The 72089-nt window shown below is 36.0% G+C and overlaps 1 protein-coding gene across 1 annotated transcript; it reads left to right on the top strand.

The window, feature by feature from the left end:
* The first annotated feature begins 35185 nt into the window (after nucleotides 1-35185).
* On the top strand, nucleotides 35186-41116 carry LOC131041482 (elongation factor Tu, chloroplastic). Its single transcript, XM_057974594.2, has 2 exons — nucleotides 35186-35910; nucleotides 39987-41116. The coding sequence occupies exons 1-2, from the start codon at nucleotides 35302-35304 to the stop codon at nucleotides 40839-40841; spliced, it is 1464 nt and encodes a 487-aa protein (XP_057830577.1). The 5' UTR covers nucleotides 35186-35301; the 3' UTR covers nucleotides 40842-41116.
* The last annotated feature ends 30973 nt before the right edge of the window (nucleotides 41117-72089 follow it).

The raw sequence follows: 72089 nt of genomic DNA, 5'->3' as shown, positions 1-72089 counted from the left end.
GCTACCCAATGCCCCTAATACATTCATGAGGCTCATGAATGAAGTGTTGAAGCCTTTCATAGGTAAAATTATGGTAGTGTATATAGATGATATCCTTGTGTTCCATAAGACAAAGGAAGAGAACTTGCAACACCTTGATATTATCTTAACAAGATTGCATGAAGAGAAGTCAATGATAAACCTCAAGAAGTGTGAGTTCATGAAGGAAGAGCTAGTTTACCTTGGTTTTGTAATTTATAAGGGCAATTTGAAGATGGACCCCACAAAGGTAGAAGCAATACTCATTTAGCCAACTCCTAAATCAGTAGGAGAGGTAAGAAGCTTCCATGGCTTACTAGTTTCTATAGGAAGACTTTCATTAAGAATTTCAATCATATTTGTGCTCCTATTATTGATACTATCAAAGGGGATAAGAGAATTAGGTTTGAATGGACTATTGAGGCTGAGAATAAATTTGAAATCTTGAAGACCAAGGTGGCCCAAGAACCCATTCTTACCTTGGGGCGGCCAAGGGAAACCCTAGGCCAGTTGGGTGTGGGGGAGTGAAAAGAAATGAAGTAGGCTATTGTATTACGGTGGTGGCACTCCCCATGTGACCACAAACTAACCACTTAACCGAGGCTATGGCTGCTCATCAAACCCCTGCCCTTGCTAAATCGTTGGGATTTAGTAAATTTTGGATTGAGGGAGATTCTAATAACATTGTCAAATGCCTAAAGGGTCTATCCTCCCCATCAAGGACCATTAAAAATATTATATCTCAAGCCAAGGAGATAATTAAGTCTTTTGATCAATGTGTTATATCTCATAATTATAGAGAAACCAACACCATGGTTGACTGGGTTGCCAACATGGCTATCTATGCTGATCATATGATGAGTTGGAGAGGTGAGTTGGATCTTCCTCACAAGGCTCGTGCCATCCTCATTTTTGATAGAGTGCATGGAAATGAGGGAGTGATAAGGAATAATGACAATGTACTTATCAACGAAAATTGCCATAATGAGTTGGAAAGAGCAGCGCTCGAAGATTGAGATGGCGTTTAATGCAGAAAAGACTCCACACGCTTTCTATGTGTCGATTCCTATTTTGAAGACTTTACTACTTTGTACTTTGATCTCTCTTTTTGCCATGTTCTGCATTGTGAAGGAAAGGAAAAATCTAGAAGCTGACACCATGGGAGGTAACAAGAAAAGAATTGAGCCACTCTCCTGTGACGAATGGAAAGATAAGCCCAAATCTTGGGCCACTTTGGAAATGGCTAAGATGATGGGTATATGGAGAGAATTGTTGGGAAAAACCCTACCTTTACCAGAATTTTCAAGAAGAAATGGAAGGAAGGAAAAATACCCATAGGAGGAAGAAAGGTTGACATCGACGAAGGGATGATCGTGGAAGTCACTAGCATGCCGATGGAAGGCAGAAAGTTTTACAGAGATAGAAATCTCACAAAGGCTGCCATCAAGTGATTCCCAAAGGAAGAGTTTGAGAAAACCAATTTGGTGAAATCTAGCAAGACCTACTACTCGCCGAAGGTGATTAAGAAGGTATGGAGATGGGTTTTGTTCGCTATCATGCAATATGTTACTCTTGATGGTAGATATTCTCATGTCTATGGTTATCACTTTGTGCTTCTGAATCATTTTCGCCATACATACCTTGTGTCTATACCCTTCTATCTATTTAGCTCCCTTAACACTAGCATTAAGGATTTTAGTGCAAATCCAGATAGTAACCCTCCCATGCATGAAGGGTTAATGTTACTTGTATACAACCATGTCAAGGCCTCCTTCGTACAACAATTTATTACTGAGATTTTAGATTCGGATGATGAATATGAGAACTTAGAAGACAATGAAGATGAGGGGTTTGATACTGAGTGGGAAGATGACGGTGATAGGGTTACCCCTACTAAAGGTTCTAGAAGGGGGAAGGACAAAGATATGGCATCTAGGTTTGGGAAAAAGAAAGTTAGAAAAGGGGTTAAAGGAAAAAGGAGCAAGGGACAGGAGGAGGACAACTAGTTTGAAAAAGACAAAGAGGATGATGAGGGTATGGAGACTGTTAGTGATTATGTTACCCCCCCGCCTAAGAAGAAAAATAAGTAAAGCCCTGTCATCACTATCATCAGCCTAGAGAAAGGGAATGATTCACTAAATGTCCAATCCACTCCTCTAGACCCCAATAAAAGAATAGTTAATGTTGAAGAAGAAGGGAAGACGGTGAGGGAAGGTTATACTCTGCCTCCCAATGATAAAACTATTGGTGCTAACATGGAAACCCTGGATAACACTACTTCTAAATTCAACATCGATAGCAGAAACTCTCCTATCACCATGCTGAGCACCATGAAGAGTGGGATAATGGATTTTTGCAAGGTCATTGATTGGGTCTATTCAGAAATGGGTAGTTTGAAGAACAAGCAGGAGGAATCATCCAGGAAAGTGAATACCTTAGAAGTTGTTGGAACAAGCAAGCTCAGTACCCTGCCCCACTACCTGAATGATCTAGCAAAAGCCATCAGTGATGTAGAAGCTATCACTGGTGCGTATGGCTCCCAATTTAAGATTGTGGAGGCTAAATTCAATTATTTGGAGAAGTGGATACTCAATCATGAGAAAACCCTGAAGAAAATTGGCGAACAAAGCCAAAAAATTCTGAAAGCCTCTACTGATAGCTTCAATGTGATGATTAGCAAACTGGAATAGATCCATCAGGAAAAGAACACAATTGATAATACCAAGGATAAGGCTCTGATTCTTGAAGGGGGCCACTGGTCACGACAAAAGAACTTGGGCAAGTACTAGGAAGATGACCTAGCAAGCCAAGGAGCTGGAGGAACTAAAGAGTGTTGCTGCCTCCATGGTCTAGCTGGAGCAAGAAGCCGCAAAGCTTATCATTAACCTATCTTAGGTCTATTTCTTGTGGATGTCCCTTGGTTGTTTATTTGTTGTCCCTTTACTTCTATCAGTTTCTTGCTACCTTTTTTTCTTTGTCAGTTGTATCTTTTTTGTGTTCGGCTCTTTCTAGTTGAACATTAATGCTCTATCTTTTGTATATCTCTTTGTAAAGGGTTTCAGGGCCCCTCCAAAACATGCTTTTCACTTAATAAAAAATAAACCATTCTTACCTTACCTAATTTCAACAAGATGTTCACCATTGAATGTGATGCAATCGGGTTTTCTATAGGTGCAGTTTTGAGCCAAGAGGGAAGGCTAATAGTATTCTTCAGTGAGAAACTTAATGAAGCTAAGAAAAGATATTCTTCATATGACTTAGAGCTTTATACAATAGTATAGGCACTTAAGAAATGGAGACATTATTTCCTTCCCAAAGAGTTTGTTGTCTTCATGGATAACCATGCATTGAGTTTCTTGAACAACTAAGAGAAGTTGAGCCATATGTTCTAGGAATTGCATGCAAAAAATATCAATAATATGCAAATAAATATTAAACAAAGGAATGAAAAACTCAAAAATAATAACAGAGAGGAGACAATTTTAACGTGGTTCACCCAAACTTGAGCTACATCCACCAAACAGAGAGTCCAATATTATTATCCAGTAAATCAAACCGATTACAACCAGCAATCCCTTGCAACTCAATACTGATGCAAAATGCTACAAAATTCTCTACAGAAAACCCTAACCCTTAGCCCTTTTATCAATACTTATGTCAGTTACAAAATTAGGGTTACAACATTTCAACCAATAGAAAAATAACACCCAACACCTTTATAAAATAATAAGTCTTTTTGGCCTTGTGGAGCGCTGCCCCTCGACCCTGCAAGAGGTGTTTCCCCTTAACCCCATCTTGGGGGTGCTACCCCCAAACCCCTGTCAAAAAATATGGGGGAAACCACACTGATAGAAGTAGGGAAAATTTAACCTTCGAGTCTGATTAGGCTCCATATAACAACACCATAGACACATTAAATGGGTGGAATATTTGTAGGCATATACCTTCACCATCAAGAACAATAAGGGACAAGCTAATAAGGTTGTTGATGCTCTGAGTAGGAGAGTCATGTTGGTGCAGGAGACACAACTTCAAAAGTGTAGGAGTTGATGCATTGAAGGGGATATATCAAGATGATGATGACTTTAGGGATGTCTTTGCTATTTGCAATTAGTCACAAGGTAATTTTCATAGTGAGTACTCTAATTTTATGTTGTAGGATGGTTTTTTATTCAAGGGTGCTTAGTTGTGTGTGCCAAAATTCTCTATGAGAGTGAATCTAATCAGAGAGAAGCATTGTGGGAGTCTAGGTGGATATTTTGGATATGATAAAACTTTGGAGTAGGTTAAGAGGTTCTATCACTAGCCAAAGATGAGTGTTGATATCAAAAGGTTTATGGAGAATTGTGGAGTGCATCAAAGAGATAAAGGAATAATTACTAATGCAGATCTATATCAACCTTTGCCACTACCTGACCACCCATGGGAATCAATCAACATGGATTTTGTTTTGGGGCTGCCTAAGACACAAAGAGGGTATGATAGTAAGATGGTACATTTCATTCCTTGTAGGACTACAAATGATGCATCTCATATAGTTGGTTTGTTTTTCAGAGAAATTTCAAGAATTCATGGACTTCCTTTGTCAATTGTGTCTGATAGAGATTCCAAGTTTATAGGTCATTTTTGGAGGAACTTATGGAAAAAGTTGGGAACCAATTTAACCTTCAGTTCTTCCTATCATCCACAAATGGATGGACAAATTGGGTTGTCAATAGGTCCTAGGGGAACTTGTTGAGGCATCTTACCAAGGAGCATAATCAGTCATGGGACCTCATACTTCCTCAAGTAGAATATGCCTATAATGATTCTATCAACCGAAGTATAGGGAGGAGTCCTTTTGAGGTTATGTATGGCATGAACCCAAGGGGTATATATGAGGAGAGATCTGAAAGGAATGGAATGGAAGAGTGCACAAGGAGAGGACTTTTCCATAGCAATGCATGACATCCATCAACAAGTGAAGGAAACTCTTCAAAAGAGTGTGGAAAGGTATAAGGAGAAGGCATATTTGAGGAAAAGGGATGTTTAGTTCAAGTTTGGAGACTTGGTGTTTGCATACCTGAGGAAAGAAAGGTTTTCCAAGGGTAAATACACCAAACTAATGATGAAGAAGATTGGACCTTGCAAATTGGTCCATAAGTTTGGACAAAATGCCTATGAGATAGAATTACCTCTTGGGGTAGCCATCTCACCAATATTTAATGTAGCTAACCTTTGTCCTTTTAAGGGATCTATGGGTGTAGGAGAAGAAGTAGGTACAACAAGGGGGTAAAAGCACAAAGCGATGTCACGTTTCAAGCCAGCTTATCAACACAAGTGAATTTAAGCAATTCTAACTAAAAATTAATTTTAGTCAAACATATGGTCTATAGAGATTCATTATAGCTATCTTATATATGGGCCGCAAATTTTCCAATTCGAATTGTCTACTAAATGTATATTTTATACCACTTTGGGTCTAATTACCAATTTTTTTTGTTTTGAAAATTCAACAACTCCTACTCTCTAAAATATTTTTTTTGAAATATAAAAATACACTTTTATAGATCTCTGAGTGAATTTTCCAAAATATATATCTTTTAATATTTTAATTAGTTTTTATATTTTATATTTTATTTTTATTAAAAGCAGGTCATCAACACTAAAATATAAGGTTGATTATCTTGTAAAAGAAAAATACTAAAATTTATCTAATTTTTTTTTAAAAAAATAATGCACTAGAGAAAAGAGTCTATGTCAAGATAATATAATTCTTTTCTAATTTGGATAAATAATTAAGAAAAAAAGTGACACCACATGGAAAGATTTATATTTCAGTACTCGCAAATTTTCAAATTTATTGAAAAATATACATACATAAAAAATAGTTAAAAATATATTTTTGCACTAGTGTTTCATCTTATCAATATATACAAAAAAAAATTGAAGAAAAAAAGGTAAAATTTATGATATAAAGTGTGACGCCTCGTGTAACTACAATTTTAGCATTTTATTAGCAACTAAATTATAGTGTTTACTTTATAAGAAATTTAAATAATTTTTTAATTTTTTTTAAAAACTACAAACATAAAGTACACAAAAAATAATATATTTTATTAGTTTACGTCATTTCAAAATTCAAAAAATATATTTCAGTTTCTATATATTCAATTTAAAAAGTTGAATCAACATTGGCCATTTCCTTTATTAAAGTGTAACACAAGATGAAGAGTGGATTAAAGACCTACCTTCAAGTCAGCCAATGAAGCTTGAATGTATATTAGACACAAGAGAGGTGAAGAGGACAAGACATAAGGTCTATAATAAATACTTGGTCAAGTGGCATAATCTACCAAATGAGGATGTTGCATGGATGATAGAGAATTATCTCAAACAACATGGTACCTCAGTCCAAGAGTTGCTCTCAATAGGGGCATGAATTCTTTTCTTCTCCGAGTGAATGGTGCAGGAGCACCCAAGGCAAAATTGGTCAAATATAGCATAAGGGGGTCTAGAAGTACGATTTTCGATTGTTTTATGTAATAAGGTCATATAATGACCATTTTTGTGTGTTTTGTTACATGTAGGGTCATTTTGAATAGTAAAGTACAAAAGTTGTCAAAATTGTTGTCAAAGTTGCTTAGCAACTTGATTTAGAAGATGACCAATCATTTAATTTGAAATTCAGTTTTGGCCATTGGTATTCAGTCCATAAGACTTTAAATATCCTCCAAAGAGTCAAGGTAAGGTTGTTGAATCATTTTGGGGACAAAATCAATAGCAATACTCTATTTTTTCTATAATTTTGGAATATTTTTTGTACTATCTATACGTTGCACTTCTTTGTATGGACTGATAAGCATGGGAAACCATATGTGGATGAAAGGAATTTGAATTTACTTTGTTTTGTAACAAGTTTGAGTTATTTTTATAAACAAATAAGCAAGTTATAGTAGTTTTTTTGTAGGTTGCATGAAAACCCTAAGGGGTGAGGGTTTGTAAACAAAATGTGATAAATCTCCATTCCACCATTTCAGAACTGGGCCAAATTTAGTGGAATGGAAGTTTGTGATTGTGTTTTAATATTTTTGATCAGTTTTGTAGCAGAGGATGGAGTTGGAGGGGTTTTGAACAAACCCTAACCTAACATCTCTATGTGTTAGGTTAATTAGGAAGGAAAATTGTGATAATAGCCAAGGAGAGAAGAGTTCTAGTGAATTTAAATAGGGGAATCAATCAACTTCTTAGATCAAAATTTATAGCCTCTAGAAGCAGGCCTCCCACATAAAAATGTATGAAATTTTATGACACCTGGGAGAGTTATAAGATGGAGTTACACTTGTTGATGAACTTATCATGCCTGTTATGACATGGAACAAGAGATATTAAAATGGAGATAAAGAAGCACCAAATTTGTTGAGTGGATTATGGTTTCCTAATTACTATTGATGATTTCATGAGTTGCTTCTTGTTTTTATTGGGTACTTGAGATATAGGTTTTATAGTTATTGTTATGTTGTCAGAATTACTCTTGATCTCTTGTTGGTGATAATCCCACAAAGTCTTAGATCTTGGAAGTGTGTTATAAATATTGATCACTGAATAATTAATTAAGTTGATTTGGAGTGTAGGATTTTTCTCCTTAAATTCTTTACTCAACATAAATCACTATGTCATGATATATTACTTTTGTGTTTATTTCCTTGTAAGTATGTGATTATTTTAATTTTTACACATACCTATTCTCATAGACTAGTGTAGGAAGTGTATTCTACACCTTTATTTTATTTCAATTCTCTATTACCTATTGAGTGTATTTTAACTTGCTATCTAGTCCTTTAGAATACTTGAATTTGTTGGGCTCTATTGACATGACCCTCAATGTATAATTCACCAATAAGTGACTTATAAGTTGGCTTTGTGGTGTTGTATTAAACTCTAGAGCTAGATTGTGACCTACAATACCTAAGTGAGGAATTTATTAGTAGTTTCACTTTGCATCCTTTGCACTTTTCTAATGTTGTTTCTATCATGTAAGTGGTCTTTAAGACATAATTAGAGATTTGATCTACTTGCTCCCTAGCAAGGTCTCATATTCTAAGATCTTTGGTGTTATATTTCCTTATTAAATTTTTAGGTTGTAAGAATTTGTATTTGAAAGAGGTGTTGGCCATATCTTATACATGAACCCATATTTTGGACATAATGTGGTATGCCTTTAATCTTTTTTTGTTTAATAGCTTTCATATTTAGTCTTATTGTATCTCAATAATATCCTTTATTGAACTTTGTTATCATGTAAAGGGTATCTATCTTATGTAAAGGGTATCTATCTTGAAGGATCCATTCTTTTATTTTTCTAATTAAAAAAACTAATTGTTAGCAATAAGTTTAGATAAAGATAGTTTTCCATATTTTGTATTATGATGTTGCTATAGGGAGAAGTTATCTCAAAAGGAAGTTTTCATCTTCAATCTTTTTTTTCTATAGTTTAAATTTTTTTATCCTCATATTATGCCTCAAGAGTAGTCTATCTTGGGACTAAATTATGCAAATCATGTCTATTATTTCTCATGAACCATTTCCTCTTCAAGGAAAAACATATATAAGATGGCCATAGCATTCTTATTTTTAATATACTTTGTAAGATGAATTATCTTTTTCAATTCCATAGTAGATTTCTTAATTTATTAATATGTTTTGGGATACAAGTTTTAAAAAAATCTCACATTTTAATGTTGACCATGGAAATTTCATTTATTTTTTGTTTGAAGACAATGGTTTAAAAAATGCTATTGTGAATGATCCTTACAATAAATTACATGCAATTTATCATTTTTTAGTGCATTTTCTTGAACTATATTTTCAAAAGTTAGAGTTGTTTTGTATTCAATTTGAAATAATCCATTATATAAAGATCTATATGACATAGGTTGAAAAAATGATAGAAAAATTTAGTATGTTATTCTAGGAAATGATGTAAAGGAAGAAGTCTCATTTTAAATGGAAACGCTAGTAAAAATTTATGGTGTGGTGATTCTATTGTTACTGTTGATAACATTATCATCAGTTATAGATCTAATATGAACATGAATTCAATGTCTCTTCATGTTTTGAAATAAAATGGTCAACTAGATAATTTCTTTTAAAGATAATAATAATGTTTGTAACCTCAAAAAACATAAACATTTTGTTATTATTAGAATAATTATGATACTTAATCTAATTAATTATTTAATTAAATCCTTTATTTACTTTATTCACTTAAGCTAAAGTTAGGTGTTTTTTTGTTTTTTATTTAATTAGACTAATAATAGATTAAGTTGACTCATTCATTGTGATTTTGACACTTGTTGCTAGCTAATTTGATTTACCTTTACGATTTGCATCTAGGGTTTTATTTATCCTTTTATAAGGATCCATTCATTCATTGTAATCATAATATTTTTATGCAATCAATACAAAATTCTCAAGTGAGAAAGTTATCCATGTGCTTGATCTTTCTTTGTGACAAGTGGTGTTCTTGTAAAGAATTATTTGTCTGTGAGGTTAAAATCATCAACTTCTACATGGTATCAAAGAAGATCTCCTAAGTTCTTGCTCATATTCTTGAGGGATCTACAATAGTGTAAATTTGGAATTAGGGTTTAAGATAATAAAACCACTAGCTACCAAAATCAACCATACATTAAAAAAGGGCTGAGAATATTGATCAGATTTACCAATTTCGTTGGCCTACTTCTTTCTTAGTTGAAAATTGGATGATGATTTTGAAATTAGGGTAAAAGTATGAATAACTAAATTAAACTATAAAAAACAAACTATTACAAATATCCCACAATGCCACAAACTCAGATCTAGGAAAAATAAGATATTTAGAACCTATTCCCAGATGTTCGACCTAGTTTTTTGGGACCAAGTAGCACAAATTCACCCCAGTACTTTGAATTTTCCTTTGTAAAAAGTTGAACCTATTCATCACTGTCAACTCTATTGGAATTCTCGATTTTAGCTCCTAAGCCTATTCCCTACATATATAAAGAAAGGAAATAGGGTCGTGGATAGGGGTTTGGGCCTTATATCAAACCCCAGTTTAGGAATTAACCTTGAATGAAATAATGTAAATATTAAAAAAAAAAAGGCTAAGGAGATATACCTCAAATCTTCAATTGTTGATGATGATTCAATGCTCTTTGAATGTAATCACAAATGTTGAATGTAATGGCATGACAAACATATGAACATGAAAAGCCCTAATCACACACACATGCTTACGTGAAGATCGATGTAACTTTGCTCCACAATGCTTGAAGGATGAAATGTAGTCTTGAATCTTTGAAAATCCTTGATGATGAATGCTTCACGGGTGCACAAATACTTTAGTTATGTAATGGATGTCAAAATGAAATCGATAAATGCATGTTGATGCTCTGCAAAAAGGGATTAGAAAATCTGTTTGATGGCAACACACACAAGAGCACAAGAAACAAACGTTAGTGTTAGCAACAAAAGATTATCCTAAACAGGCATATCAAGAGAGATATTAAGCATGAAATAGAAAGCATATAAACATAGAATAAAATAGCTAATCAAGATGCTCATAGTTTCTCCTCCCTTGTTCCTCTCATCTCCAAGTCCCAAATGAGTGTAGCTCTCAGCTTTTAGCACTAGCCATGGATGCCATATGGAGATTCAAGATGGTTGAATATGATAAGCAAATACTATGCAAGTGTAGACAATGATGCTATGAAAAAGCTCTATGCTAATGCCAGTATAACAACAATACTCTAAAATGCTTCCTTTTGCTTGAGGAGAAGGGTTCTATTTATAGAAGAAATGGGGAAATGAAGGGTTAAGATTGAATGGTTTAATCAAGGGCCAAGTTTGAAAGTTGGGGATCCATGTGCACAATTGGCACCAATAAAATGGTGACAAGTGTCAACATAGGATTGGGTTGAGAGAAGAGGTTGGAGGCATTAAAGGCCTGAGAAGACCTCATGGTTATCTAGAGGCTAAGGGTCAAGTCCAAATTAAGATTACCCACTGGATTAAGAGTTAATCCAAGGATAAACCTTTGTGCAAATGTTTAAGAGATAATCATGGTCAAAGCATTAATGGCCTGATGAGACCTTTGGGTTGGGTAGAGGTTGAGTCAAAACAAATGTTTTGACCATGTGGGAGGGTTTGAGGTAACCATTAATGGTTATTGGAGACTTTGGGGATTAAGTGGTTGAAGGTTGAAAGCTTTCAAAAGGTTATCAAAGACTTTGAGCCATTTAGTGGTTGAAGGTTGAAAGCCTTTAATGGTTATCAAAGACTTTGAGGGTTTGAGAAGTGACTTCCCTTTTGCTTAGGAATGTGACAAAGTTTAGAGAAGGGGTTAGGTTATTTAGAAGTGTTTAGAAAATTCTAGAAGGGGTTTAGGCATGCAAGTGGATTTTGTAGGAAAATGCAAGTGGGAGAAATTTTGGTATTTTCAATTAAAATAAAATCATTTATTTCAATTAAATGGTGTAAGTTGCATTTGGATAAATATTTAAATAAATATTAATTTATTTAAATGAGAAAAAGAAGATAAAGCATTAAAATGCTTGAAGACTTTGAGAGAAACCATTAAAGGCTTGAAGACTTTTAAGGAAAACCATTAAAGTCTTAAGAAGACTATAAAAGGAAGCCATCAAGTTTGAAGACTTTAAAGCCATCAAGTTTGAATACTTTAAGGGAAACCATTAGAGGTTTCAAGTGGGTGAGGATAAATAGGATTTTAAATAAATAATTTATTTAAAATAGTTGTGCAACTTGCTTTTGTAGGAAAATACAAGTGGGTGGAGGATAAAGGTGATTTAAATAAATTATTTATTTAAAATAATTGTGCAACTTGCATTTGTAGGAAAATGCAAGTGGGTAGAGGATAAAGGTGATTTAAATAAATGTTAATTTATTTAAATGTGAGAGGTGGGATTTAAATAAATATTAATTTATTTAAATGTGAGAGAATATTTAATTAAATAAATATGATTTATTTATTTAATTAATGGTCTGAATTTGGTTAAGTGAATTAAATCAAATAAATCAAATAATTTATTTAATTAATAGGAGAAGAGGGTTAAGATGAATTAATTAAATATTAATTTAATTAATTATTAATTGATGGTTAAATAATCAAATAAATACTAAGTATTCATTTAATTAAGTGGACAGATTTATGTGACTACACATGTATATAGGGTTCTTAAGGTAAATTACCAATTAGGCCGACCTCCAATAGTCAAGTGCAGCTATGGGGACCAAATGCCATTAGGAAGATAGAGAATATACCCCATATCAAATAAGGGCTTGTTTAAGCCTGGGCACTAGGGTGTTTGGGGGTGTCATAGTGTAGACCAAGGCACTCCATGCCTTGGTCCTCTAGCAAACAAGACCTACCAATTTGCAAATATGGGATGTTTAATATGGGGCCCACTCACTGGTGTTCAATACATCAGTGGTTGGAAAATGAGTCAGAATGGACCTAGAGAGGGGATGGAGATTTGAAATGCTAAAATAGGAGGACAAACATGAGGTGCAAATTGGACTGATTATAATTTACGATGCTACATTTAGCCCCCCACTTTAATAGGCTCATATGTGCCTATGCAAATACTCATAGTGAAATAGAAAGATGGGAGACATGAACAATTAGAAGCAAAATCACAATGAGATAAGACATCGCAAATTTTGTGGAACCAAGCACCCAATCTTAGGATCCTAACTCAGACATCACATGCAAAGACACACAAAACAAGATAAAGACAAATAAAGACAAAATACACACAACACAAGGGTTTAGCACTAAAAACAAAAAGGCTCCAAGTCAACTAGTTGAAGAGACCTCAATAATCAAATGTCTTAGCCACTAATATCATTCTCACAATGCTATCACAAGAGCACAAGTGATCACATAAAAGAGAAATATCATGCATCAAATGATGAACCATGATTCACAAATAGAAAAGCTACTAGCTCATGGGGAAAAGAAAAGAGAGGACATAGACACCACAGGCTAGCAAGTTGCATTATTCTAGGTGATCCGTGAGAAGAAGAGCAAGAGAGACTAAGGAATTGATAGGCTAGCCATGAGGGCTTCACTAGCTAGAGGCAATATTATATCACGTGCATTCATATTGGTGGGTTTAATATCCAAAAAATGAGGGTACAATATATTGCATGTCGGTGAAAATAGGGGGGTTTTTAGTTTGGGCTATAAAAAAATATAGTATCTAGCAAAAATAGGGGGCTTTTAATTCAAGTTGTGTATTGCAAGGTGGCAACAAAAAAGGAGTTAAGGGCAATATTTTTTGAAAATAGGGGGATTCTTTAGTATGCCATGAACACATGTGATATAACCCACGTTCACTAAGTGAAGCCCCCATGAGGCTAGCAAGCTATCTTATGCTAGGTGATCCACAGGAAAGTTGAATACTCACAGGACAACAAGTTGTATTATGTTGTGTGATTCATGTAAAAAGGGAGAGTCGAAATAGTCTAGCAAGTTGTGTTATGCTAGTTCCACTCTCTGAAAAAGGAAGAGCTAAATGGTCTAACAAGCTATGTTATGCTAGTTAACTCACGCTACTGCAAATGCTATTGTTTGGTTTTATGAATTATGCATCTCATATAATACTTGTTGGTCAAGTTTTGAGCATGCAACAACTTGTATAAGACATGAAATAAAAAATACAATAAAAATGTTTGGTTACAAGCATGAAGCATCTGCTAGAGTTATCTTTTATTAGCTAATAATTATTTATTTAATTATTAATCTATTATACTCTATGCTTAAGCTACACTTAGGAATCTTATAATTCTTTAGGGTTTTCACCTTTAAGGTTTTGAATATCCTTTTATAAGGATTCTCTCTTTGTATTTTCATAAAAACTATAATTATTAAATTGCATTCTTGTTGCACAATCAATATGACTCCTCTTTTCTAGATCTCTGAATTGTGGCCTCCACAGCTTTTTTACTTCTCTCCTTTTGTAACAGGTTTGCATGCAGGTGATCTTTGGGAGTTGTAGAGTTGATTTTTCCTCAACTCCAATAGCATCTCTATAAGACTTATTGGTCTGGTTTCAAGAATGAACACCCTATATAAGACATATAAAAGGTTGTGTTTGGTTTCGGCATGAAGCATCTCGTATAAGACTTGTTGGTTTAGTTTCAAAAATTAACACCCTATATATAAGACATATGAAAAGTTGCATCTAGTTTCGAGCATGTAGCATCTCGGATAAGACGTGTTGCTCTGGTTTATAGAATGAACACCCCATATAAGACATAAAATATAGTAGAAATAGGGTGGTATGCAGTGGCCCCCACATAAGACATGTTAGCATAGTCTTATGTTGATGTCTTAAGGAAGCTAGAAACAAGGATACACACCTTCAACACCAAGGATATATCCTTTAAGGAAACAATGTTTGTAAATCCAAGCCAAAGAGGCATTACTCTTATAAGTCGGGACAAGATAGTTGAAAAAGAGATATCTTGAAACAAGTGTAAATGGAATCCTTTGGAGGGGAAGAGAGTCAAAGACATCTACCTCCAAGAGGATATTTTTGAATAAAAATAACATCATTGACCACAAGAAAGAAAGGAGAACAATAATTCAAACCTTCCCCCTATTGCTAGATAAAAGGGATTCTTGATGAAGTATAACACACTTTTGACCCAAAGTGAGGGGTTTTTCTATAGTAGACATACATTGCCAAATGAAGAAGAGGTTGTAGCCAAGGATACACACCTCTTGCATAAGAGATAATCCTTGAGAAAATAAAAAACTTCACATAAAGAATGGCATCATATCATAACAAAAAACCACTTAACAAAGGAAAAGTGGATCCTTAGAAAGGAGAGAAGAGATCAATGCTCCCCAAGCATAGGGAAAATGAGAAGGATTTCACAACCTCCAAAGAGAGATTATACATAAGAAGATGTAGCAATTAAAGCAAAGAAAAGGTCATAAATAAGGAACACACATGTTCTCAAATGTAGAAATATTCAATACAAGAAAAGACATCAAGATATGTAAAATGAAACTCAAATGAAGAGGTGATCTTTGAAAGGAGAGAAGATTTCATGTACCATCCTTGGCCCCCAAGCGAGGAGACAAGGAAGGTGTAAGGAATTTAAGTAGTAGAACAACTTCTTACACTAACCTTGAGAGGAGGGTATTGCAAAAACTTTTACAGATTGCCACAACAATTATAGAAAATAGAAATAGACATAATAACATTCAAACCATAACACCCTTTCTGGAGAAAAACCCCACATTCCAAAAGACGCCCAATATATTATTCAGCAATCAAAAATAGATTACAATGTACTTGCAGAGCAAGCTCTTCACATGAGTACCACTAATTAGAGATTTAGAGGTAACTCAATAGCCATAAGACTCTTACACACAACCTCTATCTCATACACCTCATATATAGGAAATACAATAAAAGAAACCATCAAACGGTATTACAAAATCATGGGCTAAAACCATCCAATAAGGTGTAGCCGACCTTAACTCCCTTCTAGATGTCCTATGACATGTTAAAACACATTGTTGGTTCCCAAATCAATAATCCTAAATCCTAGAGAAATAACCACTGACTCATAAACAGATCTAGGATTGGGTTTGGCCAATGAACAAGATTCAACACAAAGGTTGCAATCTTCTGCTTCAAGCTCTATAGGACCTAGGTGGGTATCCCTATAGAAATGATATACAATATTTTTGCTTTGTATAAACAAACGTTTCATTGTATAGCATATGCTTTCAATGAAAATATACCAAGGAAAGTATGATGAACTACAAATTCTTGCTTGAACCTTAGCTTATATCACTTTGCTTGCATTGAAAGTTGGCTCTATGCACTTCATTGAGGAGGGGGGTTTTCTACACTAATCTTGCTCCTAATGCAAAAATAAATGCATAAACTAAAAGAGATTTTGATTTAAGGAATTATTCTAAAAAACTGGAAACAATAACCATGACTAGTGCCTTGTATGGGCAGCAAAGTTAACCTCACAACATGCAGATTTAGCATTTAAATAGGGTAACATGTAACCTTTGAGCTTTGAATGTTAATGCATTACATCAACATTCCCCCTTTTGGTTTCACCAACAACCATACTGAATAATCCTAGATATACACAATACTATTCCTATACCTTGAAGAAGCAAATTAATCCCTTCCTTGAAGAGAAGAAAACAAGTTATACACCTGACTTGGAACGACAAAACAAAATATCCTTGATCATTTCATTTCATAAAATAGAGCATACATAAGAGAGACGGCTACAAATAAAAAATCTGAAACTATTTGTATTCATATTACAAACTATTTAAAATATTTAAAAACTACAAACTGAAAGAAAACTCCAACTGTCATGAAAAAATTTCATTGTACATGAAAGCCTTGCTTCTAGAAAAATTACATTCAGAATCCACCCTTTTACACTAGCCCCAAATTCCCTTTTATAAGAACAAGGGATAAAAACAAGCTATAGGCTAGGTGAGATACACATGTCACAGTTTGATTGCATGGGACAAAAAATACAATGAGGTGTCCCTCTTCCTACTTTACACGCAATTTATCTAGAGGTAGTCAATGCAAGAAGCCATGAAGATAGCCTCTGAGAACTAGGACCACAAGCTAAAGGACAAATTAGGGGTAGCTATCTCGGACCACATAGAGATCTACCGCTCAGTTGATAGGTTGACCTCATTAATTTCATCATCTTCCCTCTTGGATCAATCACTAAGTCTAGATTACTACATTTAGTAATCCCCACCTGCCCTGCATCCTTACATGTTTTCGACTAGAGACCCTCTAATGTGCTTGAAGCTATGAAATCCCGTTGATAGAAGATCATCAAATCTTATTGAGCCCCTCAACCATTCCTTTATCTAATCTTCATTAAATGCAAGCTCCCCTTAATGCCATCGTTGAAATCCAATCTGATTTGGTTGCAAAAATTAACCGTTGGCACAATTATCTCTATCAATGGGTGGAATTTCACCCAATCAATACATTGCATGTCCTTAAAATACTCCCCTCTATCCTCTGGTCAACCTTCATCAACCTTCCATGTGGACACTTTGACCAATTGGGCTGCACGATGGCATTTTTTGTAGGTTGCATAACATGCATGTTATGCATGCTATGATTCCATCTCATGGTCCTCAGCATCACGTGATAATGGTCTCCACCTTCCTCTTTGTCTTTACTTATCCCACTCTACCTCTAAGACATCACTTTTTATCCACCTGGGATAAGCCCCTTGAGTCTTGCTTCTATTGGTTTTTCCTTATCCCACGCTATGTTCCTTAACCCTATTTTACCTCGCGGGATAAGACCCTTCTCCATCGCCTTTATGTTTCCTTATCCCATGGCCATTGGAAACACTCTTTTTACCTCTATAGGATAAGCCTTTTGTCTTTTTCCCTATCATCTTCTTATCATGCAGCCCTTGGAGATATCCATTTTATCCCCACGGGATAAGCCTCTGCTACATTTTTCTCTCATCAGCTTTCGTTTCTTCTTATCCTATGGCATAACAATCCCTTGTTTTCCTTTGCGGGATAAAGCTTTAGGCATGCCTTTTAGGAAATCCCTTATCTCGTGTTTCTGATATCCCATTGTCTCTTTGTTGCCTGAGAATACTTTTCCCTTTTTCTAGCATCCTTCGACTATCCTTGTCCCATGCTATGCTTTCATCTTCATTCTTTGCTTTGTTTCCTTAGCTAACAGCCTTTGAAGACATCCTCTTTACCACCATGGGATAATCCCTAGCTTCTATAAGCTTTACCTTTGCTTACCCCATGGCCCTTTCCTTATCCCTGGGGGAATGCACAAGATAAGGAAAACATTTTGCTTCGCTCCATCTTCTTATCTCACGTGTGTCTTTGGCCTGCAGCCTTATCCCACAGCCCCATTTGAACTGACCGAAGTCCTTGTGGGATAAGAATATCTTTAGTATCCTCTGTTATTTCTTATCCCGCATGATCAATCTTCTTAATGAAGAGTGTCGCGGGATAAGCTTATGCACTTGTTACTTCCCTCACCATTTCCTATCATCTTGGAAATACCACGGGATAACATTTTCTTTGTTCCTTTGAATCATTTTTTATCCCATGGTGCCCTTTCACTTTCCTGAAGATACTGCAGGATAAGCTTCTCCTTCATATCTTTAGACCATTTCTTATCTCGTAGTGCCTTTTCTCTACTTCATTTGTACCATGAGATAACATTTCCTCTTATGTAGTGTTATTCCCTTATCCCCCAGGGCTGAGAATTCCTACTAAAATGCTCACGAGATAGACTGTTCTTCATATTTCTCTTTGACATGCTTATCCCACACAATAGTGACACTAAGGCAGACACTTAAGTGAATCCTTTGAGCATGTGGAGATTTATAATGGGTAAAGTGATCATGCGATGGGGCCCTCCTAGGGGAAATTATGACTAAGCTTTAGTCATCAACTAAAAACTATAACCCTTCAACGACATAAATTATAGGTAACCAGCCTGATAGAGAGACATAACACACGGGGTTGGTAAGCCTACGATAGAGAACCCTCCTGATCATGACTTAAGGTGGGGAAAATGATAGACGAAGGTCGACTGTGAAACATAACATGGCCCAAGAGAACAAAGGGGAAACTTAGCAAAATAAAAACCCTCCAAAAACCCTAAACCCTAGGATTTTTAACACAAGGGAGGCATATCAAAAGCCAAAATTCAGCACTTCCAATAGTGCAAAAATATGAGCTTGCTAAATGAGCTACAAAGGCCTCCTCTAAAAAGTGATTCTGAATACAATCTACAAAATTTTGAGTTTGGGTCTTCAAAATTGGACAAAATTTTTGAAGTCCCGACAGCTCAGGGATGAATGCCCCTTGCGGGCATGGAAAGATCCCAGATCTCTGGAGAGCAGACCAGGTGCCTACTCCATTGGGTGTAGAGTCAAAACGGGTCTTCTCTGCCCCAAACTATTGTGGCTTGAGGATCAAACCACAAGTGATGGCCGAAGGCCACCTGGAAAGATCAACCAATACTTACCCCTGCCATACACATTATTTTCCTTAGATTGCATTGAAGCCAATCTGAAAGCATAGTTGTATTACAACTTATCAAACTTATTTCTTCTTCCTATCCAACCACCATGCTGAAAATTATCAGTGCACACATTATCATCAAACATCTGAAACCCATACACTAACTGGAAATTTAAATTAATGTGTGACATACATGCATCATGCTCATCAAAGAATACACTGGCATGCTGCTCATAACACATATCATGGCTGAAACCACTATCACACATTGTAGAAACATCACTCGATTGAGAAAATAAAATCTCATGATCTGGCACACAACTGAGAACATAGGTCTCATCCAACTCACTAGTTTTCTCATCAAAAGAGGAATTCTCAAAAGAACTTAGCTTTAAACCATACACAAGAGGCAAAATTTTATCGAGAAAAGAAAAAGGATTAGTTATGACCCTTTCATGCAATTGTAAATCATGAAGCTGATAAGAAACTTCAACTTCTAACTCTGAGTCCCACGTGATGTCATTTACATTAGCAACTTGTATGCATGTTGCATGCACCTTGTCTTCCCACTCACAAGAGAGCTCATCACCGTGGGTTTCAACACACTGGTTTGGGGGCTTGGACATATTTGTTAAATTGGATTCATCATCACACTCTCCCATCCCATCACCACTTCGCTCATAGCCATCAAAAGCTACCTCCCCTTCATGTGCACTATCACTCTCACAAAGAATGTCATCATTAGATTTAGCTGTGCATGTGTCTTCAAAACAAAAATCTATTTTTTTTATCAGCATGCATGTCCTCATCATCAACATAAGTGCCACAATCATACTCAACGAATCCCATGCATTCAAGCTCTTTGCCTTTTCCATGTGCATATCTCAGGTACTTTGTTGCTAGCAAGTCTGAGATGTCTTCGCTGCTGATAGAACATGTGTCCTCTTGCTCACTCTCATGTCCCATACTATTGTCCTCTTCAACTGAAATCCCATTGGATTTATGAAGGCATATGTGTTTCATGTCATGGGAGATTGAATCTCCAACAACCTTCTTAAAATCACAGTCACCATCTAGAAAAGAATGTTGACCCTCATGGTGTTCTTCTTCAACTTTATTCAGGTTGTCATGGCATTCATTTTCGGTTTCATTCTCTTCAACCATCTGTTGTTCACACCCATTGTCTTCTTCATGCTAATCATGTGACTGATTTTCAATAATGCAGGGAGCATTGTTATCAACTTGTGCATTGTTATCACACTCTTACTCAACTTTGTCATTATCAGCATGCAAGATTTCATTATCTAGCTGCATCTTAGACTTGAAATCTCCAAACCTGTCAATCCATGCAACCATCTGATTTGTACTAGTTCGTTTCAAATTCCTTGGCCAATGAACATCATTAGGTTCACAAACTTGCAAAAACAAGTCCACCCATTTGGATTCTTGAAGCATGAGTCTCATAGGAATATTTTGTAATGCCTTCAAGAATCTTGACAGCAGTGCATAAGGTTTCTCACCCACTTGTTTCTTCATGTCCAGTTGAGTGTTCACATACATCATTGGGTTCTCAACATAGAAGCTTTTTTCTTGCGCTATTTGGGGCTGATATAATTACTCATACTGCTGAAAAGTATAAGCTAGGACAACAGGGACATACATGCTTTGAAATGTGCATGTGACACTTGACACATGTTGCTCTTGTGCATACATTGCATTCCCACTTGATGGAATATTCCGAGGACTAGAAGGTTGCTCATAAACTTGAACGTCATCACCAAATCTTTCCAAAAATAACCTCCTAAAGTAATCCCATGAGGACACACCTTGTGTTGCTAAACTTTCATACCAGTCCTTTGCACCATCTTTCAATGATCTCACATAGAACTTCATAACTATGTCTTCATTGCAAAACTGAAAGTCTTCAACAAACTCATTGAATGACTAAACATGGTGGAATGTTGGTTCGGATGCTTGTGCATGGAACAAAGGCACTTGATCCATCAACTCAATGGGGAAGGGATGTGGGTATCCCTTAATGTTGTTGAAACTCAAAGGTCTATGCCTCTCAGAGATGAACACCCTTCTAGGTTGACCTTCTTCAAGCTCTTGATTATTCATTATGCCTGGGGCAACATAATGACCATACATCTTGATTGTCTTTACAAGCTCTTAATACAAAGATTACAGTTACACACTTCTTGACTCTCTTTACAATAAAGTCTTAAGTAAAAAATAATACATAAAGACTATAAATTAGACTTAAGACCTCTTGAATGAGCCTATTGCAAAGATTGCATACTTCTCTTTGACATAAAGCAATGACTGAAACATACAACTGAGAAGTATGATAGCTGGAGTAAAATCTTTCCCTTTCCACTTAGTGCTACAACACTGAATAAGGGAACATTTTTCAAAACTAAAAACTTTATGGTTTTCACAAGACTTCTCAAAAGTAGAATACCTGGAAAAAATTGCAGCAGCTATTTTCTTGCTTTTGACTGATAACTCCTTCATAGATGGAGCACTTCTTTATTCTTTATCAGGTTCTTTTAGAATAGAGTTGCCACCTCCTTGTAAAGGAACAAATTTTGAATAGCAGAGAGTTATTCAAAGTATTTAATCATTCTAGGTCTTCTCCATCAGCAGAGTCACTTGACTTTCTCTTTACACAAGCTGCTACAAGACACCTTCCAAGCTGAAAACCACATAACATCTGAAACAAAGTTCAGAGTCTTCACTTTGTTGACTCTTTCCAAATGGAGTAATGGGGCAATATATATGATGATTTAGACATTGTTAACTGGAGATTCTAGACACTTCCCTAGTAGAGTCACCATTCTGTTGGTTCCCAAATCAACAAATCCTAAATCCTAGAGAAATAGCCACTGACTCATAAACAGATCTAGGATTGGGTTTGCCCAAGGAACAAGATCCAGCACAAAGGTTGCAATCTTATGCTCTTCAGGCTCTGTAGGACCTAGGTGGGTATCCCTATAGCAATGTTATACAACATTTTGGCTTTGTATAAACAAACATTGAATTGTATAGAAAATGCTTTTAATGAAAGTATACCAAGGAAAGTATGATGAACTACAAATTTTGGCTTGAACCTTAGCTTATATTACTTTGCTTGCATTGAAAGTTGGCTCTATCCACTTAATTGAGGAGGGAGGCTTTCTACACTAATCCTACTCCTAATGTAGAAATAAATGCACAAAGTAAAAGAGATTTTAATTTAAGGAATTATTTTGAAAATGGGAAACAATAATCATGACCAGTGCCTTGTATGGACAATAGAGCTAACCTCACAACATGCAGATTTAGCATTTAAATGGGGTAACATGCAACCTTTGATATTTGAATGTTAATTCATTATATCAACATTCTCCCTTTTGGTTTCACCTACAACCATATTGAATAATCTCAAATATACACAATATTATTCATATACCTTGAAGAAGCAAATTAATCCCTTCCTTAAAGAGAAGCAAACAACAAGTTATACACCTAACTTGTAGGGACAAAACAAAAGATCCTTGATCATTTCATTTCATAAAATAGAGCATACATAAGAGAGACAACTACAAATAAAACCTCTAAAACTATTTACATTCAGATTACAAACTATTTGAAACATTTAAAAACTACAAACTGAAAGAAAACTCCAACTGTTATGAAATTTTTTTACTATACATGGAAGCCTTGCTTGCAGAAAAATTACATTCAGAATCCACCCTTTTACATTAGCCTTGAATTCCCTTTTATAAGAACAAGGGAGCATAACAAGCTACATGCTAGGTGAGATACACATGTCACAATATGATTGCATGGTAAAAAATACACAATGAGGTGTCCCTCTTCCTATTCTGCTTGCAATCCATTCGGAGGCAATCAATGCAAGCGGCCATGAAGATAGTCTTTGAGAACTCAGACCATGAGCTCAAGGATAAATTAGGGGTAGCTATCTTAGGCCACACTGAGATCTACCACTCACTTGATTGGCTGACCTCATTAATTCCATCATATGCCCTCTTGGATCGATCACTGAGTATGGATTACTACATTTAGTAATCCCCACCTGCCCTAAGTCCTTACATATTTTTGAGTGGAGACCCTTTGATGTGCTCGACGCTGTGAAATCCCATTGAAAGAAGATCATCAAATCTTATGGATTCCCTCAGCCATTGCTTTGTCTAGTCTTCATTAAATGCGAGCTCCCTCTTGACACCATCATTGAAATCCAATCTAATTTGGTTGCACAAATTTATCTGCAACGTGTCAACATCGTCTCCTTTGTCAACAAGTGAAATTTGACCCAATCAATACATGCCATGTCCTCAAAATACTCCCCTTTGTCCTATGGTCAACCTTCGTCAACCCTCCATGTGGACATTTTGACCAATCGGGTTGCACGGTGGCATTTTCTAGGGGTCACATAACATGCATGTTATGCATGCTACGATTCCATCTCATGGTCCTTAGTGTTGCAGGATAACAAGCTCCACCTTCCTCTTTGTCTTCACTTATCCCACTCTGCCTCTAAGACATCACTTTTTATCCCCACAAGATAAGCCCCTTGAGTCTTGCTTCTATCGGTTTTTCCTTATCCCACACTATGTTCCTTAACCTTGTTTTACCTCACGGGATAAGTCCCTTCTCCATCGCCTTTTTGTTTCCTTATCCTACGGCTTTTGGAAACACTCTTTTTACCTCCACGGGATAAGCCTTTTGTCTTTTGCTCCTATCGTCTTCTTATCCCACAGCCCTTGGAGATATCCCTTTTATCCCCGTAGGATAAGCCTCTACTACATTTTACTCTCATTGACTTATGCTTCTTCTTATCCCGCGGCATAACAATCATCCTTTTTTTCCTTCGTGGGATGAGGCTTCAAGAATTCCTTTTAGGAACTCCCTTATTCTGCATTGCTCATAGCCCTTTGTCTCTTGGTTTCCTGAGAACACTTTTCCCTTTTGTGGGATAAGCCTTTTGCTAGCATCCTTCGACTTTCCTTGTCTCACGCTATGCTTTCATCTTCATTCCTTTCTTTGTTTCCTTATCTCCCAGCCTTTGGATACATCCTCTTTACCATCGTAGGATAAGCCCTGGCTTCTATCGACTTTACTTTTCCTTACCTCGCAACCCTTTCCTTATCCTCGCGGGAACACGTGGGATAAGGAAAACCTTTTCCTTCACTTCATCTTTTTAACCCGCATGAGTCTTTGGCCTGCAACCTCATCTCGTGACCCCTTTTGAACTGGATGGAGTCCTCATGGGATAAAAATATCTTTAGTATCCTCTGTTATTTCTTATCTCGCACAATCAATCTTCATAATGAAGAGTTTCGTGGGATAAGCTTTTGCACTTGTTACTTCCCTCGCCATTTCCTATCATCTTGTATATATGGAGAGATAACATTTTCTTTGTTCCTTTGAATCATTTCTTATCCCATGGTGTCCTTTCAATTTCCTAAAGATATTGCAGGATAAGCTTCTCCTTTGTATCTTTAGACCCTTTCTTATCTCACAACACCTTTTCTCTACTTCAGTTGTACCACGAGATAACATTTCCTCTTATGTAGTGTTATTCCCTTATCTCGCGGGGCTGAGACTTCCTGCTAAAATTCTCACGAGATAGATTATTGTTCATATTTCTCTTTGGCGCACTTATCTCGCACAATAGTGACACTAAGGCAGACACTGAAGTGAATCTTTTGAGCATGTGGAGATTTATAATGGGTAAAGTGATCATGCGATGGGGCCCTCCTAGGGGAAATTATGACTAACCTTTAGTCATCGACTGAAAAGTATAACCCTTAAGCAACATAAATTATAGGTAACCGACCTGATAGAGAGATGTAACACATAGGGTCGGTAATCCTATGATAGAGAACCTTATTGATCATGACTTAAGGCGAGGAAACCAGTAGACAAAGGTCAATTGTGAAACATAACATGGCCCTAGAGAACAAAGGGGAGACTTAGCAAAATAAAAAACCTTCAAAAACCCTAAACCCTAGGATTTTTATCATAAGAGAGGCATATCAAAAGCCAAAATTGAGCACTTCCAATAGTGCAAAAATATGAGCCTTCCAAATGAGCTACAAAGGCCTCCTCTAAAAGGCTATTCCGAATACAATCTGCAAAATTTTGAGCCTGGGTCTTCAAAATTGGACAAATTTTTTGAAGTCCCAACACACACATCAACATGTATCCCTCCCTTTTACAACTCAATTATGTGTCAGATGAATTTTATATTTCCTATTTCAAGAGTACAAACTTCCGGAGGCCATAACTTGAGAACCATGTGTCTTATTGATGAACTATTTGAAGCATCAAAAAGATTGTGAAGTGCTTTATTGCCTTATAAGCTGCTACACTGCTTATGGCCACTTTTTAAGGTGTTTCGGGGCCTCTAAAGTCCTCAAAATTAAATTTAAACCTTTCATTGCACCCCTCCAAAATATAAAATTTAATATTTTCAAAACTAGATGTGATCTTGCGACGTAACTTTACCAGAATGCTTTTCTAGCCAACCAAAAGCTTCAGGGAGAATTTCACACCATTTTGTGCTCAAATGAAAACTTGCTATAAATAGTAACCTCATGTAAATGCAAGGTTGAGACACCATTTCTCCCACAGAAGGGTTATGTTGTTGTCTAAGTATTATTGGTATTGAAAAGCAACACCACTCATTACAAATAGCCCCCAATGAAGTTAACTACTAGTGTCATAGGGTGAGAAGCAACATGATAGGGTGAATGGAGTGACAAGGCACTACATCTTCGCCAAGAAAAATTGCAAGATCAATTGTAAGAGCTATGCAAGTTCTATCATATTGGTTTTGAACAAATTCTTTAAAAGCTTTACAATTTCCAACAGAATGAGAATGACAACAATGAAAAAGACAATATTCATCACTTTCTTTATTATATTGTTATATCAAATGAAAGGGAAAAGAAAATTCTATCATACTTTAATCTTCAAAAGATTCTTGTATCTATCTTCTCTTGATTGTCAATAGGAGTAGGTCTTGTGTCTTGAGATGTAGGACAAGGTTTTTTAGAAGGAGAAGGATTATCTTCTATGATTGATAGTTCCATTATTAATGAGTCCTTTTAATCCCTTTTGAAACCAAGACAATCATTGGCATGATGATCGTGGGTTTAATGATATGAGCAAAAAAGATTATTTGAGGAAGAAGCATGTTTAGATGGACAATAAAGTTTGTCTTGCAAAATGTTCCCAAAGCTTCTAAACTTTAAGGAGATCATCCATAGGTGAATGATGAGGATTTCCTAGACCTTCGTTACTAGCATGTGAAAAAGGGTTTATAGGGACTTCAATTCCTTGCTCATATTTTCCAATTCCTTGTCCACTATAACCTTGTTTTGAGATTATATTATAACCACTCCTATAAGAATGTTTCGATTATGAATAAGAATGACCATTATCATGATTTATTTTTTAAATGGTAGTATAAGGACACATGGAGGGATTCAAAGGGATGATTGGATGAAGAAGGGATATCCTTTGTAGGTAAATTCTCTTTTTTATCATCATTATTCATATCCCCTTTGATAGGTTGGGAAGGAGGGTCCTCATCCTCCAGGGATTCATGTCTTTTCTTAAAGTTATGTGAGGAGATAGATCATGAATAAAATTCAAAGCATCACCTTCTCTACAAATGTGTTGATGATTGAGATAAGTTCTAGAAGAATAAGGAGGATCCAAAGAGATCAAGATAAACCAACATTTTGATCTTACCCCCTTACACTAGAGTATGCCTATGAGAAGAGGATGGTATCATTTCGCTCTTCAATGCTTTCTCTCCATTAGAGATATAATTGAGAGGAGTATTGACTCTTTTCTTGTTCACAATAGATACCCTAGGAGGGGTACAAGTGTTAGCTTTGTCAATTTCATCTCTAGGATTATCATTGTCTACGAAAACTTTTATGTGATCTATATATGTAATGCATTTTCTTAAAAATATCATCATGAAAAAACATATAACATGAATAAAAGATTTGAGATATAATTTGCAAGTAGAAAATATCTTTGAAACCCTAAAGATGCAATATGCAAGAGTATTATGAACAAAAAAGAAGTAATGTATAATGAAAGAAGTCATTATCCAACACATGAATGTGATAAATGTAACTAAAAAGAAATGTAATCATATGTGAAATACCAAAAATAACAGATTTAGTAAATTTCATAATGAAACAAATCAAATTTGAAAAACACAAGTGAAACATTATGAAACCCACAAGTTAATGCTATGAGAATAAATTAGGGTTTTTATGTGTTAGTGAACAGATTTGTCCTTAAAAAATGAATATGCAAATTAAATCCCAATGCCCAGAATGAAAAACAAAAAGCACTAACAGTTGGATCAATTATCATGAGATTGATAATCTTCCTCTGAATTTTACAGGGTACAGCTCCCCCATCAGATATTCAATAAATTAATTGGTTTTAAACCACACATTTGCTTTTAACTGGAAAGCAACTAAAGGCACCAACACCTACTCATAACCATGAAGTAAATGTGAAGATGACTGAATACTAAATAAAGTGAATGCAGGAAAAAGAAAACACAGTTCATATTCCCAACACCCATAGAAAATAACTAAAGAGGTAGGAGCACATATCCTTCCCAAGAGGTAACTTAATCTGAAAACAAAATTCTAGAATTAATCACATCTACAGCTTGTCATGACAAGAATGGTTCTGAATAATAATATTAACGAGACAAATCTCAATAAAACTTGAAGACAACAGTAAAGAATTCAAAGATTCCTGAATGCCTTCTTCATTCCTTCAATATCAAAATGAGTTCAAAGACTCAGGCTCTATACATTACAACTGTAGGAAAAGAAAACATGCTCCCTGCTACAATTAAAAAAAAAAACACTAAGAAATTATTGCCCTTTCCTGTAGCACACAGACTACCAAAAAAGAACCCTCTTTTCCCCTTTCTTTTGCATATTTATCCTTCTTTTCCTCTCGGTGAGACACTTTCAGTTCCAAAAACTGAATCCTGGTATATCATATGCTGACAACTGGATATAAATAACCGTCTTCACTCCTTCAACACTTTCTTGGCTTCAATTTAAATATTTAATCATAATGTTTTAATCTGAAAACATTATAACTCAAAATACATAATATTTAGGAATTAACTATGGGCTCCACCATTACAAATATAAGTCGTGCCTAGTTAATATTTGACCGCGCTCATTCCACCATAACTTTTGAAAGAAAAATAATTCGGTTAATCGCTCCAGTGGAAACGTGCGCAACTTGTCTGTGCACAACATATCAAAAAATGAGAAAAATCCAACGGTGGAATCAAAAGATATGCCCCCCGCAAAATGATGGTTTTTCTATCACAAAAATCAGAACATGTTCTTTGTTCTACACTTGTATTCTATCAAGTGTATCTTGCAGACCAGATTGAATTTCCACAATTCCTTTGGTGAGAACTTATAAAAATAGGTTTCATAAAACATATCCAAAATCCAGTTTGATCCAATGATTGAAGTGAGAGATATACCCCCTGCACAGAGACTGATTTTGCTATCTCAGAAAATTTGTATTTACAGGTTGCATTGAAATTTATAAACATTCTTCATGCTAATTCTTTCACAATCCTCTAGGAAAAATAATCAATTGCTGCCTAAGTAAATGGTGAATCAAATTCCTCTTCCAAACTTTTGTTGGTTGACCAAATTTGTCCACTGATTGCTTTGTCTCTCCATTTTGGTTGTGCATTGAACCTTTGAACTTCATTGAACATGTTGAACATCCCTGAACTGTTTGAACTGTATGAACCTGCTCGAACTGAATGAACTGTTTGAACTGTATGAACCTGCTCGAACTGAATGAACTGTTTGAAAAGTATATGACATATCACTTGCACGACACTTAAGTGAACGTTAGCTCGAAAATGTCTTAGACACAACTTAGAACCTACAGTACCTAAATGAACACTACGAACTCTGTTCAAGATGGTTCAAGGAGTTCAAGAGGTTCAACAGACCATTGAAATGTAATGCTAAGGACTTAGAAATTATTTACAGGAGGATTAGGGATTGAACCAACAAATTTTTGACAAGACAAAGACTCAACTAAAATTTTTGCAAGGCAATTCACTTTTGTTATGAGGGATGAATGACAAGGTAACATTATGAAATTAACCACTAAATTTATGTAATAATGATCTATGAGTGCAAAACTTATTGTTCAGATGCCTACAAATTAGATCTGAGACCATAAATCAGAAATAAGCATGTAACAAGTCAGGTTCACCAAAATGTAATGGTGTAAATTTAGAATTAGGGTTTAAGATAATAAAACCACTAACTACCCAAATCAACCATACATTGAAAGAAGGGGGTAAATCCAATAGATCTAGTCACAATTTGATTAGAAAAAGGGTTGATAATATTGATCAGATTTACCAATTTTATGGGCCTCCTTTCTTATTTGAAAATTGGATGATAGTTGTGAAATTAGGGTAATAGTATGAATAATTGAAATAAATTGTCAAAAACAGACTACTACAGATATCCCATGGAGCCACGAAATAAGATCTAGGAAAAAAAAATATTTAGAACTTATTCTCAAAGGTTCAACCTGATTTTGCACAAATTCACCCTGGTCCTCTAAATTTTCTTCCTTCGAAAGTTGAACATGTTTGTCACTGTCGACTTTGTCGGAATACCCGAGTATAGCTCTTGAACCTTTTCCCTACACATAGAAAGAGAGGAAATACAATTGTGTATAGAGATTTGCCTTAGGTCACACCTCGATTTAGAAATTAACTTTGAATGAAATAATGCAAATATTGAAATTAAATCTAAGGAAATATACCTTAAATATGTAATTGTTGATGATGATGCAATCCTCTTTTAATGTAATCACAAATGTTGAATTTAATGGCATAACAAACACATGAACATGAAAAACCCTAATCAAACACACATGCTCGCATGAAGATTGGTGTCACTTTTCTCCACAATTCTTGAAGGATGAAATACAACCTTGATTCTCTTAAAATAGGACCTTTTTAAGGGGGACCAAGGGATTTTGGAATGCCCTGGTCTAGACCAAGATGCTCCATTCCCTGGTCCTTTAACAAACATGACCTACCAATATGCAAATAAGGGCCCTCCAAGATAGGGTCCACTCAATGGTGTTCATGACATCAGGGATTGGAAAAAGAGCCATAACAAACCTAGAGAGGGAATGGAGATAGGACATGCTAAAGTATGAGCACAAACATGAGGTGTAAATTGGACCAATTACAATTTACAACACTACAGGATCTAACCTTGAGAGATTTTTTTGTGCACTTTGGCCTCAAACAAAGGTTGTCATCATCTTTGCAGCATCCCAAAACTTCTAGACTGACTACCATTTCATTAAGATCCAAGTAGTTGAAGTTTTGGATCAATTTGGTTGAGGGCACAAAAATTGAGGCAAAATATAGGGGTCAACAAAAAATATCGATACTTTGGGACAAAATTGGCCTCACCATCGCACTCAAAACACCCAAAAACATTAAGATCGCTTGTCAAACATCAAAACTAACAAAGTGAATTTAGGGAAAAAAATTGTAGCTATATAGAAATCCATGTAGGCATATAGAAATTTGTGCAACCATGCAAAAACTTATAAAACTAATGATTCGTATGACTAGATTGCATCATCACAAGCATTATAAAGTATTTGCAAGTGTAAGTAATTAATCAATGCAAGTAAAAAAATTCAATCTTATTTTTCCTACAATTTTCTTTTTTGGAGAGGTCTTCCCTATAGACCTACATAGGCGAACCATAGCCCTGGCCTGTGCACGCTACCTGCATGCTCCAGCCAGTCAATGATGCTATCAACCTCCTATTTTTAGCAAACTTCCTTTAATTTTAGTGGTGATCTCCATTTTTAACAACGCCTCCTAAACTTGGTGGCAAGATAGAATACTTTATCTAGAAAAGGCATATTCTAGTAAAAAATTTAGACTAACACTTTTTTCTAACAATAGGGAATATTTTGGAAATATTTTATTTTTGTACCCAGTTTTCCTTTTTACTTGCATGTGGTTTTTTGCCATAGCTTGATCATATAAAGTCAAAATTGTGCAAATGAGAAATAGTTGGAAAGCTAGTTTTGATGTCAATCCAATCAATTGGTCTTTTTTCTAGATTTTGCTCTATTTTTTTGTACCAGGCCTTTGAAGTTAGATATTTAGTTTTGTGCTTCTAGGCCCATATCTTGCACATTTAGACACTATTTTTTTCAAAACAAGTAGGCATTATAAAGCCGGTGGATTCATCTATGCATATTTCAAGTCAATTTTTAATATTTTCCCCTAGGTTTCATGGGTTTTCTATTCGTCGTTATGTTATCAACTTGGAAAAGGGCAATTATGAGTTTTGGCAAAAGGCAATCTTGACACATCTTAGGTGGCTTGATTTTTTTACCTTATCTATATAGAACTCATGTCAACCAACCTCAAAGAGGAGTAAACATGCTTGGAGCATCATTAATGGCCATGGTGTAGGAGTGATTGGTTGTAGTGTTGATGATGACACTACGTATGCTTTATTGGATATTTATTGTCCTTACACACTATGGACTCGCCTTTGAAAGTGTAATGTGAGGAAAAAGGGTTCCCTAACTTGTATGGGCAAACTAAGAAGCTTAGGCCTATTTTTTATTTAATTAATTTGAGAGGGAAAATGATCTGCTTGGCCTAAGATGTTTCTAGGCACAAGGTGAATTCAATGGTCCTTCATGGGGGGAGTTGAAAGGTGAATCTGCAATTTAGGAAGAGGGATACAAAATAGGGTGACAAGGTGACCTTTTTGTGTGCACTTGAAAATTATAAACTTCTACACCAATTTCAAAAGAAGATCAAGAAGAGAAAATTGTAACTCCCACAGAAAAATATCAAACAAAACTAGAGGGGTCGGGGTGCCCAACTTGACCTCCTCCTAGGACTGAGGTGCCTTTCTTGTCCTGCTCCTAAAAGTTTCAACTTCGACAAATTATAGACTATATATATCCACCAACATTGCTCTATACCCATTTTTATGGGTCTATCACCTATTCCTGCACACAAAAAAAGGGAAAATGTTGGGTAGAAAGAGGTTTGCCTAAGTCAAACCCCGATTTTGGAATCAACCTTGAAATTAAATTGAAATGTGTAATTGAAAGGAAAGTGTGTTGATATGCAGCAGAGGCTAGATCTAAGAATGAAAATATTGAATATACCTTGATGATGCAAATGGTTCTTTCAAGATGATCACAAATGTTGATGCAATAGCATGACTCCATAAAATACCTAAAAGGAAATCATAAAAGACATGCTTGGATGAAGGTTGTTGAAGGTTACCACAGTGAAGAATAGGGTGGGATGAAATGCCTTGAATGCTTGAATCGGATTGAATCGCCTCTAGCTCCCCTCCTTTGTGATTCCTTCCATTCTCTCACAATGAGGGAGGATGCCTTGCTTGCATACCTCCCGCAAGCATTTCAAGGTGTAAAAATCAAAGTATGCCAACACAGGCAAAGACTTCCTACTTAACCAAGTTGACCGTTAAGTGGTTTGAATTTGGGCCCAAACATTGGGGAATAAGGTGCCCTTATTGGCATAGTCTTGGGAGCGGGTCACCCTAGGTGCCTTGCTCCCTCCAAAGTGGCCCCAAATTGGGACCAAAGGTCCAAAATGGGAAAAAGCCAGAATGAGATGTGGAATTGAGTTGGGATGAATAGGACTAGATGCGAGAGGCCATACATGCTAAAATAGGGCCTAGTTGAGCAATAAATTGCATATGGATGCAATTTATGATGCTTTAGGAAGATCTATGGAGACCCCCATACTCGCCATTTCTAGAGGATCATGTAGTAGATTATCTTATTCCGCTTGTACATGCAAATTGCATAACGTATGATCGTGGTACTTTTGAAATTCTTGAGTATATCACAAGTCTTTTATATCCCAATGGATTGGAGACTTGTCTCTCAATTCTCACTCCTCTTATTGAGACACCATCTCAATCTGCATTATTTTTTATTTTTGATGACCTTGGCATTGTCTCATTCATAGCCTCCATTGATTCAACACATCAAGACATTTTTCTTCTAAACACAACTACTTGGGATTTGTATTTTGCAGACATATCATCATTGATTGTGTAGTTTCATATTTTAGATCTAGAGGATTATTTTGAGGACATTCATCTCCTCTTTGTTGATAACCTCATCAATTTTGTTAGCCCATTTGCATCACCCATGCAACTTGTTCTTTGTAGAGTTTTGATTTGTCACCTCCTACATTGATTGGACATGTACCCGATTAGTATGTGGCATCATCATCTTTCATGGACATGGCAACATTTGAGTAGTTTCTAGAGGCACATAGTATTTGGATTTGGATTCCTATTTTCAAATCTTTAGAGTGGCTTCTCATATCTCCAATGGATTGTTTCTTCCTAAGGGGAGACATGTTGTTTGTAGGAAATGGATCGTGTTATGTCTTTAGACATTCATCATTGGCATAAGAGCTACTTCTTCATTGGGGGGATTCTTATCCTCATTTTCTCTCTCTTGTGGGGTGGGGCAAGTAGTCCTTAAGGGGTCACATTGAGTCCTTTCCTTCTTTCACTAGTGCATTTATTGAGTTTTTCTCTTTTGGAGAGGAGTTTTCTCCCACTGGGTTTTTCTCATTTTCTTTATTTATGAGAGTTGCATTAGTTTGCACATGGGTAACTAATCAAGCCTTGTTGTCAGGACCCATTCATGCTTGCATTTTGCATTCATATTAGGTCCTTAGCCTATCCCTAAGTTAATCTTAAGGGGGGTGTTGGAGTAATTAGGATAATTTATCTAATTATTTAATTAATTAGGTCTTTTAATTATTTTATTCACTTAAGACAAACTTAAGTGCCTTTTGCTTTGATTCGATTACATTAATAATAGATTAAACTATCTCATTCATTATGATTGTGACACTTGTTGCTAGCTAATTTAATCTAGCTTTAGGGTTTGCATCTAGGGTTTCATTCATCCTTTTATAAGGATTCATTCATTGTAATCATAATCTTTTTGTGTAATCAATATAGAATTCTTAGGTTGTGTTGAGCAAACTATCCTTGCTTGAACTTTCTTTGTGATAGGTGGTTTGCTTGTAGAGGATTGTTGGCTTGTTAGGCTTAAATCATCAACTTCTACAATTATAAATACATTAATAATCTTTAACCAAACAAACATATAATATCTATGTAAGATTTTTTCAAGACATTTAAAGAATCAGTATTATATTACTCTGTGCATAATTAAAGATTTATATGTTTCACTATTACATACTTAAAGATTAATATGTTTTACTATCGCATAATTAAATATTTATATGTTTTACTATTACCATCTAATTTGTAAAACTTTAGAAATCATTGAACATAATAAATTTGTATTATATTAATTATGAGCATGCCCATTACAGCTTGAGACCGAATTGTTATTATTCCATGGGTTTTGTCCTCCCTTAGCCAATTAATAAACAACGCTTAGTAATACTTGACAAGTTGATAGTTTTAGTATCTTGTTTGAGGAGGCAAGGCTAGATGAAACCACAAACTTCATCATCAAAATTCACGACAAAAGATCCGAACTTAAAAAAAGTTTACAAACTTTATAAAAAATTTCTATTAAAAATTGTATGTTGCTCTTGAATTACACAAATTACTTTGACCTCGTAAATGTTATTAAAATCAATCTTCCATTCATTTAAAAAGCTACTTTGACCTAATAAATATTATTAAAATCAATCTGTGATAGATTCAATAAACTACTTTGATCTAATAAACATTATTAAAATCAATCCTCCAACCTAATGAAGATTATTAAAATCAATCTTCCATTATTTGAAAAAAACCTGAAACCCTTATCCAATCATCTACATGGTTACAGCGCTACACAAAGTTATCCGAGTAGGCGTGGGACCTTATCTCTAAGCTTAGAGGTCTAAAAATTTCCACCGCGTCAAAGGGCGTCCTTCCAATAAAACAAAATATTTTTCTTACACCAAAATTCAATCTCCCTCAGAACTTAAGCCTAGCGGATAAGGAAAGAAGGGCTCTCTTCTCTTCAAACACAAACTAAGAAGAGCGAAGAAGAAAAACCAGGAGAAAGCAGTAGTAATGGCGATGAATTTAGCCACAACCACCACCCCTTCTTGTTCCTCTTCTTCTGCAGCTCAGAAAGGGGGAAATTTCTCACAAGGTACAGCAATCCCTTCCTTTTCCCTAAAACCCAAAACCCCAATTTCTTCTTCTTTTTCTTCTGTCTCTACATTTTCCCTTCACACAAACAGTACCAGAGGTTTTGGTCTTTCACTAAAAACTGGCACTAAGCCCTTCCGGCTGACTGTCCGGGCGGCCAGGGGGAAATTTGAGCGTAAAAAACCCCATGTTAACATCGGCACTATTGGCCATGTGGACCATGGCAAAACCACCCTGACGGCTGCCCTAACAATGGCCTTAGCCTCCCTCGGTGGCAGTGCCCCCAAGAAGTACGATGAGATTGATGCAGCGCCGGAGGAGCGCGCCAGAGGGATTACCATTAACACTGCTACTGTGGAGTACGAGACAGAGAATAGGCATTATGCTCATGTGGATTGCCCTGGCCATGCTGATTATGTCAAGAATATGATTACCGGGGCCGCACAGATGGACGGAGCTATACTGGTCGTATCCGGGGCGGACGGTCCAATGCCGCAGACCAAGGAGCATATTCTCCTTGCCAAGCAGGTAGGGATGGTTTTAGTTGGTAAATTTGGCTTTTACTTACATTTATGTTCTCTGCCGGCATATTGAATAGGGTAAGAGCTATTAGGAAATCCATTTTATGTTAGATTAGCGGAGCATATTCTGCTCGCAAAGTAAATAGTGATGATTTCAGGGCTAATAATTTTCAATTCTTAAAATTCTTGGCCTATATGTTTAATAGGATAGGAGTTATCTTGAATTTCCTGTGACATTAGATTAATGGAACATATACTGCCTGTGAAGCAGCTAGCGATGAATTTGGTGGCTTATTTTCCAATTGACTGTTTTTCTGCTCTTTACCAATATAAGTAATAGGATAATAACTATTCTAGAAAATCCTGCGATATTAAATGAGTGGAGCACATTCTGCCTGTGAAGCTGGTAGTGATGAATTTAGTGGCAAAGATTTTTGAATCAGCCGTTTTTATTCTTATGCCGAGAAGAGTAATAAGATAAAGGCACTCTGGAAATTCCTGGAATAATAGAGTAATGGAGCATATTGTACTTGTGAAGCAGGTAGCTATGATTTTAGAGGCTAACATTACTGGAGCATAGAATGCTATCAATCAATTTAGTGGCCAATATTTCCAGTTGGCGGCTTTTAATTCTTTGCATATATAGTTAATAGGATAATCTTAAAAGCTATCTGGAAATTCCTGTAATATTAGATCAGTGTCCGATGATTCAGCTCCACCAATGGACGTTGGCTTCACTATTTTATTTTTGATGATGGGTTTATCCATAATCAGGTATCAGTTTATACCTTTTTTATTCCCATTTAGGATTGCTGTTAAGAATTACTCTTTAATTCTAATTAGTATAACTGCGAGTAAACCAATTTAAAATCTGAAATGTAGGTAAATTGATTTTGATACAACTAGTGTATTTGTGTATTTGTGTAAGGATGAAACTTCATAAGTAAAGAATAGGATTGCTACATTTAGTGACTGCTAATTTGCTGTTTTGGATTTTTTTCTTAATTGTTTGACAAAATGTAGATAACTCTAGTTCAGTGCGAGCCAGAACTTGGCGAAAAAGGTTACTTGATTTTAGTGACTGCTAACTAATAATTAACAGTAGAAAATTTGTGTAGAGAGACTTATTTTCAGAAGCAAAAAGTAAAGAATTGCTTCATATTAGTGACTTATAATTAGCTTTCGTTTTTTTTTTGGGTGAAATGTAGAGAGCTGCAGTTGTGTGTAGGAAAAACTTGGAGAAAAGGATAACATATTTTTGTGACTGTCAATCGACAGTTTTTCTTAATTATTTGAAAATATATGGAAACATTGACAATAATTAACACTAATATAGTTGTATAGAGATGAAACTTATGAAGCAAAGATCAAAATAATTGCTTCATTTTTGTGCCTTCACTATTTTTCTTAATTGTTTCATAAGATTGTAGACAATTCTAGTTGTGGTGATGAAATCTTGAAGAAAATTGCATTGGTTGATTTTAGTGAGACTGCCAATCCACTGTTTGCTCTAATTGTTTGAGTTTGGAAAAATCTAGATAAATTGATATTTTGAGATTTCAAGCTATATCTTGGGTAATCAGTCCATCTATTGCTTCAATTATGGGATCACTATATCTTGATGAGTAATATTAGCTAATTGGCTATTTGGTGAAATATCGATTTACTCAGATAAACACTAGCATAGCTGTATAAAGATGAAAGAAAAAGAAAAAATGACTCTTGTATTCTAGCGAGTCAGTGGACCGCTAACTCGATGTTTTCTTTAATAGTTTCATAAAATGTTCATAAATTGGAAATTAATACTAGTCGCATTGAGTGAAAACTTCAAAAGCAAAAAGGCAAAGAATAAAGAATTGTTTGAATGGAAAATATTGCTCGGTTATAATGATCTAGTATTCACTGGTTGGCTGTTTTTGTCTTTTGTTTGACAAATTGAATATTTCAGAACATAGACTTCTGCAGTATAAAAGGTACTGAAGAATTTCCCTGCATTATACATTTTTTTCAATGTTCTGAGTGAGCTACATCACTTATCATTAGGGAAGTAATGTATGCTGCAAATACTGTTTCTTCCATCATGATGCATGAAGAAGATCACTCAAAAGATCTGATCCATTCAATCCAGAAATATTAAAATAATATCGTAATATTGATATAATGGTCATCTTAGTCATTTAGTTAGTATTTAGAAACTTCCATTGATGTCTTTCGTCTTTAGTTAGTTTTAGGAAGTTTCCTTTCTGTCTTTCGTATTTCCATTCTCGAATGTTTCCGCTATGGAAAGATTGTCTTGTAATTTTCTATATAAGAGTATTCCTCTCCTTAATTAATTACAACATCGAATTATCATTTCAAGAAATTCTTCACAAAATAAAGTTTTTTGATTGTAAGACTAATAGAAATCTACAGACAAAAAATTCAAATGCAAACAAACTTAGAAGAATAGAATCAGAAGATAAAAAAAATTGTTTCTTGAGGGTTTTAGTTTTCTGTATAATACATATAACATTTTGACAAAATTAGAATAGAATTCATTTCGTAAATTTGTAATAAAACAAAATTTAGTTTTGAAATTCCAAGTAATGTGGCATAACTGTAGTGGTAAAGATAGTTCACTCTCTTAGAAGGAGATTCTGGTTCAAATCTCTCTGCCATCCAACAAGTCGTCAAATTCCTTCTAAACACTTCAAAAAACATGTATGCATTATAAAATGCAGGAAAATGAAAATAATTTGGCATTGAAAACAATCTTCTTGGATTTTTAAATTTCTTGAAAAGGCTAAGAAGCAAAGAGTAAAAGGATTGCATCTAATAAACTGATTGATTAAAAGAAAGTTTTTTTTTTATTTTGCCAGAGTTTTAGATAAATCGTGTTTATATCTTAATAGCGTAGGAATGAATCACTGAACATAAGAAACTAAGACTTTGGATATGAAGGTTCTTGGAATGTGTTCTACCGGTAAGGGATTCGCTCTTGAGAGGGAATGAGCTTCAAACCCCATCTGGTATGTGTAACAAGGCACTGAGTTCCTCCACTGGAATGAAAAAGGGTTCATCAGTTAAAAAAAGAAAATGAATCAACTTGGTGTCCCAAAAGATTCAAAAGTATCTCTGAACATATCAAAGAATACAAGCATAAATATTCAAAATTGAAAAAGATTTTTAGGGATGGGTTTTTTAAGTTTATGGAAGGAAAAAGGCATTTCATATTGGAAAAAGAAGTCCCTAAATTGGCACATAACTGGTTTTCTGATGGTGGAGTCCCATTGCAAACTGTCTGGAATGAGCCTACTTTGTTGTGTATACCAGCTATTTGACCACTTTTGAGTATTCATTGAAAAATATTGCCCAGGACTTCTAGGCGTACACTAAGATGCGTTTTTCTTTAAAATTATGTGTTAGAAAAAGAAAAACTCAGATTTGGAATTTTTTCATCTTGACTTCATGTGTTATTTAAAAGTAAAATTATGCTGGCAAGCAGGAAAGCCTTCAGTACTGAAAACGATTGACCAAAATTTTTGTGCTGCTTAAAAGCGTATGATTCTTAAGTGATCCAGGTAATAAGAAAAGAAATAGATATTTGAAAAGGACTCCCAATGATTTTGGAAATCAAAAAACTTGTAATTTTAAAAAATTCTGCAAGACAAAAGAAATCAATTCACTATTGAGAAATATTTGAAAAGATTTTTAAAAATTTCTTAGTGTTGCTACTTGAAATTATGCATGAAAAAGAAAATTATATATAATAGTATTTGAAAATGATTTGCTCTAAAATGTGTGTTCCCTGAAAATTATGCAATTTGGATTTGAAAAGAATTCACCAGAGCTTCTCTACCTATCTAAAAATGCAATTTTGTAAATTCTGTAAAAGAAAAAGAAATCAGTATCTATAAATATTTGCAAGGTTTCTTAAAGTTATGCAGGAAATAAGGAAAGATTTTGATATGAAAAAGATTTTCCCCAGATGTATGCTTTCTTAAAACTAAAAAATATGTGGGAAAAAAGAAAAGAAATCAGTATGGAAAAATATATGCCAAGATTTTTAAATGTTTAAAATGTGTGCTTTCTTAAGTGATGCAGGTTGGGGTCCCCAACATGGTGGTCTTTCTCAACAAGCAGGACCAGGTTGATGATGAGGAGTTATTGCAGCTGGTTGAATTGGAGGTGAGGGAGCTACTGTCTTCCTATGAGTTTCCAGGTGATGATGTGCCCATTGTGTCAGGGTCTGCCCTGTTGGCCCTGGAGGCACTCATGAAGAATCCTAGCATAAAACGTGGGGAGGACAACTGGGTTGACAAGATATATGAACTCATGGACTCAGTTGATAGTTACATACCTATTCCTGCAAGGCAAACTGATCTGCCATTTCTGATGGCAGTGGAAGATGTTTTCTCCATCACTGGTCGAGGAACTGTTGCGACAGGCAGGGTAGAGAGGGGGATGGTCAAGGTTGGTGAGACAGTGGAGATTGTGGGGCTAAAGGAGACCCGGGTGTCAACAGTAACTGGTCTGGAGATGTTCCAGAAGCTTCTGGATGAGGCCATTGCAGGGGACAATGTGGGGATGCTGCTCAGAGGTATCCAGAAGGGTGATATAGAGAGGGGGATGGTGCTGGCAAAGCCCGGGACCATAACACCACATTCCAAGTTTAATGCAATTGTGTATGTGCTGAAGAAGGAGGAGGGGGGCAGGCATTCTCCTTTCTTTGCAGGATACAGGCCTCAATTCTTCATGAGGACAACTGATGTGACAGGGAAGGTGTCTGCAATCATGAATGATAAGGATGAGGAGTCAAAGATGGTGATGCCAGGGGATAGGGTTAAAATGATTGTGGAATTAATTATGCCAGTGGCATGTGAGCAGGGGATGAGATTTGCTATTAGGGAAGGGGGCAAGACGGTTGGTGCTGGTGTCATTGGAGCAATTATCGAATAGGGGAATAATTTCAGGTTATAAATGCTAGCTGAATTTTTTTTCCACATTTGTTTTATTAGGATATTTTGCAACGGAGTCAGCCACATTGATTCTATCTGCAATTTTATTGTAGAGCTCTTATATGTCACTTTTGATAGCAGAAATGGAGGCCAGTATCAAATGGTTGTTTTCATCACGTGTAGAGGTGAGAGATGCAAGACTTACCATAAAGGTCTGTGAGAATGAGTTGTGGATGCTATGAATTATAATTAGAAATGGCTCATGCTTCAAAATTAGCAGCTTTGGTTTTGTCAGATCGATGTATGACTGAAGTTTTCCTATTTTTTTGTCAGATTAATTTATTAATTCCTAAGCAAAACTTTCTCTTAGCCAGAGTACTCATGTACAAAATCTTTATCAGTACTACTGGTATTACACAAAAATAAAATGCATGGTAGATAAATATTTCAATTTTTTGGTCTCTACACTTTTAGGCTTTTAGTTTGTGTACATTCTTTTAGTTAGTGTAAGATTAGTGTTGCATCCATTCTTGTATTTCAATGTTTGTAACTGATCACTATGCTCGATTCTTGCAAATAACACATAAGATGTTATTTTGCATGGACCAGCTAGGACCTGTACCTAGGACCTCACATGTGCATTATGGGGGTGCTCTACCATTGGGCTTCTGGCTCTTGTTTTGATTGAGGCTTTTTGGTAGAGTTCTTTTTATGTTAGGGGTATGGCTTTGAGGCTTTGAGCTACCACTTTGGTGCTTGGCATTCATGGTTTGACATTCATAGCATGTTAGTTTCAATGGACCAGCTAGGATGCAAAGCTAGTACCTCCCATGTGCATACTGGGGTGCTTTATCTCTGAGCTTCCAACTCTCTGTATCTAGGCTTTAGATAGGTTCTTTATTAAGGTTTGAGAGTGGTTCATTTCTTGAAGATAAATTAGCTCAGATGTCTGTTATTTTTACACAAGAGAGTAAATTTTTTTACTGCACATTGTTTATTCAGCTAAGCAACTATAAATACCAAGCATTTGTTTATGTTCCAAAATAACAACATATTAGTTCACCAGCATTAAATATGCATCGTTATACTTATATCATGATCAACACATCTCTCACAAATGTGTCAAATGATCTGAAAAACCTACAAAAAATAAAAATCCATATAGACATTCCGAGTGGGTATATGGATTTGCCTCCAGCCGACTAAGCTACAAAGAATTGAGATCTCTTTTTCTCACCTTTTTATATTGGCTGAAACTCCCTTTGCATTTAAATGGGTTGTTTGAAATGCAATTTCCTATATTGCAATCATGTATTACAGTATTACTTGACTAAAGTTGCATTTATTCCATTTTATAGTGACCATCTTATTTTTAGTAGACCCTTTCTGGCAGAGACAGTCATCTACCATATTTCTAGTAGACTCTCCGAAACAGTGTCAGTAGAGGATTTTAATAAAATGCAATATCTGTACAGGAACTATCTTTGCATCTAGTTCAAGAGATAGGTTCGTTTCTCCTTGGTGATCATTGTTTGCTATGTATCTAAGAGTCAAAGAACTTATACTTGCATACAGGAAACGAATCAGTTAAACAAATTTGTTCTAGGGATTCAATAAAAAATCAAAAGAATTAAATGTTGATTCAATTACTGTTTCCTGCGATTTTCTGTAATTATTGAGGAGAGGTGCCTCACTTTTTGAGAGTTTTCTCCAGTCTGTTGAACAATTATACATGCACTTTTTTGATGATCCGAGTCAAACAATCATAAGGGATTATGGACCATTGAATCCTCTAACACACAGATTCAAAGCTTTCTTGCTTGAAACATTCGAATTTTTACATTTCAGGAGTTGTTTGGTGGCGACCCAGAGAGTAATTGTAATCTTCCACAGCTTGTGCCATGTTGCTAGTTTATGTAAAAACATTATTCTCTGTTGTGACAATATAATACAAAGCAGCTGTGTAATTTGCATGCAACATGAAAGGTGTTGATTCTTGTTTAGTTGGTTATATTTCCTGTTAAAAAATAGCAATATGGGAAATTAGCACTTACATGTGTAGTTTGTCTAATGCACTCTCTTTCTGACATTCGGCGTACTATAAATTTTTACCAGTAACTGATTGAGTCTAGACATACTCATAGGGAAAACAGCTTAAAAGTTCTCAAATTGCAAGTTTAACAAGGAGAAATATAGGTGGCTAGTAATTATTTAAAACTATTCCAAAACATTTCCAATGATCTTATCAAGAAGCCACGTAACTAAGGGTGCCCATATTGAAAAAAAAAGTGCAGAGACCAATATATGGTTAAAAAGATAGAATTTGTTAGCAAGATGAATGCAAAGCCAATGCTTACAATGGCCACAGAGCTCGAGGATGCACACTGACAGTCACTAGTAGACATCTATGTTGGCAAGTTCTGGAAAATAATGAATGGCATCTCATTGATACATGGAGTTAGGGATCTGTTTACAGCCTTTGATAGTGTTCTAAATCTTTGAACCATGTATATTGAAAACAAATCTCAATTTAGCTGACAAACATGCAATTTGTGCATATGAATACATTGCAATAACAGAGGACAAGAAATTGTCCTATGTCGTAAGATTTCTGTCAATACTAGTCAACCTGGTCTATTAACAGGGCTTAAATTTATAAATGACTAGCTTAGAATGCTCCTTTCAAGGCTTACTGTAGTCTTTAATTAATCAACGTCTTTGATGCTACTGTACTAGGTTCCTATGCAAGGCAGTTGGTTCTTTCTAACAACAACAATCATATTTAAGCTAGTTAATTCTGCAGGGTCTCATGTTCTTTCTTTGGCACTAAACCTATTGGAAAACCACAGGAAAATGCTCATGGCTAATGCTACTGTACTAGGTTCCTATGCAAGGCAATTGGTTCTTTCTAACAACAACAATCATATTTAAGCTAGTTAATTCTGCAGGGTCTTATGTTCTTTCTTTGGCACTAAGCCTATTGGAAAACCACAGGAAAATGCTCATGGCTATTGTGAGCACTGCAAAGCAGCTATTGCACATTTCTCTGGTATTTTTAATTTAAAATTCCCTTCTTTGAAAGTGAAACATACATTAATCAGACGAATTATCTGATTACAACAAAGAAAACACTCTTTTGGAACCGATAAACAGACTGTGGTGGTAGACTTGTCTAACTATTGCACATTTTTCTACTATGTTTCATTAAAAAATCAGTTTCATTTCTTCAAACGTGAAATATCTATGCATTATCCGACTACAACGAAGGAATGGCTCCATTGGAGCGTACAAAGAGATTGGTGGTGACACTGCTCGTCTAAAGGCATGGGATGCATGATGGACAAATAGTGATCCGGCAGCCACAAGGCACAACGTAATATCTTAAAACACCAACTACCAAACAAAAATATGAATGATTACATTTCCATACAATTGAAGTGCGAAATTCCCCGAGCTAAGGATAGACTAAAGTCAAGTTAGCCATCATAACAATCCAAAGACGACTGGTTTTTGTGATTTAGGATAGGTGTTCTCCCATCTTGACAATTTCCTGAGTGCAGCTGACCATAGCCCAATTTTGGGGGTTGTTGGTAAGTAAACAGGTTGCTATCGTTTATTTGGTTATTTTCTTTATTCAACCAATGGGCAATGATGGGAGAAATCACTATGGCGGGGCGATTTTCCTCTTTTTGATATGTGCAACTCCTATGTAGTATGGGGATTTTGGAAATTTTTGAGTACTTTTCATCCAAAAACGCAAAAAAGATTTTTCTCTTGCGTAATTGGATATAATTAATATATGGTGGTGGGTTTATTAATGTTATCATCTAAATTTAAAGATTATATATATATATATATATACAATTTCCTAGGTGCAGCTGACCGTAGCCCAATTTGGGGGGTTGTTGGTAAGTAAATAGGTTGCTGTGGTTTATCTGGTTATTTCTTTGATTTAACCAATCGGCAATGATGGGAGATATTACTATGGAGGGGTGATTTTTCTTTTTTGATATGGGAAACTCCTATCTAGTATCATAGGGGTTTTGGAGATATTTGAGTACACTTTTAATCTGAAAGTACAAAAAATTTTAAGGGTGTTTTTTGCCAGCATATAAAATTGGATAGATATAATATATGGTGGTGGGTTTGTTAATGTTATTATCTGAGTTTATATCATATTTAATTAGTTCAAGACTTGAGAACATTAATATCAACAATATGAACAAGATCTCAATGGAATATAAGATTTTTTTTTTTTTAGAGTTAAAGTAACTCCTCAAATTTGATAATATCAGTAAATAAAATAAGTTTAGTATTTATTTGAATAAGAGTATTTCGAATGAAATTTATTCAAGGAAGATTTTAGTGGTCTTTGCTTTCATAGCTATGGCACATTGCAAGAGGAACCCATTTTCATTAAGAATCAATATACATGCTTCTCAAGCGATAGCCTTGGCTAGACCAATCCCAAATGTACCATATACTTTGAGTTGGACACAACCTTGGGTGCCTCTCCTCACATGCCTATAGCCCATCAAACCACATTCTTCCTTGAATAATCTCAATGTCCTTTCCAAGCATCACATAAATGCTTTATAGTACTTTTAACTAGTAGTGCACAAACCATTACACTCTCTTACAATGGTAGTCTCTAATAATTATTTAATAAATACATTTGTTTCTCAATTTTACCTTTTTTCATAAATATTCTTCATTGGTCATCATTTTAATTGTATTTTATTAGCTCCCTTTAATGCTTTCATAACAGGGAAAAAGTTTCATAACATTTTCCCCTTATATAATTTAGACATCCTCTTGAAAAACAACCAATTAAATAAGTGTGGATGTAACAGTATCAATCAATAATTTTATTTCACACTTTTTGTATCTCTTTTAATAATTTATTTGGTTTGTTTTAAAGTTAAATTCACAAATTCATAGAAATATTTTGCCAACCAATGACGTGTATATATTGTTTATGAAACATATTGTGAATATGCAATTGAAAATGTAATACTATATATTTTGATCTCCTATCTTTTAATTGAATATTTATTTTGACATTAATTTACAACACCTTTTGTTTTTTGATTAAAAAGTAGCGTTGACTAGGGCGTTGACCCTTTAACATAGTCGAGAGACTATCCACAACCCAAAAACAACAGACACAATCAGGCAGTCAAACAAAGGGGCATGCAAGACCAAATACAAATGGACTCGAATCAAGGAGGAATAGAAGCATCCAAGCCTTGATTGGGGAAGGTTTGGAAAAGGGGGAAGGACCTCCCCTTCTGCCTATGGTAAACTACCGTCCATGCAATCCTATCCTTAGGATCATCAAGGGAGAAATCATTCGGAAGGGGGTTTGTGTAAAAAAGACCAATAGAAATGCCAACAGGTTGTAAAGAAGCCACATGAGATTGAACAGGTACCACATCAAGTGCAATACAGGTAGCTTTTGGAGGTTGCAGTGAAACAACAGTAGGTTGCAGAGGAGCCACAGGATAAGACTGTGAAGTCGCAAAATTTGAAGGAGTGCCAATAGGATCAATAGTTAGCTCCTCACCCAATCCATCTGAAAGCTCTTTTGAAGCATAAATAGTTAAATGATCAAGTGTAGCATCTTTCCACCAGGCCCCAACCCCCTTGCATTGTGAAATAGAGCAATTTGAAGCCAAATGTCCTATAGAAAACACTTCCGACAACGAAAGGGGAGACCCTCAAAATAAAGTAGTTGCATCTTGGGCCCATCCCCAACCATGATGCAACCCCTTTTGTTCAATATAGATGGTTTAGGCTTTTTATGCAAAGCTTCAATATAAAATTTACAAAAAGTATTATCACATATGTTTGTATAACACTTATCAAGTGAATGCTATGCACAACACATACTATGCACTTGCTTATTGTTGAGTACAATATTATCTATATACTCAAAAATACATTTCAAGATGATAATCATGCATTTTAGGATACATAAGTATTCTCTTTTCTTATACCCAAAATATAATTGAATAGAAGCAAGTAGATAATTACCCTTAAATAAAGTTAGTAATCATTTAACATAGTCACTCACAAAGAAAACTCAAGAGTAATTTTTTAATCCAACAAGCATGCAATCTAAGCTAGCTCATTACTATCAATTGTGTGTATAATATATGATTTGGTCAAAAATAATTCGAAGATAATGTCAACTCTTCACAAGTAAGCAATCATAATAAACATTCTAAGAATCTAAGTCCTATACAATAAATCATGTGTAACCATGTTGATTAGGTCCAACAACAAAGTACAATAAAACAAAAGATAGTGCAAATTATCTCATGAGTATCATATGTAACAATAAAAATAATAGCAAATAATTATCCATGAAGCACTTCATAGAGAAATATAAGATATAATCATTCATTCTTTTTTTTTTTGATCAGTAAAACGCTGAAGCCAGATATTTTATTATTCATTTATGAAATTATACATAACTCCACTCATGCGGGCGCCGGTAGGAAAGAGTGGAGTCGAGAAAACCTCCGGCCTAGCCCGGGACCAAAGTCCGGCATATTTCTAGATAAATTCCAGTTTTGACACATGATAAAAAACCCCCGGGCTAGGGTCATCAGGTGGGAAGGTTTTTAATATTTCCTTCCCTTACAAGCCCAAAAGAAATGTTTTCAGTAGCCAAATGCTCCCTGTCCTGTTTAATGCCGAAGTTGTTCTATAGTGATTTAGAGTTGCTCCAAGATTGCCCATGATCACCTGGTAGCCTGCAATAATAGTTATTCAAACACTCGGCAAATTTGTTAGTAACAACCTGTTCGACCTGCAATGTCAGTTATTCCACAACTTGACAATTATGTTAGTATTATCTTGCCATTTGTATCAGTCGATAGTTTATTGCCTAATAAAACATTAAATTATTTCCAAAGAATACATATCTCCTAAACTTTTAGAAAATAGTAAATTTTAGAGACAAAATTTTAAGTACCAAAAATGCTTAGGATAGAACAGAATTGCCTAGAGATCCTGCCTGCCATAAAACCTCAGTCCTCCGACTCTTGTTTATGCTCCTGGACATTATCCTTAGTAAGGGTAAAATCCAAGCTACAACAACAAGAGTGGGAGAGGGGAGATTCATATAATCCATCCTCCCCTGCCCTGAAGTTTTATAGCATAAGGAGTTCACAGTTTGCATGGTAGCCACGTAAAGTTAGCCAAGTTAAAATTGACATAAAGACATCAGAATATAGAAAACATCAACAGATGGCATTAAAACTCGAGCAGATGTCCCTCAAAATAAATCAAAGTGGATACCCGAAGTAGTATGCTATCTAGAATATCTATTTAATTGTTTTAATAGCAATTGTGATGTATATCTATATAGTAGCTATTCCTTCATGTTCCTTTGGTAACAGTGATTTGTAAAATATCATACTAATTTAGCTTTTTTTATATGATGCTTAAGTTTGTTTGTTAAAACTACTATACTGTTTGCTATCTCAAACATAATACAGATAACTATAATTGTAATTTTACTTTAAGTCCACATATAAACCAACCTCTGTAGTGCTATATCAAAAAAAGGAAGCATGCTCCCCCTGAAAGCATAGTCACTTCAATCCTCCCTGGAGGACGGAGAAGAAGCCCTATCCTCCTCCAGAACCAGACCCTCATCTCTGAGGTAGTCTTCAAACCACGTCGGCTTAGGAGGGAGTCTCACATGGAATAAGAAAAGCAAAAAGTTAACATTACGGCTAATTATCTCAGTCCTTTCCGCGGATACTGGCTCTCCATCCATGGAGATAATGGGGAAACGAGGCACTGGCCTGTTATTCCGAATGAGAATGTCGTAATTCCTTGGCCACGGAATAGTCCCTTCATTGTCAATATTAACTAAAACCCTCTCAAGGTCGCCCAGAATAGAGGCATCGAAGACCTCTCTGCACGGAGCACTGGTATCTTCACGGCTTTTGGTATAACTCATAGTGACAGCAAGAAACATGGCGGCCACGTCTGTATTGGCCCTGGTTCTATCCGAATTAGTGAGGAAATCAAGGCCTAAGATGTTCTCCATAGCATCAATTACCAAGGTGTGAGGGAGACACATAATGCGCTTAAGGCGATCCCGAGTGATGGCCCCTTCAAAGGCCATTTGTCTCTTTGAACTACACAGTTTGATTGGGGTGTCCATTATCTAAAGAATCACCACACGGGTTCATAGGAAAACAGTGGATTATCCGCTTGACAAACCTTAAGCTAAGGCTGGAGGCTAAATGTTTTAAACTCTCTAGAGAATCATAATCTGAAAATATGAATTACAAAAACTCCACTTTGGAAGGAATTCATTGGTTTCCGAAATAAACACATAACCTAAAATGATATGTCCGCAGGGGTAAAATCATGAGGCGGAGCCCGAAATAATTTTGAACAGAGAAGCAATCGCATACTCTACAATCAAGATCTCTGACAGCTCATAATTATTAAGACAACAGGGGGATCTTGCCACATTTTAATATTATTTAATTCATAATTTTGGGTTGATTAATCCTTAATCTAGGGGACCCCGCCCACCCCAATAATGATCGGCCGCATTTTAAGTTATGGACCGATTATTCCCGTGACAGAGATCTTCGAGAAATTAAATGCAGGGCCATAATCATCAGTGGTGACTGATACTATCTCTGTTATTTATTGTGGCAAAGATAGAGATCAGGTTAATTATTGCTATTTGCTCTAGGTAATGATCTCAATTATTATCTGATAAGAGTTTTTTTCCCTTCTTCTTTTTCCTTTTATTTAAAAAAAAATCTAAAGTCTCTTCATTGTTATATTATTGTCTGAAGATATTTGAGGAAATCTTTATAATTGGCCGAGGTTAGTTTTATTCCTAATTTTGGATATTTAAGTTTATAAAGGTGGTAAATATATTTGTTTTTAAATGGATGGATTATATAGATACCTGTGTATATACATAACCTTCCCCTTATATTTACACACAGGTATCTTTATATACCCAATGCATGATTTTTAGATGGATTACTTGATTCACTGTGTAGTAAATAGATTTTATACCAGTATACGAATATATATATATATATATATATATATATGTCCGAAAAGTGTATATATATACTGATATATATGTGTTATATATCAATATGTATATATACATATTTTCTTATGTATATGTATATACCTATATATATTTGTAAATGTATATAGTTATGTATAAGCATGTTTAAGGTGATAATTGTGTATGGATACAAGAATATAGGGTTTTAATTATGTATTTGAAGTATTAGTGATTCTATATGAAGTGAGGCAGAAAAAGGAGAGTTTTGAAGATTTGGTTTAGTTATAGAGGTTTATATACAGAGTCATCTGTTATAACAACTTATTGTTTAAGGGTTGATTTTGGGAACAACATGAGTCAATGTCTTACCATCTGCTCCCAAATTGGCAAGGAAGTCAGCTCTCCTATTGCCCTCCCTGTAAATGTGGTTAAAGATGGTCCTATCAAATGTTTTCATGTTTGTCAGGATTTTTTCCAAAGAAGCATTAAGTTTCCAGTCAGGCATAGACCCCTTTCTGAGGGTATTGATGATAATAGCCGAATCACCTTCAATGACAATCTTCTTAATATTGAGTAAAATGCTTAAGTTAATCCCTGCATCCAATGCTTGCATTTCGGCCATATTATTAGTACTAGAACCACAGGGTAGAGCCATGAAGGCCACCTCTTCCCCATTTGAATTGTGGATGCTACAACCTAGACCCGCCCATCCAGGGTTACCCCGCGAGGCACCATCAAAGTTCAATTTAAACCATCCCTTGATAGGAGGGATCCATTTACAATTCTTACGAGATAGCTCATTTGCTAGGGAACCTCTGCCCATGAAGGGAGGGATTATTAGGCCTTTCCATCTGAGTCTCATTTTTTCATCCCAGTAAGACATATTGATGTCTCTTTAGAGATTTAGGGTTTGGTTATTTACTAATTCAACTACTGAGGCTTCAATTTTATTGACCAGTTGATTCCATTGCATTTTGCTATTTTTGAAAATCCTCCTATTTCTCTCTTTCCATATTTCCCAAATCATGATAGATGGGGTTATGATCCATAAATGTTCAAACATGCTGCCAATGTTCTTGATTGGCCAGGCATAAAAAAGATCCAAAATGCTCTTAGGGATGGGGGAATACCAAATAAACTGCTTTCTTAACCAACCCCAGCAATTATGAGCATAATCACAAGTCACCAGAAGATGATTAGAAGATTCTTCTGCCTTTTCACATAAAGGGCATCTACTTGGCCCTTCATATCCAAATTTCTTAAAAGTTTTAGAAGTGAGGATTCGGTTTTGAATAGCCAGCCAAGCAAACAGACCTGCTTTCGGAAGGCACCTTTTATCCCAAAATAACGATAAAGGTAGGTTGGAGCGAGGGATATGTTTTTTGTTAAGAATATGTTTGTATCCCTCCTTCAATTCATATCTTCCCTTTTTAGAGCTAGCCCATATCAATTTGTTAGAATCATGAGTTAGGGCAATATTTCTTGAGGCTAGAATCTGGGATAAGGAGGAACTTTCCATGGCCGGAATATCAGGAAGCATTACCGATTTCCATCTCCATTTTTTCAAATGTCCAATGCTAAATTCTTCAATGTAGTCTTTTACATGAGATCCCCATAGTCCTTCCAGGGTGGGAATAATTGACTTTAGGTTAGGAAGAGTGATGAGGGGAGGGAAAGCACCCCAGGAGTCTCTCCAAAACAGGGCATCCTGTCCATTGCCAATGGACCAAGTTAATTTATCAGAAATGAAGCTTCTACAATCTAGCATAAAGTTCCAAATTCTGGAACCCTTAGGAGGGTGGGCAGTTCTGAAGATGCTTATTGGGTCTGGGTTGTGCAGATACTTGTTGAAAAGGGTACAGGCCCATTTAGCATTGGGGTTAGAAAACATTCACCATACTAACTTGGCCCCTAACGCTTTGCTCTGAATAAGAAGGTGTTTGATACCTAAACCACCCATTTCCTTGGGTAAGCAAATCTTGTCCCAGGCAATCAACGGAAGTCTGGCTTTATCTTTCGAACCTTACCAAAAAAAGGTCCTGATATGACTAGTTATTTCCTTCCTCTTGGAAGTGGGTAGGTCCATACATGACAGTTGATAAATAGGCATGGCCGAGAGGACCGCCTTGATCAAAGTGGCCTTTCCAGCAGATGAAAGCCATTTGCCTTTCCAAGAGGATATTCTGTTTGTAATCTTGGTCACAACTTGGTTCCAGAGATTGGAGGATCTAGTACCTTTGTCTAAAGGGAGACCCAAATATTTACAAGGCAGTTCTCCTTCATTAAATTTAAGGATTTTTAGAATGCTTGTTCGAAGTTCTTTGTTTGTGTTAAAGAAAGTTATATTAGACTTAATAATGTTGATTTCTTGACCGGAGATATTAGTGTAGTTATTCAGAATTTTTTTAATTCCATAAGCCTCCATATGGCTACTTGATCCAAACAACATGGTGTCATCCACAAATTGCTGATGGGTGATAGGCTCCATGTTAGAGGTGATTTTTATACCAACGAGCAAAGCCTTTTCTCTAGCCTTGTTGATCAACCTCCCAAGAGATTCAGCCATTATAATGAAGAGGAAGGGGGAGAGGGGGTCCCCTTGTCTGAGGCCTCTAGAAATTTCGAAGAAACCCTCCGAGGCCCCATTGACAAGGATTGATATCCTTGGAGTTGTGATACATTCGAATACTAAATTGATCCATTGCTTATTAAACCTGAAAGCATCCAAACATTTACATTGAAAGTGCCAATCCACTTTGTCATATGCTTTCTTAATGTCAAGTTTTATCAGCATGCTCGGAGATTTGCTGTTTTGTATTGAGTGAATAGCCTCCTGGGCGATGATTATACCATCATAAATGGATCTATTTGGCACAAATCCTGTTTGTTCCTCACTGATAATAATGGGGAGGAGGGTTAGTAATCTATTTGCCATTGTTTTAGTGAGTAATTTATATAGAGTATTACATAAAGCTATTGGGCGGAAGTCCTCAAAAATTTCCACGACCTCCTTCTTGGGGATAAGGGCGATGAAGGTATTATTAAGTTCTCTGAGGATTTTCCTAGAGTTTCTCATACCCTCTAAGGCCTCAGTGATTTCCCCACCCATGAAGCTCCAGGATTTTTGATAGAAGTGAGCCGGGAACCCATCGGGGCCAGGGGCCTTGTTTGGACCCATTTGAAATAAGGCTAATTCTACTTCTTCTTTTGTTAATTTTTTGTTGAGCATTAAATTGTTTTCTTCTAATATTAATTTTGGAATATTTTTTAAGAAACCACTCTCCTTGGTCCATTTAGAGCCCTCCCAATTATTAAGGATAGTCTCAAAATACCCCACAACAGTATTAGCAATGATTTCCGGGTTGTCAGTAAAGTCCCCTGATGCCAATTTGATTTTGTTGATTCTGTTTAATGCTCTGCGATGTTTAGTGCTATTGTGAAAGAAACTCGTGTTTCTATCACCGACATCAAGCCAGTTATCCCTAGATTTTTGTTTCTAGAAGATCTCTTCACAAGCTAAAATCTCCTCATAACGAGCCAGATTGCTTTTTTCTTGCTGATATAAGAGGTCATTCATCCCATACTTTATCACTTCCTCATTAATAATCTCCATCTCCTTTTCAATCTCTGTTTTTTGTGAAAAGATATTTCCAAAGTGCTCTCTGTTCCACCTTGTTAATTGTTGCTTGATCTTCTTAAGTTTAGTTACTATTTTGAAGGTTTTGGAGCCAATGACTTTGGTGTCGTTCCACCATTTTTCAATGAGTTGTAATAGATTTTCATCTCTGAGCCACATTTTTTCAAAGCAAAAGGGGGTTTTAGTCGGTTTAAGAGTTTCTATTATAGTTAATTGGACCGGGAAATGGTCAGATCCGGAGATGGGAAGGACACTGGTATCAAAGGATTGTGTCAGATTACCAAATAGAAAAAATCTATCTAGTTTTTCTGCAATATTGCAGAAACCTCGTCTTCTGTTGTTCCAGGTAAAGGCCTCACATTTGGCAGTTAAATCTAACAAGTTGCATTTATGCATCCAGTTCCTAAAGTCTAAGCATGTTTGAGTCATCTTGTTGATAAACCCCCCATTTTTCCTTGGGGTCCAGAATTGCATTGAAATCTCCACCAATGAGGCATGTTTGATCACATTCATGAAGAAGGAAATTCTTAATTTCCTCCCAGACTCCCTTTTTTGCATGTGTTTGTGTAGGACCATAAACATTAATTAATGTGAAATTTAAGTTCCTTTTGAGGCTCACAACTCTACCACACATCCAGTTCGGGGTCTTATTATGCTGAAGGAGACTAGCCTCGGATCCCAAAAGATGGCTAGTCCACCAGATGCTCCAGAGGCAGATTGCCCTTCAAGTTCTCTGATACCTATTTTTTTCTTTAAGTTTGTTAATTCACTGCTATTAAGTTTGGTTTCTTGTATTAAGAATAATTTTGGATTGTATTTGGCAATGCATCGTTTTACGATACACTATTTGTTAGGAGCATTCATTCCCCTAACATTCCATGTAAGGAGTTTCATGGTTCATTGGGAAGGATCTTCCCCTTCCCTGCCTCAAAAATATTAGTGATTTTAGTCTGGCCAGCTGCACACCCAGCGCGAGAGAGTAATTCAGTCATAGTTTTCCTACCCCTCTTCTTATGGTCGGTGGAAAAGTCAGGGGGGGAACAATGCTCAATAGTGTTAGCTATTCCCAGGCCGTCCCCAACATCAATTGCCGCATCACTAGAGGGAGGGGTGATCATAACCTCAGAGAAGGGCGTACACAATTCTCTAGCTAGCAGAGATTTCTATAGTGCAAGTTCTTCCTCATCAGCTATTTCATTAATAAATAGTTCCATAAGATCATCTGTAACAGAGTTGCCCACATAATCAAGTATGCACTTATCTTCAAGGGCTCTTCTGTTATCATCATCCTTCATGATGGTGCTCTCGTCTGTTAATTGATTTTTTCCTTTTTATTCTTTCATTTTTTGTTTCTATCTTTGCTTTTTTTGTTCTTTTTGTTCTTCTTTTCTTTTTTCCTATTTTCTAAATTTAGGGTCAGATCGCTTGGAGAGTCATTATCCCCCAAAGTATTCATAATATGAGCTGATAGAGCTTCCTGGTGACTGGGGGTGGTTTCCAGAATAAGGGGGCCATTAGATACGTCTGCAGTGTTCAGGTCATTAATAATTTTGTTGGCTGTAGGTATAAGGATCGGCGAGAGACTCTGTTCATTCGTAGGGTTTCTCCTCCTAATTTCCACTACAGGATCTTTGAGTGAAGTTTCTTTTCCCTTGCATTCTGATAACCTCAGTGTGTTATTTGAAACCACTGATCCCAAATTTTGTCTATTTAACATGAAACCTCCCTTAAGGTTGAATTTAATGTCCAAAACCTCCCCCTTTGGAGCTTTAATGCATGTTATTTTTGACCCATAATCAGAGGAGAAGCAAGTCTTAGGAATGAAATCATTCCCATTGATCTCTGGTTTGATTTCATAGATAGAATGATTTGTAATAATTTTAATGGGAACAAATGTTGACTTACCTATCTCTATATTAGCTAAAATATTGATATCAGAGGATTTTAGGTAGTTATCTTCCAGACCCTCGAAGCCTCCTAAAAATTCTCCTAGTTTTTTAAGGATCTCTTTATGGATTGATTCAACCAGCATGTTAGGGAGTCGAATCCACTTTGGAACCCTAATTTTCTCGACATCTTTAGGGGAGAAATTAGGTTTCTTATTGAAAAATTTGAAACAGTAACCCTTAAAAAATCTTAGATTATTTTTAAGTAAATTCTCTTTAAGATCCGCCGTGTTGCAATTGATAAATAAAAAATCGTTTTCTAAGTTCATGATACTTATCTGGTTCCCCGTGAGGGATTTCAGCCATTGTTGAATCTCCGAGGACAGGACGCCATAACCGAACCATTTGCCAAAGAGCCCGCGAGCATTGTAACATTCCCATAATTCCTCAGTATGATTATTACTTATAATCATAATATTATCTATATTGAAGACCGACGACTTTTGAAAGTTAGAAGGGCCATACTTGGGAAAGATCTCCTCCCCTATTCTAGTAATAGAAACTGGGTTAAATGAAGAGGGTTTCCTGACCCTAAGTGTGGTTCTGTTAGCCTCCGAAGCCATGTTTCCCTGGAACTTCGACAGAGTCATGGGCCATAAGACAAGAGAACTTTTTTTGTAAGGGCAACCCATAGTTGATCTATCTCTTGAGAGAAAGAGGGGCGCATGCTTATTCTGAGCAAAAGTAGATTTCTGATTTATACAGGGCGACCCTGCCCTACTCATTGGATAAGGCCGAGAGTTCTTTGCTGAAGAAGCTGAGGGGGCTTCTGAAAAAGGTAGACGGTCGGACAACACCCCCAGGGCTCGTCTGCTGATATTATTGAGCTTTAAAGAAGTTAGGTTAGCCCCTGTAGCTTCAGGGATTAGGGCATCTAGACCATTCTCCAAGCGTGTGTCTATAAATTGTTCTTCCAGAGGAGCAAAACCATTCTTCCATCGCCCCAGATGCCTCCTGGACCCTCGAAAAAACCTCTGAGGTTTCGCAGGGGGGTTTCTACTTTTCGCAGTTTTATCTGATATTTTCATATTCATTTTCGAAAAATATAATCATTCATTCTTATTTCTTTAAGAAACAAAAATAAAAAATTGGTTGTGATTTTTTTTCATTTAAATACCTAATTCTCATTGAACTTGCTGATTGTTAAAAAGTATGCAATTTAGATTTTTTTTCTCTTTTTTCTTCTAAGGTTGTCATTCTTATTTTGGAGGTTGACTTATAAAAATTGAGCTTGTCCCCATGTAGGGGAGAGGAGCTAGAATGTGAGCAGGGACCAGAACATGTGATAGAATTGGGGCGGTTAGGGGCCCACAGGTGTGCGCCTGATCACCTAGTATGTGTCAACACGTGTCCCAAAACATGTACATTTATCAATCAATCAATCAACCCCATATAATTTTCACAAGTTTTAGTAATAAAGTATTTTGTATATATTAAAAATAGAAAACATTAAGTTTAAAAATAAGCATTTATTACATGCATCATACTTCAAAATCGACATGTCCTATTCAGGTCCATAATCCTACATGCCCAAGAGTGGGTCCACAGTTTAAACATTAAGTGTTTTCATAAAACATTAAAATGTAAAACATTTAAATTTTAATATAACTTGCCACCATCCATATCAATTGACATAACAACACCACCACACCATTTGCGCAGCCATGGACTCATCAAATCTGGCCCAACAAAGGTCACGTAAGGATACATTTGTGTCCAAGTGTGCCTCATACCACGTGACCCCCTGAACACATTTCCACACTGTAGTGTCAAAAATTGCATACCCCTTTGTAATTTGACCTACATCTTTTGTAATCACTTTGATGTCCATTTCCATAGTAGCTGAGTAGACTCACTTCAACCCTTGCATCAACCTTTTCCCTCTCAGGATGCTCAAGACACGTTTCAGTAGTTATCCTTCTACTTTTGCTTCCTGTTAGCCATGTGTTTCTCTTGTCACTTGTCATTTCCAAGTGTGATTTGTCTGGACACTAGCGCGTCGTGCGGACGTCAAAGCGTCACACATTCATCTCGCGACATCTTAATGTTCAAATGTCAGTTCTGAGCGCGCCTTTCCACTTGTCACATGCACATGTTGATGGAAACGACTCAAAATCTTCTAGACGATTCGTCAACCCTTTTTTTCCTCCTTTTATCTCATTTTAAATCTCTCTCTCTTCTTTCAAGCTCTCTTGGCTATTCAACCTCTCTTAGACTCTCTTACACTCTCTTGGTCTCTCTCTTGGCTCTCACAACTTTCTCTTGTTCTTGCTCTTGCTATAGCAATTGCTAGTTTACTACAACACTCTCAAGCTCTCACAATATCTCTTGCGATTCTTGGCTTTCTCAAGCCTCTTCAGTAATATCTTTCTATCTATCTATTTATCCCATCTTTGAACATCTTGGGATTCATCACATCCCTTATCCATCAAATCATTTGTCATTTATCATATCTTGCATTTATTTGATATCTTGTCATTTATCATGTCAAATCTATCTGGCTGTTTGTGGAGGTGGAAACACCAAAACAAGTATTTGACTGAGGCAAGTCCCCAAGCAACGCCAAACATTTTTCCTTTCTAGCTTGTGTGCAGGTTGCATTAGAGAAGATTCATTTGGCTAGAGGCTTCATATCATGGACCGGTTGTGAGATTATCTTCTTCGTTTTCTTTGTGGCTTTTATTCCATTTATATAATCATTTTACCTTCTTTTATGTACATTTATCGTATTTAAATTAATCTAAAACACATATCTATTGCATTGTACCCTTATGTGTGAACTCTGCACTCTGTTTGTATAGGACGCTAGTGTGTCGTGTTGTTGTCCATAATCTGCACCTGTGCCCTTGTGCAAAGAGCTATCAGAGGACTTACAAAGACACTACATCTTGAGTGGAGAGGCCGGTTAGTGAATCTTCGAGAGGTTGTTATCCACCTGTCAAAGAGGTTCATTTTCCCCCCTCTACACACACTAGTCGTCTCATCTGTCCAACTCAAACAAGCATGAATTGGTCACTTCATCACACATACTGGTCATGTCACTAGCATTCGCACCTACATCCACTGCAACAATTGTGTAAGGCCACCGATTTCCATACAAAATCAATCAACTCGGGCTTAAATGACAAAAATAAATTGGGTCTGCAAATTGAATGGAGATTCAAAATTCAAATTCAACACAAAATAGACATTAAAGAAGGCACAATAACAAATTCAAATTCCTATATATACAAATGGATATAGAATCATCCCATTGCAGTCACCAAGAAGACACAACAAGAATCGAAGAGGAGCAAGAAGACAACATGTTGAAGAGGAGCAGGAAGACATAGGAGTAGGGAGACCCATTCTTTTTTCCAGGTATTAATCTTCTTCACAATCCAGGTTTGTTTTCATTTACCAACTGTAATAACTATATGCATGCTTCATTTCTATCTTTTAGTTTCATAATTTTTTTTCTATATACATTTTCTTGTATGTTTTAAAAAACAACTATTACATACCTTACCAAAAACCTTCAAAAAACAATTGCCATACAACAATACTTTTTATTTCTTGTGGACCCCCATGGGTCTATTTACCCAGAAGTCTGCCAACTCCCATTTTACCTGCAGCGGCCAGTGCTCATCACATTCTTCCCCACCTGCACCTCCCACCTCCTTTGTACCACCTTCTTTCTCACGAACATATTGTTCCAACTAAATCCACCCCATGGCCACTTCCCACCTCCTCGTTTCCCGATCCTCCTCAATTATCCATCTAATAAAGGGGAAGAGGATAGTAACTTCTCCCTCATCAGCCCTATTTTGAAGATCAAATCCAATTCCTCAGATGACCCTACCAAGCAAAGGTTGTAGGCTAGACAACCATTCCTCCCCCATGCATCCCTTCAACATTCACTCTACTTATTATGCATTCTTCCCAATCTCCTACCCCCATGCCATAACCATGCTAACAATATCCACGTTGGTGTGATACTTGTGTGGTGTTTGCATGAAGCATTCCCCAAGAAAACACCTTCATTGCAATGAGGAATTCATCATCATGGTGCTTGAAAATTGATTTCAACCTCTGATGGTATGATGAAAGAATAAGTATCCGGTAGAATATTGAGAGGGGGGGGGGTGAATTTGTAAATTGAAAAACTGATGCAAACCTCCCAAACTCAAATTCAATCACTCAAAATAAACTTTCACTGTCAAGATCAATACACATAAGAATACTCAACATCAATCAATTAACTGTTATAACAACTTAACAGTAAACAACATCAATCTTGTCAACATCCAAATGCTTAATCATGTATCAACACACTCCATCTCTCAATGCTTCTAGTTATCATGCCTTATCAGAAGTTAATCAAATCAACAAATAAGATCATAATCACAAAAAAATTCACCACTTGACACAAATATTTATACGTGGAAAACCCAAATAGGTAAAAACCATGGTGAGATGAGACTCACAAGATGGCTATCTGAACTCTTCTAAAGTTAGCCCTGTTAGGAGCCAAGCCTATTAAATCTTTTACAATAAGTCCAGTTAAGAACTGATTCTGTTAGGAATCACTCGGTTAAGGGATTTACAAAATGCCTTGATGAAAAGCAAAATACCCTGTTAAGAGTAACCTCGGTAGAGGATTTGAGAATCCAAGCTAATGGACCACCTTGTTAGAGGATTTAAGAAGTAACCAAGCTTGTTAGAGCTTACTTGGTTAGGGGATTTCAATTATGCTATAATTGTTAGAAAACAACGGGTTTTCTTGATATGTCTGAATAACACTACATTTGCTTGATCAGATCCTTTTAAGCTTCAATCCGCCTTTACACAAACTGTAGATACGTTCTTCGATTAGGCAACCACACACTCAACTAACTTCTTCCAACACTTTGCCAACACTTTTACAAACAACTTCATCGACCTTAAATACAAATCAATTGGGTCGGTAACACAACAAAAACCTAATTCTCTCATAGAGATTACAAACAAATCGGTTCAAGTGTGACCGTTGGATTTACATAGAAATCTATACACATTCTTCAAGAAAATTCCAACCGCTCCATGATCGCCGCTTCATCGGACTTTGTAACTCATCACGTGCTATGCATTAGATGCAATCCACTTTGCTCATTCCCTAGACAATCAAACAAATGAACAAACACGCCAAAACAATCTGAACTTATCCTCATACAATGATCACATTTGTCACTATCATTACTGCTCATCATTAGATCTTAAACCAACAAACTTGATCAGTTAGGGTTTAACAAAAACAACTGGTAGGGTTTACCGGTTACATTGCATAGAAAAGGTTTAACCTTATACACCAGTTTACCGGTTCAAATCACAAACTTACATACCGATTTACAACATTTTCCTCAAAGCTCTTCCTACCGGTTACAAGACAATATCAATAACAACAATATCATAAATACCATTACCGATTCAATTGACATCAATGACAACATAACATATCATTAATGCAATCTTCATGCAAATGCCAACAACCTCTTGTAAACGAGTTGTTGCCTCTATGTGTAGAGGGTGAAAGTGGCTTCCATGGTTTCCTGTAACTCCCCATCGCTTCCCATCACCTGCAAAGTATTTGAAATAGACTACATTCTCCATGCATAACTTCACCCCTATACATATTACCAACCTCTTTAATTTATGATGTCCACTTAAATGCTTTGGAAAAATGGCAGCGAGTCAAATCTCTCGACGATCTTCCCACAATTAATGCACCCTTCCAATTTGAACAATGCAACTGCCACCTCAGACCACTAACTATATGCCATATATTGCCAAATGCACAGGAAATTACGAAAGCATTGTTAATTGTTTAGAGCAGTTGTCTCTTTTCAATTCCCACGACTCAACATTTATTTCCCATGCATTTTACAATTAATGTGTATTAATTCCCATATATATATATATAGGATCCCTAAAATAATGAAACTTAAACCCTTCAACAAGGAATTTGGAACCCTTCAGGAAGAAAATTGAACGTACATATAAACATGTATTTCCAAGTATATAAGGCCAAATCAAACATACATTGAAAAAGTCATCAAAATGTATTTTGAAGTATTTTGCAACTCTCCACCAAGGAAATTCAACATACATATAAGGCCAATTCAAACATGCATTGGAATAGTCAATCAAACACTGAATCAAACAGAATATCAAAATGCACAATTGAACATACATATAAGTGTAAAAGAGTGAAAATGAACCCTTAGGAAAGGAAATTGAGAACCTTTAGGCCAATTCAAATAGACATTCAAATAGTGACTCAAAAAGCCAATCAAACAGTCAATCAAACAGTGACTCAAATAGAACATTGAAATGCACAATTAAACATACATATAAGTGTAAAAGAGTGAAAATGAACCCTTCAGCAAGGAAATTGAGAGTCTTTAGGCCAATTCAAACAAACATTCAAATAGTGACTCAAACAAACAATCAAACAATCAAACAAACAATGACTCAAATCGAACATCAAACAAAAACATCAAAATGCGCAATTGAACATACATATAAGTGTATTTTGAAGAATACACAAATATGTATGTATATATAGAACTAAGGGTAATGTACATGCAAATGCAAAAGAGTAAAAATGAAACCTTCAACAAGGAAATCGACATCCTTCAAGCCAATTGAAATAGGCATTCAGCTGAATATATGCCACAATTCAAACAAACATTCAAACTTTATTTTGTACATACAACTATTAAAATGAATATATATGTTACTTGGAAATACATTTATGTACCTACATACATGTACATATAGATAGAGCTGATGTACATACCTGTATATACATACATTTACATATCTATATATACAAATATGTACATACATATATGTGCATATGTGCACATTTATTCATACATATATGTATGTAAATACACAATTTCGTATATATATATATATATATATATATATATATATATAGAGAGAGAGAGAGAGAGAGAGAGAGAGAGCATTTTGTTTCAAAGTTTATACCCTTACTGTTTCACTTCCTCCACATAAATCCTCATTATCCTTTCATTATCATCCTCCTTGCTGTCATGTCCCTGTTTGTAAATCACCACTCATTGTTGTACTATAAAGTATGTTTTCATTGCTACATTCCATAGTTCAAGTCACATGATATATTTGTAATCTAAACCATGTTACAAATGACTATGGACAACTCACAATGATACATTTGAGACAACAAACATGGGCACAACTGAGTGTGGATGTGTCAAAAAGAAATCAACACTATTAAACTGTTCAAAATTCTGAAAACAATAGGGAAAACTATTTGAAGGACAATCACACACTAATAAGTCAGGATCTTCTTGCAACCCTCTCTCCAAATGATGCAAATGATGCAAATGATGAAATCCTAACACATCTCCATGAATCTTACCCCTCATCCCATTCAACAATTCCCCCCATAGAATGGCCAGTTCACATCCCATAGCCACGCATTCGATCACACCAAGAATGAATGGATTGCCAAGCATGCTCATATTGTTCACCAACTCTTTCTCTTTCCATACCCCTGTAACGATCATCTCTTTCCAACTATATCTCGTTTCTAGTCAAAATTATTCGAGGTCAATCTAGAATCATGACAAACCAACTATTTGAATAGATTTTTCTTAAAAAACTATGGCCTAAAAGTTCATCAAAGCTTTGAAAATCTATCATGGCAATAGAGGCTTCAAAGAGTAGTTAATGAACAAATTCCATCATGGATTTTTACCAAATTATACATTCAACCTCATTGTGGACAATCTGGGTTGTCTTCTAATCTGGCTTGCAGACTACACAGTCAAAAAATTCTTTGGAAGGAACCCATTCTAGATACACCACCACATCTAGTTGACCCGGAAAGTTTCGATCACGAATCCCTACCAGAGTAAGTGTCATGTTTTGACTGTTGTCACTATTCTAAATCCCTACTGTATAAGTGTCCAATCAACTACTTAAAAAATAGTTCTAGGCATAAATGTCCATAAAAGATTGTGTTTTGTATATGGAACCATACTTCTACTATTCAAGAATTATTGTCATCTTACACTATCTTCTCATCCAGTCTTAAAATGCACAAAAGTTCCATAACAAGCATCAATGTTAATATTGATCAATAGGCATCGATCTAAAACATCACTTGGTTAGTTGGTTCCATCTCAATATTACCCATGTTATACTATATTTAAGTTTTTAGGTTACATATAAATTTAAACATTTGTTTCATACATATTGATATGTAAATTTGGCATGCTTCCACAGTTAACATACATGTTCTTCTTGTTGTCTACAGATGATGAAGACAAATAAGATGAGTATCCATGGTGGAAAGAAAAGAGCATCAACAAGGTGGCCATCACATGTAAGAGGTGTCAAGTTCCCAATTGAGCTACAGACCCCACCTCCTGATGTGAATGAACTAGACCCTATACCCCTAGCAATGGAGGATCGTTATCCATAGCCTATCCCACCCACAGTGGATATTAGTACACCTTCAACTGCAACAAAAGTTACAATTCCATAGAAGTTGTGGTCGACAGTTGCCATGGAAAGTGCACACTCCATGATGTAGAGGAAAATGACATGTCTATAAGGGTTGCATCAAATAAATGAAGCATCCCAACTGTGACACTGACGAAATGGTTGGGTGGTCTCGCAACCATGTCCAAGAAAGGTCCCCCAACCATCCTCACTAGTGAAGAGAAAGAATAGATTGTTGAGTGGTGCCAAGAGATGGAGGCAGTTGCTCATGGCTTGGAGATCATCAACTTGAAGGCAATTGTGGCACAGATATGTGAGGGTAGACCCACCCCTTTCAAGGATGACATGCCTGGGAAGGCATGGTGGTCTGGTTTTAAGGCCAGATATCCAAAACTCTGCTTGCAGACATCTGAAGGCCTCGACAAAGACTTGGCACTAAGTTTGAGACTAGCAGTTGTAGCTACTTTCTATGAAACATTATTAAAAGCCTTTGAATCAAATCCATATGGTCCTTCTTAGATATGGAAGGAAATGGGGCTATGAGGGTGCTTGCTAGGAGAGGAAGCTAGATTGTGTCTTACATAATTTCAAAGAGTCGTAAATGGATTACCATTCTTTGTTGCATGAACACTTTCGTGCAAAACATTCCAGGGTTCTACTTGTTCAAAGGCAAGAAGCACTTACAAAATTACATCTCCAAGTGTGAACCGAGTGCTTGCATGGCAGCACAAAAACACATCTAGATCACCAAGTAACTATTCCTTAATTGGTTGCACCACTTTGCACGATCTCTTCCAGAGGGTGTATCACCTACTAACATTCACTTGTTGATATTTGACGGCCATGGCAGCCATGTTGCAGTGACAACCATCCGAGAGGCAAAGATCCTAGGTATAGACTTTCTCACATTGCTGGCTCACACCTCTCACAAACTACAACCACTGGATGTGAGTGTCTTCTGTCCATTAGAGCATCATGATTGTCAAGGTTTCCAATAGAGATCAAGAGTGAAGAACTGACAAAAATGGGTAGCAAGTCTTTGATGAAGGCATTGACTATTGTAGACGTATAAAAATGACCATATTCTTAAATGAATATTTTATGTTCATTTCTATATTTAATTAAATTATCCACATTCTTCTATTTTATTAAGTAAATTACTCAATTTATTTAAATAAAATTCACTATACCATTTAATGAATAAATCATTTTTATTCAATTAAATCCCCCCTAGCCACTTTTAATTAAATTCAAATTTAATTAAATAGTTATCCTAAATTGAATAAATCTAATTTATTTAATTTCCCCAAATTGCAACCAAATTGAAATAAATTACTTTATTTCAATTAAATCCTATTATTTCCCCCCATCCACTTGCAAAATCTCAAACCTCTTTCTAATCCCTTCTAGAATCTTCTAATCGCTTCTAATTAACTTAACCCCTCCTCTAAACTTTGTCACATCCCTAAGCAAAGGGAGGTCACTTCTCAAAGCCTCAAAGTCTTTGATAACCATTAAAGGCTTTTAACCTTCAACCACTAAATGTCTCAAAGTCTTTGATAACCTTTGAAAGCTTCCAACCTTCAACCACTTAATCCACAAAGTCTCCAATAACCATTAATGGTTAACCCAAACCCTCCTACATGGTTAAAACATTTGTTTTGACTCAACCTCTACCCAACCCAAGGGTCTCATCAGGCCTTTAATGCTTTGACCATGATTATCTCTTAATCATTTGCACAAAGGTTTATCCTTGGATTAACTCCTAATCCAGTGGGTAATCCTAACTTAGACTTGACCCTTAACCTCTAGATAACCATGAGGTCTTCTCAGGCATTCAATGTCTCCAACCCCTTCTTTCAACCCAATCTTATGTTGACACTTGTCACCATTTCATTGGTGACAATTACAAACATGGATCCCCAACTTTCAAACTCAACCCTTGATTAAACCATTCAATCTTGACCATCCATTGCCCTATTCTTGCTATAAATAGAGCTCTCACTCCTCCATTTTCATATAGAATCCTCCAAATTTGAAGCATTACACTTATGCTCAAATTCTTTCAAGCTTTCATATCATTTTTATGCTCATCATTTAGCCTCTTTTAGATCAAGAATTAGACTAAATATGCATGTTTAGAGTACTTTCTTTATCATTTTAGCTCAATCATAGACTAAATATATCATGTTAGGATAGTATTCATACTAACCTTGTCATCTTATCATCTAGTTTATTGCATTTTTAGAATCATACATAGCTTAACATCCATTTCATACTAAAATCTATCAAAGCATCTCTCGTTCTCCCATTTGCCATCCCTAAACCATTTTGCTCAGTGATCTAAGAGCAAAAACATTGGTTTGAGGGACATTGTGAGATAGAGAACCATGGGACCCTCCTTGGGAAGCCGAGTAATACTACGTTACTCCATAGCTTGCATCAAGAAGTCTTGTGTGTGTGTGCGTGTGGACTAGTAATATAACAAAATTTTCACATTTTGAATTCTACCAGCCCACTTTTCCCACATACATTTCTGGTGCCCACCGTGGGGCTCGACCCCAAATATCATATCGGTTTTTGGAACTAACCTCTTTTGCAGGCACGCGGAAAAAATGAATTAGCATGTTCAAATCACTGTTTAGCGCATCAAGTAAACAGTATAGCGCATCCCGCTTACTGTTTAACACGTGGGGTCTATACCCTAGCGCGTGAAGTCTTTACTTTAGCGCATGACCTCCACTAATCTTTTCCTGTAGGTATCAACGCGGGAGAAAAACAGAGTAGCGCATCCGGTTAACAGTTTAGCGTATCCCGCTTACTGTTTAGCGCGTGGGGTCTATACTCTAGCGCGTGAAGTCCTTTCTTTAGCGCATGACTTCCACTAATATTTTCCTGTAGGTCTCGACGCGGGAGAAAAACAGAATAGCGCATCGGAAAAACAACTTAGCGCATTGGGGGCACATAGTAGCGCATAGATATCATTTCTTAGCGCATCTGTGAAATAGTTTAGCGCATAGAGTTGGCAGAGCCAAAAATTTATGACAGAGTCAAAAAATTAGGCTTGTGGGAGACATAATATATATGGAATATAACATTTAAGTATAAGTGATATTTTCTCTTCTCTTTTCTCTTTCTTATACTTTAAGTTATATTCCATATATATTGTCAGGATGTTTGAGAGGGGTTTCAGACCTCTAGGAGTTGTAATGCAAAATCTAGTTTTTGGAAGATCTTCCCAATTTCAGACTTAGTCAAATTTCAGGGCATTTCAGGATCAGGATTGTAAAATTTGTAACCAAGATCAGAATTTAGGCTTTTGTAAGCTCACACTAACATTTGATCACTGACTGTGTGCAGGTTCTAATCTTTTTTGTGCAGGGGAAGGAGTTAGTTTAGACGCTTTAAGTTTCTTTTTTCACTTTCTTTCAACAAAAGTTGGTTAAAAAGAACACACTCTCCTTTTGGCAAAAGTTAAAATAAATCTCATCATTTCATTTGGATGCATAAAATGAACTTCATGCCTTCCTTTTTGGTGTTTTAAAAGAAACTTCATCTTTTCTTTATTGCAAGGTAAAAAGAACAACAAAGCAAACCTTTCATTCCTGCAAGTTAGGAAAAACACTTCATTTTGGAAACTCTAAAAAGAACAAACAAATTTACTTTTAGCAAGGTTAAAATGAACTTCACCTTCCTTTGGCACCTAAAAGGATCAATCTCAATTCATTTGCAAAAGTAAAAGAACATCATCTTCATTTTGTACAAAGCAAAGAGGGAAAACTTTCCTCTATCGACTTTAATTTTGTTGACCAAAATCACGATTTACTTTGTTGACCAGGCTTATTTTTCAAATGTTTTTGGAAATACACACTTTGCTATGAAAGGTTAAAAAGAATATCATGCTTGTTGGAGCAACATCTCCAAATAGAAGTTAGCAAATCATTGTCTTGAAGGCTACAAAGAACAACTTGTTTGCCTTGTCTCGAAAGTGGAAGGTATATGCTCTCCCCATAACTGGGTGACCAAAAAGCCAAACCACTCTTAAGCTTTATGTACTTCAAGCATTTACATCCTTTAGCAGGCCTGCCTTCCCGAGGGGTTGAAAAACTCTTAAAGCCATTCTTTGGCCGATGTGAGGGGAACGACCTAAGTGGGGAACGACTTTGACGCCAAGAATTCCAACCCACTATAATCAAATGTGGAAAGTGACGAAAGTCTTTTTCAACGGTTGCGCGCAGTGATTAGCCTTCCCCCAGTATCCTTGAGATACATAAAGCCTTTGTTCTAAAGGTTGGGAAGCCTCCTGAGGGAGTTTATCACCGACGACCGAATAGGAAGCCTGATTACGAACCTTAGCATTAAAAACTTTGAGCTGAGTCAGTTGCCAAACATTGGCAATATCATAGTGCAAGGGTGGGGAAGAATCCGCCCCCAAGATTACTCACCATATATCTCCCAAGATAACTACTCAATTGTGAAGCAATTCACTTTGAGTTAATTTCTGATAAAAGGCAAAAAAACGGGCGCCCTCTAGGGGGTGACATGACTGTTTGAGCTGACGGAGTATCGAGACTAGTGGGCTATGATATTGTCAATGACCTTTGAATAAAGAGTCGATCTGATGTGTCTTTTGTTGTAAATCAAACCAGTGATAACATCGAGGATTTGAACACATCCTCAAAAGAACATACACTCAATGTTTAGCATTAGCATGATCATTGTCTTCATGTGTGCTATGTATTCTTGTCACAAATGTTAAAATATCTTGCAAAGTATCCAACAATCAAACTCAAAAATCAGTTCAAACAAGGAAAAATCATAAAGTGGAGAAGATTTCCATATCCAACAAAACATCTTTTGAGATGGTTATCAACATTTCAACTATCTTTAGGAAAGACTTTCATCCAACAAGATTAGGGGAATACCAAACCACGTAATCAAGAGTTTATCTATTCGACTTAGTAAGCTTGAGTATCCAAAAATAAAACATCCACCCAAATCACAAGTGTTAAAAAAAAAAAAAAAATTTCTAAAAATCGCAGAAAAACAACTAAGTCAAAATATATCAGGGTAGTTTAGCGCATAAGAGCAACATCTTAGCGCATGCAGTACTTTTGTTAGCACATCAAAACATCCAGTTAGCGCGTCGGGTCCAAACAGTAGCGTTTTATCCCAAAACAAATCAGTGTTGAAACGTTTTAGCACATCGAAAAAATAGTCTAGCGCGTGGAAGCAATAGCTTAGCGCGTAGAAATCAAACATTAACGCATCAAGCAAAACAGTTAGCGCCTGGCAGGCCCAGAATAGCGCATAGGTTTTTCAACTATTAGACAATGATCTTCAAAAAATATGAACTTTAGCGCGTGTCCGAGGGCAGCCTAGCGCGTGTGGTTATTATTTTAGCACATAAAGAAATTTCAGTAGCGCATGTAGACTCTGTTCTAGCACGTGATCCAAAACAGAAAAACAGAGAGTAAAACTGAGAAATTTTTTGAAATTTTCAGAAACATTTTTAGAAGCCTTTTTCCATCAACCATCATTTTTCATCAAAACAGAGTGACAAACAAACCATTAGAACTATTTCTCAAGCTAAAATTTGTGTCAAAATGAACGTTGTCAGAATCCGAAACGAATCGCACAATAGAGGATGTCTCTCCTATCATAATCCGGAAATCTCATCATCAGTATCAACAGAATCCTTTACCATCTTACGGATTTTTATCTCAAAACACTTGTTTAAAATTTTCAAATTGTCAAATCAAGTTTCCAGATCGGGAGACTTTTATCCATATCATTTGACACACTTTGTCGTAAAGGGGCATCTAAAAACATTCACTTTGATAGAGTACGATTTGAAATTTTCAAAAATAAGAATCAACTGAATCCAAACCAATCAAAGGAAACCATTGATCAATCATGCATGACTAATTCCCTTATTCTGAGAAGAAAAAACCTTTATCGTAACATCACGTTGAAGAAACAACAACCTAGTTTTTCCAAATTCATCAAGAGAAACACGTTTTTATACATCAATCGTCAACTCTTCAAATCTCATCGGGTATTCCTTCATCACGTCAAACGTTATATCCAAAACAAATCTAGCGAATTTGACAAAGAACCCTTGAAGACAAGAGCCTACTATCAAAGGAAATGAGTCCTAAGATAAATCAAGATCACGATATCATGGCTCTCCAATCTAATCCCATTTTTGATCAAGATCCCACCTGTCAAGAATCTTATGATGATCCCCTAAAATTTTGGTATTCCATCCACGATGACCCTCTTTCATCTCAAGAGCAGAGTCCCATTCAACATCCACCTCCTAAGAAAAATCATGATATCCCTTCCATTTCCTCCACTATTCTAATTCAAAATCAAGAGAAAAGCACAAACTCAAATGAAACTATTCCAAGTCAAGATCAAGATCAAGGAATCTCTTCATCCTCCCCATCTATCTTAGGTCCTTTCATTCCAAAGTCAATCTCTTCATCCTCCAAATCTATCTTAGGTCCTTTCATTCCAAAGTCAAACTCTTCTTCTTCTAAATCTATCTTAGGTCCTTTCATTCCACAATCAAACTCTTCATCCCTTTCATCCATCTTGGGTCCTTATCTCCCTCCATCCACCAATCCCTCACCTCAAATGATCCATGAGAAAGATCAACGAGGAGCACATCTTTGAAATTCTTTCAACCCTCTATCTAAACATCTTTCCAAAACTATTCTTCTATCATTTCCTCTATCTATTTTGGGTCCTTCTGTCCCAAAATTCAATTTTCCTCCATCTCTTCATCACTTCTCAAGTACCAACATTCATCTTGAAAACATTTCTATCTATCCTTGCACAAATCTTCAAACATTCTATCTCTTATCCAACACCTCTTTTCTATCCTTCCATCCCTTTCATTCAATCCTTTGCATAAATCCTTCATCTGTGAAATAGGTGTTTGTGTCATTTTGTCACATACTTGCCCATACTCTAATCTAATGTTCAATCCTTTTCCTAGATATCTATTCATGAAATGCTTCAGAATCTGAGGTTGTTCCTCTTTAACATTTTCTTTTGGTTGGGATACACACTCAATCCAGAAAAGAACCGCTTATCGTATCTTGGTACTAACATCTTTTGATTACTATATCTCATATACTTAATTGATTGCTCTAAATCATTGTGATCTCTTAAATTGAAGACATGGCTAGTGAAAAATCTAAAATCTTGCTTCAACGCCACTGTTATTATCAGACCCATGTAAGTTTCATCACTTACAAGCCACTGCAAGAAAAATAAAGAGAAAAAAAAGAAATATCAAAAGCATGAGCACGAAAATGAATATCAAGAAAAGCAAAATGCAATGAAATGCAATATCAAAATGATTGGCTATGGGAACATGCAAGTAACTCCATCGGGGCTATGGACGCCTTGCTAGCAACGGAGCAATATTTGTGAGATTACAGCGATAACCTCGTCGGGGCTATGGATGCTTGCTGGCAGCGAGGCTCTATCCAGGATGCTTTTGAAGTCAAGGTAACTCATGTAGCTAGCCATGTTGGATTCTGAAGATTACAATGATCATATGAGCTAGAATGAACTCACTTGTAGACACATGGGTAATCAAAGACTAAGTACCTTGATCCAGTTTGGGATTCTTATTCCCTTTTGAGTCTACTTCCTAGTTGCTAGAAATGTTCAATTGAAATTTCCAGAGGTTCCAAGTGAGGGTTGGGTCTCTATCTTTGAAAAGTTCAGAAACACTTATTCAGATGGTGCTAAATACTATGACAATCTTACATATCACCTTTTTGCAAATGGAAACCTCTATGCTTGGGGGAAAAGTTCATCCACTCTATTCTTCCTACTGTATCTCCCATGTCCTCTAATCCATATCCCTTATCCTATCTATTCATTTCTTCTATCATCCAATTCTTTCTACAATCTTGCTTCACTCTAATCCATATCCCTCATCCTATCTATTCATTTCTTCTATCATCCAATTCTTTCTACAATCTTGCTTCACTCTAATTCATATCTATCTATCCTATCTATTCATTGCTTCCATCATCCAGTGCTATCTATATCCTATCTCTATCC

Source organism: Cryptomeria japonica, chromosome 7, assembly GCF_030272615.1.
Source record: "Cryptomeria japonica chromosome 7, Sugi_1.0, whole genome shotgun sequence".
Lineage (NCBI taxonomy): Eukaryota > Viridiplantae > Streptophyta > Pinopsida > Cupressales > Cupressaceae > Cryptomeria > Cryptomeria japonica.
This window is presented reverse-complemented; position numbering and strand designations above follow the sequence as displayed.

Bases quoted from the DNA above. Each gene is read 5' to 3' on its own strand.
- LOC131041482 (XM_057974594.2), top strand. From the start codon at position 35,302: ATGGCGATGAATTTAGCCACAACCACCACCCCTTCTTGTTCCTCTTCT. The intron at 35,911-39,986 runs GTAGGGATGGTT...TAAGTGATGCAG, and splicing joins ATATTCTCCTTGCCAAGCAG to GTTGGGGTCCCCAACATGGT.